Source organism: Macrotis lagotis, chromosome 2 (assembly GCF_037893015.1).
Source record: "Macrotis lagotis isolate mMagLag1 chromosome 2, bilby.v1.9.chrom.fasta, whole genome shotgun sequence".
Classification (NCBI taxonomy): domain Eukaryota; kingdom Metazoa; phylum Chordata; class Mammalia; order Peramelemorphia; family Peramelidae; genus Macrotis; species Macrotis lagotis.
The window spans coordinates 254,168,005-254,240,093 of NC_133659.1; the positions used below are offsets into that span (position 1 = coordinate 254,168,005).

At 40.8% G+C, this 72,089-nt stretch overlaps 1 protein-coding gene and 1 long non-coding RNA gene across 5 annotated transcripts; one reads left to right on the forward strand and one right to left on the reverse strand.

The window, feature by feature from the left end:
• Positions 1–33,448: 33,448 nt before the first annotated feature.
• On the reverse strand, positions 33,449–54,643 carry SOAT2 (sterol O-acyltransferase 2). 4 transcript variants are annotated; one of them, XM_074225835.1, is made up of 20 exons: positions 54,133–54,641; positions 51,187–51,326; positions 50,658–50,777; positions 48,953–49,971; positions 48,679–48,858; positions 48,329–48,506; positions 47,865–47,920; positions 47,427–47,563; positions 47,193–47,252; positions 46,865–46,972; positions 46,359–46,635; positions 44,233–44,302; positions 43,451–43,535; positions 43,163–43,208; positions 42,827–42,956; positions 42,425–42,522; positions 41,273–41,371; positions 39,826–39,958; positions 34,447–34,592; positions 33,449–33,911 (listed from the first exon to the last, which is right to left on the reverse strand). In XM_074225835.1, exons 6-20 carry the CDS (start codon positions 48,387–48,389, stop codon positions 33,861–33,863), a joined length of 1,557 nt encoding a protein of 518 aa, XP_074081936.1. In that variant the 5' UTR covers positions 48,390–48,506; positions 48,679–48,858; positions 48,953–49,971; positions 50,658–50,777; positions 51,187–51,326; positions 54,133–54,641; the 3' UTR covers positions 33,449–33,860. The 4 variants fall into 4 exon arrangements, with proteins under 4 accessions (XP_074081936.1, XP_074081937.1, XP_074081938.1 ...); XM_074225836.1 differs by having other exon boundaries at positions 48,329–48,427; positions 54,133–54,640; XM_074225837.1 differs by lacking the exon at positions 48,329–48,506 and having other exon boundaries at positions 54,133–54,640.
• On the forward strand, positions 33,545–43,246 carry LOC141514759 (uncharacterized). The gene is made up of 3 exons (XR_012476113.1): positions 33,545–33,580; positions 42,432–42,541; positions 42,816–43,246. It is a non-coding gene; the product is annotated as an uncharacterized LOC141514759 (long non-coding RNA).
• Positions 54,644–72,089: the final 17,446 nt, after the last annotated feature.

Genomic DNA, 72,089 nt, shown 5'->3' on the forward strand with positions numbered 1-72,089 from the left:
CAAAGGATATGCAAAGGCAATTTACAGATGAGGAGATCAAAGCAATCCATAGGCATACGAAAAAAATGCTCTAAATCATTAATTATTAGAGAAATGCAAATTAAAGCTTCTCTGAGGTACCACCTCACAGACCTCTCAGTTTGCCCAATATGACCAAGAAGGATAATGATCATTGTTGGAAGGGTTGTGGGAAATCTGGGACACTATTACACTGTTGGTGGAGCTGTGAACTCATCCAACCTTTCTGGAGAGCTATTTGGAACTATGCCCAAAGGGCAACAAAAATGTGCATACCCTTTGACCCAGCAATACCACTACTGGGTCTATACCCTGAAGAGATGATGAAAAAGGGTAAAAACATTACTTGTACAAAAATATTTATAGCAACCCTGTTTGTGGTGGCAAAGAATTGGAAATCAAGTAAATGTCCTTCAATTGGGGAATGGCTTAGCAAACTGTGGTATATGTATGTCATGGAACACTATTGTTCTATTAGAAACCAGGAGGGATGGGATTTCAGGGAAACCTGGAGGGATTTGCATGGACTGATGCTGAGTGAGATGAGCAGAACCAGAAAAACACTGTACACCCTAACAGCAACATGGGAGTGATGTTCAACCTTGAAGGACTTGCTCATTCCATCGTGCAACAATTGGGAACAATTTTGGGCTGTCTGCAAAGGAGAATGCCATCTGTATCCAGATAAGGAGCTGTGGAGTTTGAACAAAGTGCAAGGACTATTCCCTTTAATTTAGAAAAAAACAGATATCTTATTGTCTGATCTTGTTACCTCTTAGACTTCTCTTCTCTTTAAGGATATGATTTCTCTCTCATCACACCCAATTTGGATCAAGGTACAACATGGTAACAAAGTAAAGACTGATAGAGTGCTTTCCATGGGGGGGGGAGGGAAGCAAGATTGGGGGGGAAATTGTAAAACTCAAATAATATCTTTAATAAAAATAAATTAAAAAAAAGTAAATTGCTCCAGTTTTTTAGGAAAAAAATCTCTTCCCTCAAAACTCAAAAATATTGCAAAATATAAGCAACAAAAAATTATATTCCTAAGGACAGAGTACCCACATGTAGAATATAGCACCCCACGGGGAGAGAGGGACTAAAGAGAGTGAGGAGCTATAGTAGCTATGGCTATATTTATGATATCTTAAAATATAGCTCTGAAAAAAAAAACAGGCTTTCAGAATTTCCAGGATCTGTCCCTCCCTGATTTATAATTTTATGATAGTAAGTCACATCATCTTTTGCCTCAATTTCTACTTAGCCCTTAATCATAGAATGCATATTGCCTCAAATAAACTGAGGCTTGGGAGAGATCTTGTTGATATTTGTCTTTCATTCTTGAAGACATCATGGAGGTGATGCCATGACAAGCACATGAAGAAATTTGAGTGACTGTGTGCTGTGCTAAGTTACCAACCTCACTTTCTCCTCCAGAACCATCTGGGTCCAGTGGTCAGATATGAATCAGGACAACTGGAGATCACCCTGGATGCAATGCAATCAGGGTTAAGTGACTTGCCCAAGGTCACATAGCTAGTAAGTGTTACGTGTCTGAGGCTGGATTTGAACTTCCATCCTCCCGACTCCAAGGTCAGTGCTCTATCCACTGTGCCACATCAAATGAATTCCAGGCCATCCCATTGCCAGTCTTCTTGTTTTGTCTTGCCACTGGCCTTACATGACTCTGGAACAAAGAATGAGGTTAACAATTTTGCTCAGCTCTACTTCACTTAAATCCAAAGTGCAAGTCAAGGTGTTACCTTCTTGATATCTTTTAGATGAAGCAACAACAACAAAGGGATAAACTTGGTGAGGACAAGACCTAGAAAACTTTACTGAATTAGTGAAAGTTGTATATTTGCAATTTGTATCCTATGTTTTGCCTTTTCAAAGGTGATGGCGATCACCTTTGGTAATCAAAGATGACCATGTTGTCATATACATGATGACAAGGGAAGTGGTGAGCAAAAACATTCTTCTCACTTAACATTTCCAGAACCATTTTACCTCTTAGCCTGATTGAAAGTAAACAGGACTTACTGTGATGCTGGATGATATAGCCCTCTTTGGCCTTATGGATGTGATTTCTCTCCCAAATCAGCAAGGCTTCACAGTGTTCCAGCAACACCCAGCAAAGTGCCAGGAAATGATTTCCTGGAGACAAAATTGGTGACAACTCAGCACTTCCAGACTTGACTCTGGATGGTCTAATCATCAGTGTAGTGGTTGTAGTATGATACAGTTGGTGACAAGCTTTTGAGAGCAGGACTTAACCAGCTCGCCATTCAGAGGTCTATTACTTCAAGAGCTTGAGCTCATGGGATACTGCCAGAACTGAGAGGAGACCCTTGCCCTTCACAAAGAAAAGAAAACCCTCGTGGGACTCCTGCCAACTTTTCCAGGATCTCTTATTAAGGCACTGGACATTTCCTATCTCTGCCACTCCACTACAGACTCCAGGATCTAAACCCAACTCTCTTTTGATTGGACAAAGGCAAGAGGCCATCACCCATTCCTTCACAGACCTCACCTATCTCAATATTCTACTGAGAACTTTGAAGGATGAAGTAGAGAAGGGTTTCAAAGGTAGAGAAGGAGGTGAAGGGAGAGAAAGTAGAAATACAAATGAAATTTAAATAAAAAAACTGAGTTAAAGGTATAAACTACTTTCACAATGCTAGCTGGTAAATGTCTTGTGATTGGTGGAAAATAATCAGTCACACTCCCTAGGGATTGGCTAAAGCATTAAAACAATTCTGAATTTAGCATTCTAATAGACCACACTAGTAGATGGAATAGTTCTTAAGGGAGAGGGAGGAAAAGAGAGTCTCTCCTGTCTAATCACATCAGAAAATGATCACATGAACTTGAGATCAGATGTGAAAATCTCACAGTTGATAGCAGAATTCCAGAAAGGCAGGTTGAAAACTACAAGAGAACTGACCTTCAAAGTTCAACAGAAAGTTATGTATCTAAGGGGAATTTCATGAAGACACCATGAAGGGAAAAAAAGGATTTCCATAGTCCTCCTTTGTGACACATGCTCCCCAATCTTGAGCTCACAGCATTTTTGATGTCCTTTTAGAAGACTAAGTCTCTTCTTGGTGGATCCTTCAAACATCTGTTTTTATTTTTAGTAAATACCCCTAATCAAAAGCTAAGTAACCCAAACTAACTGGTCATTAGTGGGGAACACACTGGTGGGGGCTCATGAGAGGCTTTAGTAACAAATACTCCAAGCACCTTGGGTTAGTCCAGGAACCCTGAGAAGAGAAATAAGGAACCCACATGTCAATGGGGTTGGGAAAGTGACCTCTGGGCAGCACACAGGTAAAGAGAAGCAACAGAGATAATAAATATTTGCATATTGTTGGCATTACCATTTCTCTCCATTTACCAGATACATAATTCTCCTGAATGTTGGGAAGGGAGAAGCATTCAAACTACATAAAAGTACTTGCTGAGATTGGTTGTTCCTTCATCCTCGTTGATATGCAAGAACCCTTGCTGAAGATTAGTCCATATATTAACAGGCTTGGATATACTGTGTGTTGATACTTTAACAAAAGATAATCATATACTGGCACTTTGCCTGGAGCACCAAGGTGCCTTTTGCTGATACAGGAGGGGAAATCATACTCAAAGGCCAAAGACTCTTGCAGTATCCAGACCATTATCAACAGTCCTATTTCCTATTAAATTAGGCCACTGGGTAAAATGGCTCTGGAAAAGTTAAGTGAGAAGGATGTTTGTGCACAACATACTCCTCGCTATAATAAACATAATGTGTAAGTCATGCCACCATTAACTTGGTTGGTATGGTCCTCTTTGAATATAAAGGAGAACTATTACTATTATCCAGAAACACCTTAAATTAAGAATAAGAAATAAAGGAAAGAGTGTTAGATTTGGACTCAGAGAAAAGAGGTAGGTTCTGAAACTTTTTATCAGTAGTATTATGGGCCTTTGAATATTGGTTTCTCTGTCTGTAGAATGGGTATAATTAATATTTTTATTCCTTTAAAGGGGAGTGGAATGGTATAAGTATTAATAACTACCTACCAGTATCAGGCACTAGGCTAAGCAGTTTGGTAAATATTATCTTGATTGTTTTGAATTTTTTAAGGGGAAGCAGTTAAGAAATATCTGAGAATACTATAAGCAAATTAGAAGATCAAGGACTAGTTTACCTGTTCAGATCTATGGAAAGGGAAGCAGTTTATGACTAAGGAAGAGATGGAGAACACCACTAAAAACAAACTAGATGATTTCAATTACATTAAATTAGAAAGCTTTTGCACAGAAAAAGCCACTGTAACCAAGATCAAAAGAAATGTAGTAAGCTGGGAAACAATCTTTACAACTAATGTTTCTGACAAAGGATTCATTTCTAAAATATACAGAGAACTAAGTCATATTTAAAAAAGAAAGCCATTCCCCAATTGACAAATGGTCAAAGGATATGCAAAGGCAATTTACAGCTGAGGAAATCAAAGCAATCCATAGTCATATGAAAAATTGCTCTAAATCATTACTTAATAGAGAAATGCAAATTAAAGTTTCTCTGAGGTACCACCTCACACCTCTCAGGCTGGCCAATATGACCAGAAAGGATAATGATCATTGTTGGAAGGGTTGTAGGAAATCTGGGACACTAATTACATTGTTGGTAGAGCTGTGAATTCATCCAATCTTTCTGGAGAGAAATTTGGAACTAAGTCCAAAGGGCAACAAAAATACACATACCCTTTGATCCAGCAATAGCACTACTGGGTCTATACCCTGAAGAGATAATGAAAAAAGGGTAAAAACATCACTTGTACAAAAATATTCGCAGCAGCCCTGTTTGTGGTGGCAAAGAATTGGAAATCAAGTAAATGTCCTTCAACTGGGGAATGGCTTAGCAAACTGTGGTATATGTATGTCATGGAACACTACTGTTCTATTAGAAACCAGGGAATTCAGGGAAGCCTGGAGGGATTTGATGAACTGATGCTGAATGAGATGAGCAGAACCAGAAAAATACTGTATACCCTAACAGCAACATGGGGGTGATGATCAACCTTGAAGGACTCGCTCATTCCATCAGTGCAACAAAATCGGGGACAATTTTGGGTTGTCTGCAAAGGAGAATGCCATTTGTATCCATATAAAGAAATGGATTTTGAACAAAGTTCAAGGACTATTCCCTTTAATTTAGGAAAAAAAACCAGATATCTTATTGTCTGATCTTGTTATCTTAGACTTTTTGTCTCTTCCTTAAGGATATGATTTCTCTCTCATCACACTCAATTTGGATCAATGTACAACATGGAAACAAAGTAGACTGACAGATTGCTTTCTGTGGGGGGGAGGGAAGTAAGATTGGGGGAAAAATTGTAAAACTCAAATAATATCTTTAATAAAAAAAATAGTGAGGGGTAGCTAGGTGGCGCAGTGGATAAAGCACCGACCCTGGAATCAGGAGTACCTGGGTTCAAATCTGGTCTCAGACATTTAATCATTACCTAGCTGTGTGGCCTTGGGCAAGCCACTTAACCCCGTTTACCTTGCAAAAAAAAAAAATAATAAAAAAAATAGTGAGAAAAAAAAAGAAATATCTGAGACTGGATCTGAATTAAAGCCTTTCTGCTTCCAGATCTGGTGCTAAGTCCTTTCTGTCATCTGATTGCCTTTAGGGTGATTGTACTGTTCAACTATATCATAATGAACAAACTACTTTCTCCAAGTGCTATATAACTCTTAGCTATAATTATCAATGTGATCAGAGATCCACTGATGTCCTTTGCATTTATTATATGACAATTATCTTTTGTTTCTCAATGATTTGGAAAGGCAGGTGGGGAATTCATTAAATGTATAATCAACAATCCTGAATGTAATGGGTGAATCATGGCAATGGTTCAGGCTGAGCCTCATTGGGGGTGCTACACTACGGAAGAGTATGGCCTCTAATTTCTGTTATGCACGTCCAGGGGAGGGATAGTCCAGGAAAGTGGCCCATTCTACCCAAACTCACCAAAGCCCAGGTTTAAAAACAGAAAATTAGTTTATTCATTTGTAATGGGGGAAATAACATTTCCAAGTGGGCATTTATGGCAGCAATCCTGAATATCTTCTTCTTGGTACCACTTCCTAGAAAAAAAAACACACACACATTCAATTGGAATCAGAACAAAGGAAGTTGGAAGATATGTTGTCCAGATAATGCTTCAATCTGGATCAGTGATTCTTAACCATTGTGATTGGTTCTCTTTGGCAATATGGTGAAACCCATGAAGCTCATCTCAGAACTGTGTTTTTATGTCCACTGAATTAAATACATAAGATTATCAAGGCATCCAAATGTGTTAAAATAATGATGTGGGGCTTTTTCCTTTCTTTTCTAGCTCGCTAAATGGTTCTTATGATTCTAAAGGCTAAGAAGCCAGGACAAGAACTCCTGTCCCAGCTAGAAGGAAGGCAAAGAAACTGCTTAAGCATTTATGTTTTCATCATTCCTAGTGATGGCTTGCATATATCTATTTTGCCACATGGGGACCAGTCTGAGGTTAAATCTGAGGTAGTGGAGCTACAGGATGGCTGAGGGGATGAATTTTTTAGCTCTTAAAAAACAGCCATTTATTAAAGTGTGAGGGGTTGTGAGATGGGTTGAACGAAGGAGCACCCACACCTTACATTAGTACATACCCAGAACCTCAAAACATCGAGACAAAAATCTTGGATCTCAGGTAAAGAAGCTCCTGCTCTAAAACCTCCCTTCTTTGACAAGATCTGGTGAATGGTTTGATAGAGGGACAGAGAGGGAAGAATCAAAGACAGCTTCTAGGATATCTAGCCTACAATATGTTACGATAAAAATCTGGGATAAAGAGAAAAAAAAGGAGAGTATATTGATTATTAATAACTAAAAGTTCTAATAGCCATTGTAACAAATTTCTAGAGCTTAGAATGGGATTAACTTTGCATAAGCCTTAGCAGAAAAGTTTGTAAGAAAGTCTATACCCAAATATAAGTAGTCTTGCTTCTCAGAATATGGATGGAAGATGATTCAATCTGATCAGATGTTTTTCTTAGCACTAGGTCTTTCTGATATAGGGGTCAGGGGGAAAAGAGTTATTTCCTAGGAAACTTTCTAGAGGATGTTGCTCAGCTCTGTTTGTTACTTGTTACCATAGATTCTGGGACCCCCACCCATCCCTTTTTCTAACTCAGTATAATTATGGACCAGTCTTCATTTATTTGGCACAAGTAGACCTTATATAAAAAGTTTGCATAACCAAATGATAAAAAGCTGTTCTAATTGCAATGTGTGTCTTTGGTCACTGAGGGGCCACTGATCTCTATTACTGGCAACTGCTAGCCTTGCCATTATGCCTAGAGATTATTCTCAGACAGTGCCTCAGTTTGTTTTATCACAAATTTTTATCACGACAAATCAAAGAGAGCCACTAGCCTAGAAGACTGAGATTATGTGATACCATTAATAGAAATGGTTATGTAGGAAAAGAAAGAGGGAAGATCAGAGTAGATTTGGACACATTGAGTTTTGGGTGATGGTCAATTATTCCTGTTTAAGCTAAATCCTATGATTCTATGATTTCTAGACACATTTTCTATTCCCATTTGGATACAAGGATCCAGAACTCAGAGACTTCATATCTATAAATATAGGCAAATCTTACCCTTAACTAGAGAGAGGATCTGAAGTATATGCTCTTTCCTCTGGGCAGGGGTCAAGTTCCCTTTAGAAGTACAGCAAGGGCCTCAGGGCTAATGGAAATGCTCTCATGGGACAAGAGTTGGTAGAGTCTGGTGATGGTGGCTTTTTCCTTCTCTCGGTTCCGCCAGAGTAGGAACATGCAAAAGACTCGCATGCTCATGGTTGGGTATTCTTCCTCCAGTCTATCCAACTGGTGCTGCTGAAGGCCCAGGCACATTATGCCTAGCTCCCGCCACTCACGCCCCACATGTTGAGCAAGCTGCATCAGTGTTTTTTGGGTCACCACTGGCTCAGCTAAACAAGGCAAGGTAAAGCTGGTCATCTTTGATGCTTCCCCTTCCTAAGCCTTCATTAGATGGAGGAAATTAGGGCAAATGGGCATTGGTTAAATACTTGTTGGGAAATGAACAAATTATAGTGCAAGAATAGAATGCTGTTTCATTAATAACAAAAAAGAGATAGTTTCAGTGAAATTGGGAAGAACTTTATGCACAAAGTGAAGTGAATAGAACCTGGGGTAAGCTTTTACTGTAAAAACAGCTTTGGTAGACTTAAGATTCCAAAGGACTGATGCTGCAGAATGTTATCTACTTCCTGAGAAGTGATTGGCTTAAAATGCAGAATGAGACCTTTTTGGACATGACTGATGGAGGAATCTGTTTTGATTATCTATACATCTTTGCTACTAAGATTTTTGTCTTTTTAATGGGCAGAGGGGAGTCAGTAGGGAAAGAAGATAAATGTCTGTTAATTTTTTTTAATTTTAAGGGAAAAAATACTGACTTAAGTATACTGACATATGCATACTATAACTGAATAAGCAAAGAAGAACAATGCCAACCAGGCACTAGATGAACAGCTCGAGAGCTGGGAGGGATCTCAGAGGTCAACTAATCCAATGCTCAGTGTCACAAAGACAGAAAGTAGCAGAGATAGATTATAAATAACCTGATTTCTGTCTCCAGTTCCAAAGATTCTGTTACATTTAGGATTCATGTCCTTAACCAATTGAGAAAGGGATAGGGCCATGGTTAACACAACAGAATAGTAATTGATAATCTTTAAGGAGGGTAAAGGGGATACTGAAGATGGGCAGAGCCATAGAATGGGCATCAGATCTTACCTAATCCTACAGGTGGCTCCCTTTTAGAGTGGGAGTTGATGCTGGTCTCTGGTCCTCGAGGACCATCTTCAAGGCTCGGCTGTCCGAGTTTTTCCAGGAGGTGTAGAGCAGGTACTTGCTTCAGAGTCTGAGCCACCACACTCAGGGCTCTGGGGCCACAGGAGCTCACCAAGTGGTAGGCAACATCTCCCCGGGAGGCAGATGGAAGGGACCAGGCTGAGGCTCCGGCTGCTTGCTGAGACACAACTTCTTTGAAGATTTGGAAATCTGCATCTTTCAGATCTTGGAGCACCTCAAAAATTTGTACTTCCTGGTTCATGGGACCAACTCACCTGAGCAGGAAGGGGGGAGCTGTATCACAGGCATGTCCACTTCAAGAAATAGGGGGCTAGGTATGAACTGATACATAGAACCCCAACACAGAGAGAGCTGTGTCACAGGCATGACCACTTCAAGAAATAGGGGGCTAGGTATGAACTGATACATAGAACCCCAACACAGAGCTGTGTCACAGGCATGACTTCAAGAAGGGGGCTATGCAGGGACTGAGGCATGGAACCCCAACACAGGGAGCGCCGTGCCACAGGCTCGGCCGCTTAGGGGGGCTGCGGGGCCGGTGCGGGCTGCGGGGCCGGGGCCTGGGGCGGGCAGGAGGGCAGGAGCCCCGGGGCTGGATGCGGGCCGGGCCGGGGCACGCCCCCTCCGCGGAGGTCCTGCAGGGCCGGGCGGCTCCCCTCCCCCCAGCTCCCGGGGCGCCTCATCCTGGGGCTTGGGGAGGGGGCAGGAGGCGGCGGCGAGGGGCGCTCCCCAAAGCCGCCGCGGCTGCGTGCCGCCCCCCGGGCCGAGAGGACGGGGCCGGCGGGGCGGGGCGGGGCTCACCTCAGCTGGGCCACGGACGCGGCCACGGACGCGGCCACGGCTCGGAGCGGCTCTGTGGACAGAGGCGGCTCCGCCCCCGAGCCCGCGAGGCGACGGCCACCAATCAGCCCGGGCGGGCGCTGAGTCTGGCGGGAAAGGGAGCGCAGCGCCAGCCCCGCCCAGCGGGCGGCGCGGCAGCGGAAGTGCGGGTGTGGGCGGCAGGCGCGAGGGGCTCTCCCAGAATTCCCCGCTCCCCGGAGCAGCGGCGACATGGGAGCGAGGCGGAGGACGCGGACGGGCTGCCCTCTGACCCCTGCCTAGCGGGCAGGGCCGGCCCGGCGCGGCCATCTTCCAGCTTTTGGAAGTCTCCGCCCTTTGCCGCCCTTCCCTCGGCCCCGTCCCCTCCAGTTTCCTTTGGAGAATCTTCTCCCATTATTTCTTTTTTTTTTTTAATTTTCAACGCAATGGGGGGTTCAGTGGCTTGCCCAGGGCCACACAGCTGGGTCATTATTGTCTGGAGTCGGATTTGAACTCAGTTACTCCTGAGTCCATCGCACCACGTAGCCGCCCCAATTTTTTTTAACATTTTATTTGTTTTCAATTATATTCAATAGTAGATCTACTCATCATTTTTTGAAAGATTTTGAATTTTATAATTTCCCCCTAGAAGGCTGTCTGATATCCTCTGCCTTGTTTCCATGCCATACATTAATGTGTTATAGAGTAAAAACATAAACCTCAAAAAAATTACACTTCAGTCTGTGTTCCGATTCCAATGGCTCTGCCGCTGGGGCGAGCTGCTTTCCCTATCATAAGTCCACCAGAGAAGTTGCTTCAATATTTTTCCCACAGTTACTATTACTACCTGTCCCTCCACTCTATTTCTCCCCACTCATTTATTCTGTTCTCTCTCTCTCCTTTCATTCTGCCCCATCCAAAAGTGTGTTGTATCTGAGTACTCTCTCCCTCAATCTTTCCTCTCTTTTATCACCGATTCCCCCCTTCCCCCCATTCCTTTCTTCTTATTTTTCTCTAGAGTAAGATAGATTTCCTCACCCTATTATGACCTCAGTTCTCAACCCGTTTCCTTACCTGTAAAACTACAGCATTGGGCTAAATGATCTTTAAGATCTCTTCTAGCTCCAAATGCGTTCTAAGTCTTTCCAGGTCCTCCCCAGTTTTTCAACCTCAATCCCTTCTCTGTTCAAAGCTCCTAGCCTAGGAAGGAACTTAGTCCAAGTGTCTCCCCTTGGGATTTTGCTCCTGAACCTTGGGGGTCGGGGCGTCGTCCTGTCCTGGGGGGCTGGCATTGTTCTGGCCGGTTTAAGATTGCAGAGGCTGGAGACTCCCACTGACTCTGGATATTGAAGCTTTTTTCCTGGGAGGTGAGGTCACTTATTCCAGACATGGGGTGGTGGTAGTGATGGTATAAGGAGACACATCTTTTCCCATTTTTAGTCAATTTGCAGCTATGTACCCTATCATACCTTAGGACTATTCTTCATTTGATCATCCTGGTTTTTAAGGCAGCTCAGCCAAATGCTCATTACTAGGGATAGGGTAAAGAAATCTTTTGAGCCTGTGTCAGTGAGAACTAGACCAGTTTTGAACATACAGTTCCACTTAAATGGTCATTTGAAGCACCTACAAATTTGTATTCTTAGGTTGATTACCACAAGTTCAAAGTATTCATTGGAGAGTCTCCCTGCTCCCTCCTCCCCCAATGTGTTTCTCTACTAGTCAACCAGAAGACACAATTAGCTCAAAGCAAAAGCATTTACTGAAAAGGGATATTTAAAAGAGTAACTACCTATTAATTCTCTCCTTCCCCTGCAGCCATTTTCCTTACAAATACATAGTCAAGGGTAGCTAGATGGAAAAGCCGAGTCAGGAGAAACCTGAGTTCAAATCTTGCTTCAGACACTTTACTGTGTTTATGATCCTGGACAAGTCACTTAACAATTACCTCAAAAGAAAAAAAAACCCAAATACATAGTCAATGGGAAGAGAGGTCACATCACATAGAGGACAATAGCAGAGAGAGAAACCTGTCTGTTTAAGGCAAGCCAAACCTATCAAGTTCCAGGATTCTGAAGTCTTTCTAGTTCTCCTTTAGATAGGCTGAGCAGGTCCTCATTTTTGCTAGGTTGAACTTGCTTTCTCATAGTGCACAAAATTCCTTTTTTTGTAATTATATAAATATTTTATTTTCTAATTATATACAAAAGTTGTTTCTACCTATCATTTTTATAAGGTATTGAATTTTACAATGTTTCCCCTACCCTTTCGTCCCCCCTGCCCCCCACAGAAGGCAATCTGATAATCTTTACATTGTTTCCATGCTATGCATTGATCAAAATTGAATGTTGAGACAAAAATAAACATATCCTTGAGGAAGAAATAAAATATTAGAGATAGCAAAATTATGTAGTACATAAGACAACTTTTTAAAAAAAAAGTTGAAGGTAACAATCTTTGCTTTTTTGTTTAAATTCCACAATTCTTTCTCTGGATATAGATGGTATTCTCCATCACAGATCCCCTAAAATTATCCCTGATTATTGCACTGTTGGAATGAGCAAGTCCATTAAGGTTGATCATCACCCCCATGTTGCTGTTAGGGTGTACAATGTTCTTCTGGTTCTGCTCATCTCACTCAGCATCAGTTCATGTAAATCCTTCCAGGCTTCTAGTTTCTAATCCCTCCTGGTTTCTAATAGAACAATAGTGTTCCATAACATACATATACTATAATTTGTTCAACCATTCCCCAATTGAAGGACATTCATTCAATTTCCAATCCTGCCATGAATATCCTTATATACACGATGTTTTTATTCTTTTTTTCATGCTTGCTTCAGGATATAGACCCAGAAGTGGTATTGCTGGATCAAAGGGTATACACATTTTTGTCACCCTTTGGGCATAATTCTAAATTTCTCTCCAGAAATGTTGGATAAGTTCATAGCTCCACCAACAATGTATTAGTAACCCAGATTTCCCACATCCCTTCCAACATTGATCATTGTCCTTTCTGGTTATATTGGCCAGTCTGAGAGGTGTGAAATGGTACCTCAGAGATGCTTTAATATGCTTTTCTCTAATCAGTAATGATTTAGAGCAATTTTTCTTATGGCTATATTGGGGAATGGCTTGTTTTTTTTTTTATAAATTTGACTCAGTTCTCTATATATTTTAGAAATGCGTCCTTTGTCAGAAACACTAGTTATAAAAATTGTTTCCCCATTTACTATATTTTTTATTTTTTGGTTTCTACAAGGCAATGAGGTTGAGTAACTTGCCAAGGTCACACAGCTAGGTAATTATTAAGTGTCTGAGACAAGATTTGAACTCAGGTCCTCCTGATTCCAGGGCCAGTGCTCTATCTACTGCACCAAGTTGCCCTACTATATTCTTTTGATCTTAGTTACAGTGCTTTTGTTTGGTGCACAACATTTTTATGGGTGGTTCACTCTGCTGGACTTAGATCTGAGGCCACCAAAAGTCAGAAATCAGCATCATCCTAGCAAGATTATAGCTTTATAATTGGCTTTTACTCTCAACATCCCTTTTTGGTACAGGATTGAGTCCTCTTAGTGGGGCACTTGCTTTAATTTTTGGTGATTATTCAGAACATTTTGCAAAATTCCATTTTGTGGGATAGGCCTAAGCAATTCTAGGATTCCTAACTTTTTTAAGCCGTAAGCTTCTGTAAAGTTGGCAAAAGAGGAAAATGACAATTGTTGGTGAAACTGTGAATTGTTGGAGCTATTCTGAAATATGCTGTATAGTATTTTGGAACTATGCCCCAAAAGTATTACTTTATCACTAGTAGACTTATAGCTAAAGAGATCAAAGAAGAAGGACCCATGCTTACAAAAATATCTATAGCAGTTCTTTTTATAGCAGTAAAGAAAAAATATTAAGGGAGAGCTCATCAACTGAAGAATAGGTGAACAAATTATATGTGAATATGATAGAATATTATGCTGTAAAAAATTATGAATTAAATGTTTTCAGAGAAACCTAGGAAGACTTATGAACTGAAGCATAATGAAGTGGACAGAACCAAGAAAATCATTTATAACAATATAATTGTAAAAATGCATAACTTTGAAAGACTTAAGGACTCCGATCAATGAAATGATCAATCATGTTTGTAGAGGGCCAATGATGAAGAACGATTGATGGACTCTGTGTAGATTGAGACATTTGTTTTTAGAAATTATCAGTAGCAGGGCAGCTAGGTGGCACAGTGGATAAAGCACCGACCCTGGAGTCAGGTGTACCTAGGTTCAAATCCGGTCTCAGACACTTAATAATTACCTAGCTGTGTGGCCTTGGGCAAGCCAACTTAACCCCATTGCCTTGAAAAATTCTAAAAAAAAAATTATCAGTAGGAATTCATTTTGCTTGACTACACATATTAATTACAATGGGTTTTTCTCATAGTAGGGGAAGGGAGGTAAGAAGAGAAAAAGATAAATACTTGATAATTGAAAAAATAAAATTTGATAAATTTGTCCAAGTTTTGCAACTTTTACTAGATTAAAAAAATCTCAAATCTGATATCAAGAGAATTAATGAAAAAAATGCAAAGGAAGGCGACCTGGCCAGATTTAAATCTACATTATAAAGTGAAAATCGTCAAAATTTGGTCTTGACGAAGAAATAGTAGAATAGATTATGTATAAAAGAAACAGTAGTAAATGATATAGTAAGCAGTATTTGAAAAACCCAAAGACTCTACCGTTAGCAAATCACTATTTGACAAAAACTGTCAGGAAAACTGGAAAATAGTAAGGCAGAAACTAGGCATAGACCAACATCTCACACCTTATCAAAATCAGGTCAAAAGGGTACAGGATTTAGACATACAGGTTGATGCCATAAGTCAATTAGGAGAACAGGGAATAATCTATCAGATCTTATGACCAAACAAACAAAAGATAGGGAAGATAATAAATTGCAAAATGGATAATTTTGATTACATTGATTAAAAAGGTTTTACACAAATAAAACAAATGCCACCAAGATCAGAAGGAATGAAAAAAGCTGGGAAACAATTTTTGTAGTTGATGTTTCTAGTAAAGGACTCATTTCTAAAATATATAAGAAAGCTGAGTCAAATTTATAAGAATATAAGTCATTTTTCAACTGATAAATGATCAAAGAATATGAACAAGCAGTGTTTAAATGAAGAAATTAAAGCTATCTATAATCATATAAAAGTGCTCTGAATCACTATTAATTGGAGATTAAGACAAATTAAGAAAAATACCACTTACACCTATCAAATTGTATAATATGACAGAAAAGGAAAATAATAAATGTGGGAAGGGATGTGGGCAAACTGGGAAACAAATACACTGTTGGTGGAATTGTGAACTGATCCAACCATTCTGGAGAGCAATTTGGAACTATGCCTAAAGGGCTATAAAACTGTGTATACCTTTTGCTTCAGCAATATCACTACTAGATCTGTATACTAAAGAAATCATAAAAAAGGGAAAAGGACCCACATATACAAAAATATTTACAGAAGCTCTTTTTGTAGTGGCAAAGAATTGGAAATTAAAGGGATCTCCATTAATTAGGGAATATCAAATTGTGGTATTGGATATGATGGAATACTATTGTTCTGTAAGAAATAATGAATGGATGAATGGTGGGGCGGCTAGGTGGTGCAGTGGATAAAGCAGTGGCCCTGGAGTCAGGAGTACCTGGGTTCAAATCCGGCCTCAGACACTTAATAATTACCTAGCTGTGTGGCCTTGGGCAAGCCACTTTAACCCCATTTGCCTTGAAAAAACCTAAAAAAAAAGAAAAAGAAAAAAGAAATAATGAGTGGGGGCAATAAATAGAGCACCATCCTGGAATCAGGAGGACCTGAGTTCAAATTTGACCTCAGACACTTAATAATTACCTAGCTATGTGACCTTGGGAAGTCACTTAACCTCATTGCCTTGAAAAAACCAAAGAGAGAGAGAGAGAGAGAGAGAAGAGAGAGAGAGAGAGAGAGAGAGAGAGATCATGAAAAAGGATAAAAATCCCACATTTACAAAAATATTAGGGCAGCTAGGTGACACCAGCCCTGAAGTCAGGAGGATCTGAGTTCAAGTATGGCCTCAGACACTTAATAGTTGCCTAGCTATATGACCTTGGACAAGGACACAACCCCATTACCTTAAAAAAAAGTAAAGAAATAATGAATGACCTGATTTAAGAAAAATCTTGCATGAACTGATGCTGAGTAAAGTAAGCATAACCAGAACATTGTGCACATAACAGCAAAATTGTGTGATAATCAGCTATGATAGACTTAGTTCTTCTCAGCAATACAGTGATCAAAGACAATTCTAAAAGACTTGTGATGGGAAATGTCACACACATTCAGAGGAGGAAGTGTGAGGCCTGAATACAGACCAAAGCGTACTATTTGTACTTTTTTCATTTTTTTCATTTCTTTTTCTTTCTCATAGGTTTTCCCCTTTTGTTCTGATTCTTCTTTCACAATATGATCAATATAGAAATCTGTTTAACATGATAGCACATTTATTACTTATATCAGATTACTTGCTATCCTGGGGAGGGGTAAGGGAAGGGAGGCAGAAAAATGTGGGACATAAAATCTCTTTTTTAAAAATATACTTAAGGCAATGGGGTTAAGTGACTTGCCTAAGATCACACAGCTAGGCAATTATTAAGTGTCTGAGGCTGGATATGAACTCAGGTCCTCCTGATTCTAGTGCCAGTGCTCTATCCACTGTGCCACCTAGCTGCCCTTTTCATTTTCTTAAAGAAGCAACACAAGGGGTGGCTAGGTGGTGCAATGGATAGAGCATTGACCCTAGATTCAGGAGGACCTGAGTTCAAAACTGGCCTCAGATACTTAATAATTACCTAGCTGTGTGACCTTGAGTGAGTCATTTAACCCCATTTGCCTTGCAAAAAAAAACAAGAAAAAAAGAAGAAGCAACACACAAGTCCATCAGGTGCTTGACTTGGAGCAGCACACAAGTCTACCTGGGGCTTCACAAAAGTAACGAAGAAGGAGCACATATAGACTATGTCTATATCAGATTTGTGACATTGATTTTTTTGAACTCAAGTTAAAGACTTTACATTTGTCCCTATTAAGATTTAGTTCATTTGATATAATCCAGTGTTCTACCCTGTCAAAGACTTTTGGCTTCTGACTTTGTTACCCAATGTTTCCATTTCCATTGTAAAGGTGGTAGAATGATAGAGGAGGGGGTAGAGCATGCTAATAATCACAAACTTTTATAGCTTATATAATGCATATGCATTTAAATATATGTGCATTGATAACCATTTCTCTCCTCTCCTTTGCTGAATGCCTCCTTATTCAAATATAATATGTACTTACAGTATTTCTTCCTGGTTCCAGTTGACCTTCTGGGTGCTTCTAAAAATGTGGGGCTCAGAGGTGAAAGTTCTGGTGTTTTAGAATGAAGCCCTGACAAATCTGGTCACCCCAGTTCTATGATAAGTAGCAGAAAGATAGCAAGTTATATATATTTTTAAAGCTTTGTCCTCATGGCTTTACCTTTCCATGAAGTTTGGCAAATACATTGTTCTTTGCTTTGACTCTCCCTTTAAACTTGTTGGAAAATGGGAAAAGGAATTTCTCCCCCTCTACTGCCCTTCATGGAGTGTGGATTCAACAAGGTGAGTATGTATCTAAATCTCCATGTTCTTTCCTGATTTGTGTCTTCTTTACCGACTAGATGACAGAATATTAAATTTGAGGTGGTTATGTCCAGGTTTTCAAGTAACCTTGTGAGTTCAAAAGGTCTGAAGATTCTAGGAACCAATGAGAAGAACAGTAGATCAAAGTAGTTGTAGATCTGTCAACTGAACATGAAACTTGGAGGAGGTTCAGGTTTGGTTGTATAGAACTTAGGTGAAATGTAATCAAAAATCATAAAAATTACTTTTATCTTCTAATAAAATATTCTCTCCTCAGAATATTTTATTACTTGTTCTAAAGAAAAATGATTAAATCCTGTTTTATTAATGTGTGCTTGTGAATTTTTTATGTTTAGCCTTTCTTGTATATATAGGAATAAGTAAATTTCCTTGTATATTCATATGGTATCAATGTACATTCATACTGTATACTGATTATTATTATTATCATTATTATTATTTGCTCCCTTATTTTGGGGAATCTCTAGATGTGAACTGTAATCTTAAGCATTTTTTCATCAGAGTATTGAGTTAGGGGGCTAACCTGGGACTTCATGTTAAAATTGTATATTCTTCTAGTCTTCTTGAACACTCCTCTCCCCCTTCTCCATTTAGTATAGTGATTATGTTTATAAATACCCAGGGCAAGATAATGATTGTAGGAAGTAAGATTGAAAAAGGAACCTAGAAGTCACTTACAGAGTGTTCCATATGTAAAGAGAACACAACAGTTACCTGTAAATTATCTCAAATTAACCAGAACTCACATCCTGAGATTTTGTGCTCATTCAGCCCTTTGATCTGGCTAACTGCCCATGCTTTGTCCAAATTTCCATGGTTAATTTAGTAGAACACCAGATCTTGCTGATAATTTTTAGATGATGTGGATTTGTTAATAAACTAGCCCTATGGTGTTGCTGATAACTTTGAGATTCTATCGATATGTTCTCCCATCAAAATCCTGAAAAAAATGAGGCCCCTCCAACTCACCTCCAACAGTCTATCTCCAACTGGTCCATGATGCCTAAGTGTTCCCAACTCTGATCCTCCATTACTTAAGTGACTTCCCACTACCTGCCTTCCTGCACCACCCCATCCTTGTCACAATGCTGACCAAGTCTGTTCCCCACCCCCACACCATTTGAGTCTGTACTTCATGAACAATTTGTCTCTGTCTTCTCTGTGCTTAATTAAAGGGTGATTGAAATATTACTCCCTACATCTGCTGTTGTGGTCTTTCCTGCAAGTATCTAAAGAACTAAGCATACCTGTTCTCTTCCCCACACTACTCCCCCCCATCCCTTTCCACACACACACACACACACACACACACACACACACACACACACACACACAAACACAGAGTCCAGAAGGACCCTCTTGTGATCCTGTTGTGTATTTTATAAATTAATTGGCAATTCAGTTGATGCATAAAGCAGACAGTATTGCTCAGCTAAAATGGACTTAAAGATTGTGTTATTACGGGGCAGACACATCTTTTTTTTTTTTAAGTTTTTGCAAGGCAACAGGGTTAGGGTCACACAGTTGTGTTCCATCACAGTCATATACCACAGCTTATTCAACCATCCTCTCAATTTCAATTGTTTTTTGCCACAAAAAAGAGCTGCTACAAATATTTTGGTTTGTATAGGCCCTTATCATTTTTTTGAGGGGAATCTTTCTGGGTTACAGTCCTGAGTTGACCTGTCTTATCCAGTTAGTTCAACATTCTACCCATGCACTTGTCCCCACATCTTGGCTACTTTCTCATGTCTAGGAGAAATTCACCTGTACCTCACAGTGCTAGTCAGAGTGTGTGAAACCCTGAACTATGTCAAAAAAGTGTCTGAGGCTGGATTTGAACTCTTGTACTCCTGACTCCAGGGCTCTATCCACTGCGCCACCTAGCCACCCAGGCACATCATTAAATATGGCAAATGAATTTTTTAGTACCTTTACCCTCTTAGCCTGGAGCTGCTAAATATGATCCCACTGTGGTGGTTGCTTTTATTGAACTTTTGCTGTGTCACCTGTGTTGGAACTCCACATAATCTCATCACTGTCAAGGGAAATTCTTGCATCTTTTTCGCCCTCCTACAACCATCCACCATAAGCTAGGCACATATTTTATTGCACAGGCCATGAAGAAATGGGCAGAAAGCAATGTATCTCATCATTTTTATATCTGCCCCAGGTTTTTAGACAGATTGAAAAGCATAATGGGCTCTTAAAAACCATTTCCTTAAATTTCTAGGAGGAAAGTGAACCTTTAGGTAGACACAGGATTGTATTTTAAGCACTTTGCACATGGAACAGTTGCCCCTTTGGCCCCTTCCAATGAAATACTTATCTTGCCTCCTTCTGCAGAGCAAAGTTGAAGGCCTCAAATGGTACCCTGAAGGCATCCTGGACTCTCCAATCCCCAGTTCTAAGGGAAACCTACACTCCTTCCTCTTCACAGTGGAGGGCAGTCAGGGAGTGGAGGAGAGTAAAGCTGTATGGGTGGCAGACAAGGGAATGATAATACAATGGAATCCCCTAAACAGAGAGGGCAGGAATATTGATACAATACCAGACCACTCTCAGGTCACCATGTTTGCCACATTGACAAGTAGAATAATGAGGGCAACCCTGAATACTGATGGCATGAACACTGTCCATGTAACTGCTAAGTCATGAGTAAGCCATCAAACCAGGAAAGCCCCTAGCTCAACAACACAAGATGAAAGTCTCAACTTCAACCAACATCCCTGGGCCTATGTCAGAGGGGAATACACCACCCTGGAGGAGGTAATAAGTACCACTAGACTGCCATGAAAATAACTCTACAGATGGTACAGAATGCTTGTGGGCTCACAATACTAGTCATGCTACAGCTCATAACATCTGTAGTGTAGGACTTCCTCTCCAACACCACCCTGGAACTCACAACCAAAGGACTCATATTCCAAGATTTAGCAACTCATGGTAATATACCTATTATACCACTGGTCATGGAAGACTAGGCACCCCTTCTGCCCCTCTGTCCTCCAAAGAGGCTCATAAACTTTCATAACCTCTATACTAGATTCCTCTTCAGAACTCCTGGCCATCACCTGTTCAAGAATCTTCTCACCCTCAGAACCTATTGGAGAGGCACTTGGAGTCATATATTCTCACCAGGGTCCAAGTTCCACCAGAACCTGAGGAACCATCCTTCAAGGCTGCTGGCCAAGGTACTGTTTTTCTAAGAATTAGAACTCTGGCAAATTCAGTCCTCATGGCTGCATTCATTCCATTCCATTTGTCACATCAGCCTTATGAACATGGGGACATCAGTGAGACCTATTGGGACTAATTTATCTGAATTAACCTATCTCTTTTATTTTATTTTTCCAAATTACATATAAAAACTAACTTTTTTTTAAACTTTGAGTTCCATATTCTCTCCTTTCCCTCCTCAAACTCCCACCTCCCTTAAGACAGTAAGCAATTTGATATAGGCTAGATATATATAGTCATGCAAAACATATTTGCATATTAGTCATGCTTTGAAAGAAAACATAGATCAAATCCTCCTCTCCTAAAAAGTAATGTAAAAAAAAAGTTTGCTTCAATCTGGTTACAGACTGGAGGTGGGATCCATTTTTCATCAAAAAAAAGTCCTTCAGAATTGTCTTGGATCTTTGTAATGAACAGAATAAGTCATTCACAATTGATTACCATATGATATAGGTTACTATGTACAAATGTCCTCCTGGTTTTACTCATTTCACTTTGTATCACTTCATTTAAGTCTTTTTGAGGTTTTTCTGAAAGCATTCTCTTCATAATTTCTTATAGCACAGTAGTGTTCCATCACAGTCATATACCACAGCTTATTCAACCATCCTCTCAAATTCAATTTTTGCCACAAAAAAGAGCTGCTACAAATATTTTGGTTTGCATAGGCCCTTATCATTTTTTTTGAGGGGAATCTTTCTGGGTTACAGTTCTGAGTTGACCTGTCTTATCCAGTTAGTTCAACATTCTACCCATGCACTTGTCCCCACATCTTGGCTACTTTCTCATGTCTAGGAGAAATTCACCTGCACCTCACAGTGCTAGTCAGAGTGTGTGAAACCCTGAACTATGTCAAATTCTTGAAATTTGCTGAGATTATCCAACAACAATGTACTGAAAAGACTGGACTGCTCCCTATCTGACTGACTCACTCACTTTATCCTAAACAAATGAGAAGGTTTCACATGTTAGTGACCAAAGCTGTTGCCTTCATACAGAACCTCACTGAGAGAGAGTGTTTCACTACCGCAACTGATTCTTGTACATGTAACTTCATTAAAGCTTTGCAACCAGATTGGGAAAAACATCTTTCAGCTTTTATCCAGTTATTGCCAATGGATTACTTCAACACAAGATCACTGAATTCTGTATGCTATTCCTGATAACACCAATGGATGTTAAAATTGCTCAGATATACCCCAACAAGGTCTCTCTAGAGAAGATATGTTCCCCTAATGGTGAAATGTGGATGGAGAGAGCAGATTTCAACACCAAAGAGGTCACTTGAATAAACCAAGCCTAACTGGAAGATCTAGAAAGAATATGGTAGGCAGAATTTTATCAGTTTCCCAGTATCTTATCTATACCCACACTCAAATTCCTTTCCTATTGAACTTGAAATGTACCCTAATCATCATGGAGATGGATCTTACCTTCTACAAGGATTCCCCAATACCCCCAACCAGACCTGAGGCATCTACATTAATACTTTTTCACCTCCTATAGGTCCATGCTTCCAAATCCAGTCTGTGGTTACTTGACTGTCCCCGTCACATTCTCTTTGTTTTTTGTTGTTGTTGTTGTTGTTGTTTTAGATTTTTCAAGGCAATGGGGTTAAGTGGCTTGCCCAAGGCCACACAGCTAGGTAATTATCAAATATCTGAGGTTGGATTTGAACCCAGGTACTCCTGACTCCAAGGCCGGTGCTCTATTCATTGCCCCACCTAGCCACCCCAAAATGAAGTTTTTTTTTCACCCATCACATTCTCTTGCCCATTCTAACTGCCTTCCTCTACCACCACAACTCTACTCCATGCTGATTGCCTCTGTACTCTACAAGCTATTTGTCTCTCTGCTTTCTGTACTGTTTGCCTCTGTGCTTTATTGAAGTGTGACTGAAGCATTTGTTGCCATTATGGTCTTTCCTAGTAGTATCCCAAGAACTGAATGTTGTTGCCCTGATTTAACCCATGGTCCCATTCACTTATTCCATAAATTATTAGCAATTTAGTAATAAATCAATGAGTGTGAGATCAGGGAGTCTAATTCCCCATAATCAGGCTTGTAGAACCTGTCTACTAAATCTTGTCCAAACAATATACCTAGATACAGGATAGTGAATAACGAAATCCTTCAACTCTTGTGGGTCCATTAGCAGTTCCTCAACATTAGATACAGAACTTTATAGATGTATTTAAAAATGTTGATTGATGCTTTTTATTTTTACATTTTCAAATATCTTTTCCTACCCCAGTGCTTTTTATTTTTATTTAGTTTTTTTTTGAAAGGCAATGGAGTGAAGTGACTTGCCCAAGTTAAACAGCTAAGTAATTATTAAGTGTCTGAGACTGTATTTGAACTCAGATCCTCCTGATTCCAGGGTCAGTGCTCTATCTACTGCACCTCCTAGCTGCCCCTCTCTGCCCAAGTCCTTTTTTTGTTTTGTTTTGTTTTTTTAGGTTTTTGCAAGGCAATGGGGTTAAGTGGCTTGCCCAAGGCCACACAGCTAGGTAATTATTAAGTGTCTGAGGCCGGATTTGAACTCAGGTACTCCTGACTCCAGGGCTGGTGCTCTATCCACTGTGCCACCTAGCTGCCCCTCCAAGTCCTTTTTAGAACTATCTCTTGTAACAAAGATTAAAAAAGAGAGAGTAAAATCAGGTCAGTTAACTTAACTGAAATATGAATTGAATCTCTCCAAAATCCCCATTCTCATCCATTGCATTCAATCATTCAAGAAGAATTTATTTTTAAAAATTAATTAATTTTTCCAACTACATGCAAAGATATTTTTCAACAGTTTTTTGTAAAGCTTTGAGTTCCACGTTTTTCTTCCTCCTTCCCTTCCCTCCTCCCTCCCTGCCTTGGAACTGTGACCAGTGTCCCCGATCCCTTTTGTGATAGACCATTTTTTTAAGGTTTTTTTGCAAGGCAAATGGGGTTAAGTGATTTTCCCAAGGCCACACAGCTAGGTAATTAAGTATCTGAGGTCGGATTTGAACTCAGGTACTCCTGACTCCAGGGCTGGTGCTATATCCACTGCGCCACCCAGCTGTCCCACTGGACCATTCTTTTAAACTTGTTTTTTAATTTATTTTTTCCAACTACATGCAGCATTTCATTTTTTTGGTAAGATTTTGAGTTCCACATTTTCTGTCTCCCTCCCTCCCTTCCTTTCCTCTCCTTGACAGTAAGCAATCTAATATATATATATATATATATATATATATATATATATATATATATATATATATGTGTGTGTGTGTGTGTGTGTGTGTGTGTGTGTGTGTGTGTATAAAACTGTGTTAAACATATTTTTATATTAATCACTTTTCAATAAGCATTTATTGAGCCTTTACGAAGTGCTGGACATTGAACTCATGGCTGGGGATAGGAGGACAAAATGGAAATGGCACTTACCCTCAAGGAGTTTACTTTCTACAGAGACAACATGTACAAATAAATACATATGGAATATATACAAAATGAATATGAGATAACTTGGAGAGAGGGTGCCTTAGCAGCCAAGGAAACTAGGAAAAGCTTCATGAAGCAGGTAGCAGTTGAGCTGAGTTTTTAAGGAAACCAGAAATTTCAAGGTATGCGTGTTGGAGGAGGAGAGGAAATTCAGGGGCATGGAGGGGAGGCCAGTATGGATGGAGCACAGGAGGGAAATAAAGTATGAGAGAACTAGGAGGGTCCAGGTCATCAAGAACTTTAAATACTATGCAGAAGAATTCGTATTTTATCCTTGAGGCAAAAAGGAAATTTGTTAAGCAAGGGAGAGGGATGGTTTGACCTGTGCTTTAGATAAATCATTTTTGCAGTTAGGTGGAAATTAATTGGAATGAGGTTATAGGTAGAAAGACTAAATAGAAAGTTTTTTAAAAAATAATTCAGAAAAGAAGTGATAAATACCTGAACTAGGGTGGTGGCTATACTATTAGAAAGGAGTGGAAATACACAGAAAATGTAGAGCTGGACAAGACAAGATTTGGTTACAGATTGACTGTTTGGGCTTAGTGAGCATTCAAGAATGTCAGTGAAGTTGTTAATTTGGGTGTTTGGAGGATGATGGTGTCCTAGATAATAATAAGGAAGGTTGCAAAAGTTCAGGGTTTCGGAAAAGATAATGAGTTTAGTATTAGACATGTTGATTTTGAGATTCCTTTGGGGCATCCATTTAAAATGTCTAAAAACCATTAGGAAGATAGAACTAGAGTTCAGGAGAGAGAAGAGACTGGATATATAGATCTTAGACTCATTTGCTTAGAGATGATAACAACTCATGGGATTAACTCAATAAATTACATTAATTAAATATGCTAATCAATTACATTGATGTGCAATGCCTTTTCCAAGAAATAGAAAGTTTTGTAACCTAATTTTTTGCCTTTTCCTTCATCATTTGTCACTTTTGCATCATGTCATCTTCCCTTTGAACCCCAAACCCCTTTGTTTCTCCTTTTCTGAGACTTGCCCCACTCTATCTCAACTATTTCTCCCACACTAGTGAAAGTCTTGAAGAATCCTGTCTTCTCAGTCCCAAACAATTTTCAGTTTCTATTGAAGGTGAGTTTTGTTTCATCTTGTCCTTCTTTTTAAAGGTCATTTTGAGGATTCTTCTAGAGTGTCCCTTTTAAGATGGCAAGATCCATTGCATAAACTGATGGCAGAACCAGAAAAACACTGTACACCCTAACAGCAACGTGGGGGCAATGATCAATCTTGATGGACTTGCTCATTCCATCAGTGCAACAATCAGGGACAGTTTGGGGCTCTCTGTAATGGAGAATACCATCTGTATCCAGAGAAACAACTGTAGAGTTTGAACAAAGACCAAGGACTATTACCTTAAATTTAGAAGAAAAAAACCTGATATCTTATTGTCTGATCTTGCTATCTCTTATATTTTATGTTTCTTCCTTAAGGATCTCTCATCACACTCAACTTGGATCAATGTATACCGTGGAAACAATGTAAAGACTGACAAATTGCCTTCTGTGGGGGGTGGGTGGGGGTGGGGGGGAAGTAAGATTAGGGGAAAAATTGTAAAACTCCAAATAAATAAAATCTTTAATAAAAATTGAAAAAAATATGGCAAGGTCCAAATCCCACTTCTTTTTCTATGATTCTGGCAGCATTGATGTTGAGTCTACCACATTTTGATTCTCTTATGTGAAGAATCACAGATGTAGGCCTGGGAGGGACCTCAGAGGTAATCTAGTCCAACTTCCTTATTTTACAGATGAGAAACCTGAGACCCTTGGAGGTTAAGTGACAGAAGTCTGATCTGAAACCAGTTTCTTTGACTCTACAGCCAGTATTCTTTCCACTGTATCATGATGCCCCCAACATCCTTACCTTACTCTCCTATCCCCCAGAGCGAGAGGAATTGAAATCTTTTGGCCCATCTTTTCTCTCAAGTCCTGACCAGTCTTCACCTATCCATAAAAACTGACTAATTTATCAGTGCTTTAAATAGATTTTTGTCCAGTGGCCAATGATTTGATTTTTGGAAGAAATGAAAGGCATATCAATATTTATATTGTTCTCCCTCTTTGGGTCATTTATATAGCTCCTTCCTGATTCTTCATGGGCTAACTTTTATAATTAGGTCACCAGGAAACTATATCAAAATGTCTCTGAAGTAATTAAATGCTAAGGATACTTATAATACTTCCTAAAGACAAAATAGAAAGAAATAGAAAATGGTGGAATATAGACAGCAGTCCAGATGAACTTTCCCAACATTCCCCTCCAAGCAACTTTAACTCTTCAAATCAAATTTTGGAGGGACAGAGCCAACAAAATGTCAGTGAGGCTTTTTTTTTTTCACATCCTGCCGGAAGATGCCTATGACATGAAGGTTGGATCTGATTCAGTGTAAGAGAGCAGCACCAACCATGTACCTTGGAGGTATTAGCAATAGTGTTAATGGTAGTGGTAGTGGCAGCAGCAGTAGCAGCAGCAGCTATGGGAACTCTCAGCCCAGAGATGGTAAGTGGGTCAGACAAATGATCAGAAAGAGGTTAAAGCAACCCTTTGTTAGCATTGGATGGAACTGTTGCTAACTGACAACCTTATTCCCCTTATACAATTCTGGATACAAGTTCCAAGGTTGAGAGGAGTATTTGTGATCTGTTACAAGAAGCAAGGACCCTGGTCACAGTCCCACAGTGCTAACTCTTGTGGTTTCAGGAGAGCAGGGAATCTTTCCTTTGTAAAACAACAACAACAGCAACAACAACAACAACAAAAGAAAGCACAGTTCACAAAAGCAGTGACCACAACTTTCTTTTTTGTCATGGTTACCTTGGAAACAAAAAAACCTTTCAGACTAGTTTTGAACCAGTTCTGAAAAATGGCAAGCATAAAAAAGTCTGAAGCTTGGGACAACTCAAATTTAATATAAAAGTCAAAGTCAAGGAAAAAGGCTGGAAAAATGAACAAACAGTAACAAAAAAAACTTTATCATAAAAATCTATTGCTGTATCAGGGAAGACCAAGACATAAATTCAGAAGAGAATATCCCACAAGAGCAAATGAAAAGGAACAATGTGTAGAAAAATATTTATGTAGCTCTTTTTGTGATGGCAAAGAATTAGAAATCAAGGGATTGCCTACTACTAGAGGAATGAATGAATAAGATGTGGCACATGACTGTGTTGCAGTACTATTGTGTCATAGAAATGACAAGTTGGGGTAGTTTCAGGGAAAAAAAAGCACATGGCAAGACTTATATGAACTGCTGCAAAGTAAAATAAGAGGACCTGGGAGATCATTATATATTACAGCAAAGTTGTAGTGAGGATGACAGTATCTATCTGCATAAAAAGGCATTTTTTTTAGTTTTTTTTTTGCAAGGCAATGGGGTTAAGTGGCTTGCCCAAGGCCACACAGCTAGTTAATTATTAAGTGTCTGAGGTCAGCTTTGAACTCAGGTACTCCCGACTCCAGGGTTGGTGCTCTATCCACTGTGCTACCTAGCTGCCCCAAAAAGGCATTTTCAAAGATGAAATACACAAAAATCTGATCCATAATGGATCAGCATTAACTGATGAATATTTGCAATCGATTTTGATGAGAGGTAAGACTTTTAACTCCAATTAAGGAAAATACTATTCTTTTCCCCCCTCAAAAAAAAAAAAGAAATCCATTGCAAAAAAAATTGTACCTTATAATTATTATAAAGCAGCTAAGGAGTCATGATGGGTAGAATTCTGGGTCTGAAGTTAGGAAGAATCACCTTCCTGACTTCAAAGCTGGCCCCAGACACTAACTAGTTGTGTGACACTTGGCAAGTCCCTTAACCCTATTTGCCTCAAGTTTCTTTATCTGTAAAATTAACTGGAGAAGAAAATGGCAAGCTATTTCAGTATTTTTTGCCAAGAAAACTGCAAACGGGGTCACCAAGACTTAGGCATGACTGAACCAAAAAAAGAAAATAATCGAGGCCTTGTGTTAAGTGTACAGCATACAAAAAGAGGCAAAAGATAGATGCAAGGAACACATAATCTAATGGGGAGACAGAATTTTCTTCAAGGACAAAGGAATCCCTGAGGACTTTAGGAAATCTAGCCTATCAAGTCTCTATGATCTTTGGTCCTTGAAAGTTTCTGATTCCTAACAATTACTAGACTAGGTCTTAGTCAACCTGTGATACATATAATTGATATAATAAGAAATTAATAATGCCTCTCAAAGTTTTAAAAAATCTAGACAAATGATATTCCCAAAACTCTTTTGATCTTCAAGATATGCAATCCTTTAAAAAAGAAAATGTAGGGGCAGCTAGGTGGCATAGTGGATAGAACACCAGCCCTGGAGTCAAGAGTACCTGAGTTCAAATCTGGCCTCAGACACATAATAATTACCTAGCTGTGTGGCCTTGGGCAAGCCACTTAACCCCATTGCCTTGCAAAAACTAAAAAAAAAATTATAGGATTTTGTCAGGAATTAAAGAGAGCTTATTTGCCTATAGCTTGCACATTCCATTCTTCATGCCCCCTCTTTTTTTCATTGAGACATTTGTTCTCTAGTTTACAGTTCCTTTTCCATTTTCCACAATCCTTTTAAATTTATTTTTTATTCTTATTTTTTTATTTTTTTTTACCAAGCTGAAGGTCTTCAAAGTCATTGTGCTGAACTGATTGCTATATGCTTGTGAAAATTGGACAGTCTACCAGTACCATGTCAGGAAACTGAATCACATCCATTTAAATTGTCTTAGGAAGATTCTGAAGATCACATGGAGGGAGAAGATACCAGACCCTGAGGTATTTTCTTGAGCCAAACTGCTAGCATTCCAACATTATTACAGAGTGTGTAACTTTGATGGGCTGGACATATTGTTAGAATACCAGATATACACTTGCCAAAAAAACTATTTTATAGAGAACTCACGCAGGGTAAGCACCCCTAAGAGGGTCAGAAGAAGTGATACCAAGACACCCTGAAGGTCTCATTGAAGAACTTTAGAACTGACTGCACAGCATGGGAGACACTGACACAGGACCATCCAGCATGATGTGCCCTCATCAATGAAGACCCTAGGCTCTATGAGGAAAGCAGAATTGAAGCAGCTCAAAGGAAACATGACATCTGTAAGTTTAGAGTTCCCACCCCAGGTGTTCACATGGACTATATGTGCCCAACCTGTGGTAGAGCATTCCGAGCTTCTATTAGTCTGCTCAGTAACAGTAGGACACACTGTAAGTTGTCTCAGACATAGTGAGGTCATTTTGGTCTTCTTTGATAACGAAAGATAAGAACCAACCAACCAACCATGTGGAGAGAAGATCATCTATATTATAGTCTGCTGAGTACTATGAATCTGAGCAATTCTTCCAAGAATCAAGATGGTGATCAGAGGAGAGCAATGGCTCTCTGGGATTGCATTGCTTTTGTGACAAGGAAGCAAAAACTCCTTTTCCATCCCAAATCCCATTCTTTATGAGCCTGGGATGTACATATTAAGTGACTTTCTTCAATTAAAACAGATCTGAAAAGTTAAAGGCTAGAGAGATGGGAACAAATCCTAGATCTAAGGGAGGAAGGTCAATTTATAAATTTTCCTTTTCCTTTTTCGTATAATGAATGTCTGATTCAATGTAAATATTTTTATTGTTGTTCAGTCATTTCAGTTATATATGATTCTTAATTATCCCATTTTGGGGTTTTCTTGGCAAAGAAACTGGAGTGATTTTCCATATTCTTTCCCAGCTCATTATACAGATGAAGGAACTGAGGCAAACAGGGTTAAGTGACTTGCTCAGGGTCACACAGCTAGTAGGTGTCAGAGGCTCGATTTGAACTCATAAAAATGAGGTTCCTGATTTCAAAAACAGTGCTTTATCCCAAGCCCTGTGTGTAAGTACAGATGATAAAAACTTTAGGGGCCTAAGACGAATAGTAACAGCCTTTTTCATAGTTCTGATATGATATTTCATCTTCTATACTAAGATTCTGCTATGGTAACTTGTCCAAGAGGAGAGATTGCTTTTGAACCAAATTGGAAAATGAAATGAGCATTACATTAACAATGTTATCAAACTTTTGTAGGCTTTGAGTTCCCTCTAGACAGGGAATAGTTGAACTGATTGAAAGGTTGACTTTACATTCTTATCTGTAACCAGAACTGGAGAGAAGAGCCGCCTAGCGGTCCATTCAGATATTACACTCAGAGTTGTCCCAAATCTCTTGCCTGGATTATTACTAACGACTTCAGACAAAAACCCATCATCCCCTCCAAGGAGTATGGGTATAGTGGAGGGGAAAAAAAAAGCAAAATCCTCTATCTTTACTTTGAGACCCTGAATTTCCCTAACAAAACTAAAATAATAATTATTTTTTATCCTTTGCTTTTCACAAAGTGAACAATTATGGGAGCTTCAACCAAAACTAGTTATATAAGCTGTCAATGCTTATTCAATCATGCCTCTTCCACACCATATCTTCCATTTTCCAACCTCCTACCACCCCCCCAAATTCCATAGGGGCACTTGGTGGGGGGTCTCTGTATGAACAGGCCATCATCTTTCCAAGGGCAATTGCCAGAAAGAGGCAAGGACAATAGATAGTTAACCAAAATTGGTAACTGGTACCAATGTAATATAAAAAGTACTATTGAAATGTACCTCCAGGACATTGTGTGAATGCTTTTGGGGAGGTTGGTTGATGGTGATTGGTTCTTGTCCTTCATTCTCAAAGAGGATCAAAATGATGTTGGAGTCAAGTTACAATGTATCTGATTATTGCAGATCAGACACATTAACATTTGGAGATGTTTATAGATTTGCTTTAGAGCTACTACAGCTCTGCTTTGCTCACAGAGCACAGCACTTTCTTTGATTAGCCATACTGGGTCATACTTTGCCAGTGCCTCCCATCTCATACAATCAATTCCAAAGTTCTTCAGAGAGATCTTGAAAGGGTCCTTGTATTACTTCTTCTGACCTCCATGTAAGCACTTACCTTATATGAGTTCTCTGCAAAGTAATCTTTTAGGTAAATGAATGTTTGGTATTAAAACAATGTAGCCAGCCCATTGAAGTCACCTTCTCTGCAGTAAAATTTGAATGTCTGGCTGTTCAGATTGTGAAAGGACCTCAATGTCGTTATCTTTCCAGGTGATCTTCAGAATTTTCCTAAGACAATTTAAAAAGAAGCATTCAGTTTCCTAGCAGGGTGCTAGTAGCCTCTCCAGGTTTCATAGATATACAACAACAGTTAACACAACGTGTTAGACCTTCACTTTGGTAGGCAGTCTAACACCTCTTCTCTACTACACTTTCCTTTGGAGCCTCCCAAACATTGGCAATGTGTGGTCAACTTCATCCTCTACAAAATATGCTGCCAAGATAAATGATCTTTTCCACAGTATTCAAAATTTCTCCATTTGCTGTAACTGATGGTTCTCATAGATGGATGGTGTGATGCAGTACTAGTAGAGGATCTGTGTTCTCTTGGTGGTAATTGTTAAACCAAAATTAGCATAAGCAACCGAAAACTAATTCATATTCTATTACATTTCTTCTTCAAAGGCTGCATTGAGTGCATGGGCAAAGGTACATAGGATGAGGACATATGCATGATCTATGATCTGCATTGATGGAAGGCTCTCACTAATACGATCACAGGAAGTAAGAAGACTTGGACAAAGTGAAATAGTAGATAGAGAACCCTTGGTATGGACTCAGGAAGACTTGAGTGCAACTCCTGTATAAAGACTCTTATGAGTGATATGACCCTGGGCAAGTCCTGTAACCTTTTTCTGCCTCAGTTTCTCTATAAGATGGGGATAATAGGGGCAGCTAGGTGGCACAGTGAATAGAACACTGGTCCTGGAGTCATGAGGATTTGAGTTCAAATCCTGCCTCAGACACTTCATGATTACCTATCTGTGTGACCTTGGGCACGTCATTTAACCCTATTGCCTTGCAATAAAAAAGATGGGGATAATAATATCGTTGGTGATATTATTACACACTCCTACTAATATCACCAAATTCCAATGGTATTATAAGAATAAGATATGTAGAGCTGTTTGCAAACCTTAGTACATCAATGTATTAAAATGATACAACATTATTAAAGTAGCACTTCAGTATATATTCAGTATATATTATATATATTATATATTATTACTAAATAGCATCATGATCATCCTCTTGATATCTACATTTTTTTCTTGACCAGACTCAGGAATCTTGGCCTCCCACAGTTTTAGATGCTCACCATAATTCACTGAGCCTGCTTTCCACCCAGTATTTGGACAAAAAGCATCCCTACTCCACTTATGGCATGAATTCAATTCCCCAGGTTATTATAATAATAATAACAACAGAAAAATAACACTATCAGCAACAACAATAATAATGGCATTGAGGGGTGGTAAACAAGAGCTTGGCCTCAGAGTCAGGAAGACCTGGGTTCTAGTCCTGCCTCTGACACATGACCTGGGGCAAGTCACTTAACCTCTCATTGCTCCAGGCAACTCTCTAAGAAGATAAGATGCAGCACGTTGATCTTTAGATGTAGCAAGACCAGGATCGTGGGGTAATCAACCCCTAGAAGGTCATCTGTGCCAGAGAAGGGAAAGTGTGAGGGACTGTTAGGGACGAGGGGTGGGCTGAGTAGGTATGACCCAAGAAAACGTTTAAATTCAGGCTGGCAATGGGGAGACAGAAACCCGCTCTTCAAAATGAAATCCAGTCCTAAGGGTGTGAGTTTGGGGGAAAGTAGTTTCATTGGTCAGAGAGCCAGTGTATGTGGTAAGGTGGGGTTTGGGGGGGGGGAGTTCCCTATACCATGATTCACAGATTTCCTATTCCCATTATTAATGATAATATCTACAATAACAACTCAAATTTCTATGGTGCTCTATAACACTGAGGTAGGTAGGTAGTTGACTTGTTCACAGTCACACATTTGGAAAGCATAGGAGCTAGTCCTTGCTCATTCTCCTACATCAATCAACCAATAACTATATATTGGGTCCTTCCTATATATTCAAGTCAGGAAATAGTACCAGGCATTAGGAAGTAGACTGCGGTAGCAGAGCAGCAGGAATAGGTATGAAAGAATCTGAAAATATAAATATATGGGACAAAGGCCAGAGGGAAAGTTGAGGATCCCAGAAGCTGCCTATTTTTTAAGGCAACCCCATTTTCATCCCCCCTGCCCCCCAGCCACACAGAGTTAATCTGCATCTACAGTAACCATTTTGCAATAAATGGACCCAGAAAGGGAAGTTTATTGTTAAGAGGAAAAGGAACAGGAGATAACACATTCACATCCCCATACCCCAATCACCCCCCCAGTTTATTCAAGTTCCTTTATGCTCTCAAGTTCTTCAAGGTTCCCCCAACTCTAAAGAGGTAGGAGAATGGGCAGAGCCCTGCATCTGAAACATGGGGTAGAGGAAGACAGAGGATCTCATATCTGTCCAGCCATCTCTCTGTTGCCTATTTTCTTCTGGCACCCACTAGTAGGTTTTATGTAGTTCAGTTGTTTTGTTTTGTTGTTTGCCACAGGGATGATACTCAGGATTGTACTGCCTTGGTTCCAGAGGATACTGCCAGTGGTGGGGCTGAGATTCTAGGAAGTAAGATCCCAGGACTAGACTTTGGCCAGAGAAACTTAGCAGCATGTTGATCTCTAGATGTAGCAGGACCAGGATCGTGGGGTAATCAACCCCCAGAAGGTCATCTGTGTTAGAGAAGGGAAAGTGTGAGGGACTGTTAGGAATAAGGGGTGGGCTGAGTAGGTATGACCCAAGAAAACGTTTAAATTCAGGCTGGCAATGGGGAGACAGAAACCCTCTCTTCAAAATGAAATCCAGTCCTAAGTATGTGAGTTTGGGGGAAAGGAGTTTCATTGGTCAGAGAGCCAGTGTATGTGGTAAGGTGGGGTTTGGGGAGGAATGAGGAGAACAAGGCATCAAATAGTAGGGGTAGGAAAAATAAAGTAGCTGGTGTGAAAGATGCCTTGTCGTTCACAGGCTACATGTGGGGAAAATATGGTCTAGGAAGGGAAGTTTGGGGGGCCATTAGGTGTACAGTGGATAGAACACTGTCCCTGTAGGAAGGAGGACCTGAGTTCAAATCCAACCTCAGATACTTAATAATTACCTAGCTGTGTGACTTTGGACAAGTCACTTAACCCCATTGCCTTGAAAAAAAAAAGAAAGAAAAAAATAGGAAGGGAAGTAGGAACGAAAAAACTAGGGAAATTGGTCTCTTACCTGAGACAGGGGGCATTGCTTCCGGGCATACCATTCCTGACAGTACAGGCTGACCATTATTCCCTGGCCCAGGAAAAGCATGGTCCATAAGAGGACGTTCCACACAGGTCCAGTGTGCTTGTCATGCATCATGAAGTTCATCAATGCTAGAGAGAAGAGAGTAGATGGGTCTGAGTCTCCATTCTGCAGCCTACTCTTTCTCCCCTTGCCTTCATTGTCTCTCCCAGGTTTCCCACTCCAGTCTAGGGAATCACCCTAATCATGTTTCTAATTCCTCAAGAATTGTTCTTCCAGACATCCTTTTCTGGTCCCCAGGCACCATCAAAACTCATCCCCAGCCCAAAGGTATTGCAGTGATATCCCTCAACAATTCCCAGACATGATCTCCCCAGGCTATTCAGAGGCAAATCGTTGGGCTTCCTAGCCTATGCCTTATGCCCCACCTAGCTTTTTCTTGTCTTCAGTCTTTGTCCAGCTCATAGCCGTCAAAGAGAGGTACCAGAGAGAGAGAATTCATCACATGCACCTTATCTTTTCTCAGTGCTGGGAAGAATTTAGCTTAAGAATTCTTAGCCAAGATGTGTCTAATTTTGGATGAGGAAGCTTGCTGGCACAGTGGAGAGAACACTAGGGTTAGAAAGATTCATGATCTTGAGTTTAAACCTGGTTTCAGAAATTTACTAGTTGTGTTACTCTGAGCAAATCACTTAACCCTGTTTGCTTCAATTTCCTCATTTGTAAAAGGAGCTGGAAAAGGAAATGGAAACCACTCAGTATTTTTGCCCAAAAAACCCTCAAAGGCATTACAAAGAACTGGACATGACTGAAAACAACATTTCATTTAGTGTGAAGGATCCATCCCACCTCAGTTCTAGATCCTCATAAATGACACCTTCCATTTACCTCCTACCACTAGTTTAGCAATCTGTACTGAAATCAAATGCTTTATGTCAAATATAAAGGTTTTAGACTGAGTGTCAAGGTACCCTCTGCTCATTCATCCTATGAAGAAGTAGCCCGACCTTATTTCATGCCCTTGTCAATGGGATCTCTCCAGTTCAGACTTCTATACCCATTTGAGTAAATCTATGTGAACATCTAGGGCAGTTAAGTGACACAGTGGATGGAGTTCTGGGTCTGGAATTAGAAAGACTCATTTTTATGAATTCAAATCTGTTTTCAGACACTTGCTAGCTGTGCAACCCTGGGCAAGTCTTTTTTTTTAGGGTTTTTTTTTAGTTTTTTTTCAAGGCAAATGGGGTTAAGTGGCTTGCCCAAGGCCACAAAGCTAGGTAATTATTAAGTGTCTGAGGCTGGATTTGAACTCAGGTACTCCTGACTCCAAGGCCGGTGCTCTATCCACTGCACCACCTAGCTGCCCCCCCTTTTTAAATCATTTTATTTGTTTTCTAATTATATACAATAGTAATATGTACCCATCATTTTTTGCAAGACTCTGAATTCTACAATTTTTTTCCCTCCTTCTCCCTTCCCTCCCCCCAGAAGGTTATCTGACAGTCTCTATATTGTTTCTATGCCATACATTGATGTAAATTGAATGTCATAAAATTAACATAAGAATAAACATAACCCCCCCCCCAGAAGATGGGAAACCTCAAGAATAGAGAGAGAAAAAAAATGTACTTTAGTCTGTGTTCAGATTTCAATGGCTCTGTCTCTGGGGTGAGTTTCTTTCTTTATCATAAGTCCACCAGAGAAGTTGCTTCAATATTTTTCCCACAGCTGCTATTACTAGCTGTACCTCCACTCTATTTCTTCCCACTCTCATTTATTCTACTCTCTCTCTCCCCTTTCATCCTGGCCCTGTACAAAAGTGGGTTGCATCCGAGTACCCTCTCCCTTGATCTTCCCTCTCTTCTATCATCTATTCCCCACTTCACTCCCTCCATTCTCCCTCATCCCATCTCTTTCCTCTCATCCTTCTCCAGGGCAAGACAGATTTCCTCATCCTATTAAGTGTGCATGTCATTTCCTCCCTGAGCCATTTCTGATGAGAATGAAGGCTCACTCATTTCCCCTTGCCTTCCCCCCTCACCTCCATTGAAAAAAGCTTTTTTTTTTGACTCTTATGTGAAATCTCTCAGCTTCTTCTTCATCTCCTTTTCCTTCCTCCCAGTACTTTCCCCCATTGCCCACTGACTCCATCCCTTTACCACAGCATACCATTATATTCTGCTCTTTCCTATGTCCTATCTATATATGCTCCCTCTAACAGCTCTTATAATTGAGAAAGTTCATATGACTTATCAATATCTTCTTCCTGTGCAGGAATACAAACAGTTCAACATCATGAAGTTCCTCATAGTCAGTTCCTCTCTTCCACTCCCTCTATGGTTTGCCAGCATCCTGTACTTGGAGATCAAACTTTCTGTTCAGCTCTGGTCGTCTCATTAGGAAAGCCTGAAAGTCCTGTGTTTCATTGAAAATCCATCTTTTTCCTGAAAAAGGATGTTCAGTTTTGCTGGGTAGTTGATTCTCGGTTGTAAACCAAGATCTTTTGCCTTCCGGAATATCATATTCCAATCCCTATGAGCCCTTAATATAGATGCTGCCAGATCTTGTGTAATCTTGACTATGGAGCCTCAGTAGTTGAATTGTCTGTTTCTAGCAGCTTTTAGAATTTTCTCTTTGATTTGGGGGTTTTGGAATTTGGCTATAATATTCCTGGAAGTTTTTCTTTTGGGATCCCTTTCAGGGGGTGACCGGTGAATTCTCTTGATTTCTATTTTACCCTCAGCTTCTAGGATCTCAGGGCACTTTTGCTGTATTATTTCTTGAAAAATGAAGTCTAGGCTCTTCTCCTGGTCATGAATTTCAGATAGTCCAATAATTTTCAGATTATTTCTTCTGGATCTTTTTTCAAGGTCATTTGTTTTTCCAATGAGATATTTCACATTTTCTCCTAATTTTTCGCTTTTTTGGAAGTGATCTCTGGGCTGGGCTGGGCTGAGCTGGGCTCCACCGTGGCTTTTTTTCCAACCCCTGGTCCTGGTGAAGCACACCTTTCCCCAAGGAACTTCTAAGTTATCTTGGACTGTGAAAATATATCACTCAGTCCTTCTGTGGGTTCTGCCCCTCTAAATTTTGGCTAGAGCCATCCTTTGTTTTTTGGGGGTTTAGGGGGTCGGAGTTCTCGGGGAATGCTGCCTTCACGACACCATCTTAGCTCCGCCCCTGGGCAAGTCTTTTAAACCTACTTGCTTTGATTTCTTCATCTTGTAAAATGAGCTGGAGAAGGAAATAGCAAACCACTCCAGTATTTTTGCCAAGAAAACCCCAAATGGGGTCATGAAGAGTTGGACATAACTGAAAAATAATTGAACAACCAAATGCTGAACATCTGATGCTCTCTCACTCAGAACCCATCTTTCCTCCAGCACTGTCTTTGTCTTCCAAATACTGCACCACAATGTCCTCCTCTAAGAAGCATAATCTGATTCATCCTCAGGCCAACTATCCATCCCTTCTACAACGTGCTTCCAGGATGTGTCTGGTTATTCCTTATGCCATCCTTAGATTCCTTTGTCTATACTTGCATCTGTGCTGGGCTATCTTCAACTTTGTCTTGCTACTGAACTCTGATGACTCTAGAGGCTCATGGTTTTGCACAGATCTGCCTCACTTAAATCCAATTCACTTGCAAGTCATCATCCATGATGCAATTGATCTTTTTTGAGAATGAAGGAGAAGCAACAACTTATGTCTGTGTTTATGACTGTGTCACATATGTGTCTCTATGTGCATGCATGTTGCATTGGACTAGTATTTGGAATTTGGTTGATGGGAAGAATAAGGGCAACTCCAACAGTTTTACTCAGTCCCTTTCTGAGCTTTGATGTAAGGTGATCTGCATGAACCAGTAACATTATGGGAAATTGCATCACAGCTCCATCCAGTTATGGTTTGGGATGTTTTTTTTGGGGGGGGGTGTCTTGCTAAATTGAACTTCCAAAGTGATTTGTGAGTATTCATTTTGGCAATCTGAAGCATGATAGAATCTAAAATTTTCTGACTATAATTCAAAGAGGAATTTAGAAGATCCCCAGGATCCTGAGAGCCCCATTTCTCCTGCCCCATCCCCTACCTACTCCCTGCCCAATAAATTAAAAAAAGAGAAAAAAGTTTTAACCCGTAAAAGAGACTGAATAACTGACAATAAGTCATGAGAAAAGCCAGCAAGTGACAACAGAGAGCATTTGAGAATGCTAAGTGAGCACATAGAAACAAATTAAAAGTCATAGCAAAATGAGTGACATGTTCTCTCTCTGCATTAATCAGTAATTAATGAATTTTTTGGGCATTTATGTGCATTCCTTATATATATGTTACTTCCACCTGGAATCTTGTCTATTCAGTTTGGTGTATGATAATTTGGGGGAAAGGTGTCCCCTTATGAGTATAAGTGGGGACTTGTTACTTCTCTTGATATGGCTTATCTTTGCTTCCAGGTAGCTGGAGGATGGAACATTGGGCTCCAATTCAGTTTCAATTCAGCTCCAAACACTTCCCAGTTGTGTGACCCTGGGCAAGTCAGTTAAACTTAGTTTACTTTAATTTCCTCATCTATAGAATGGGGATAACACCTTCCTCTTAGGATTGTTGTGAGGACCAAATGAGATGATATTTATAAAAATACTTAGTAGGGGGTCTATATAAATGCTTATTCCCTTTCTCTTCCTCTTCCATTCCCCTTCCCACCTTTGGAGTAATGTGTCCTCTGATTGCCTGGTAAAAGAAAAATGGCCTAGTGAGTTATGATTTTTAAATGTATCATAGGATCATAGCTCTGGAGACCATCTAGTCTAATACCACCCCCCCATTTTTATAGATAAGGAAACTGAGACCCAGAGAAATGAAATAACATGCCTGAGGTTCCGCAGATAGTAAATGGCAGAAGGCTAGGATTCGAACCCAAGTCCTTTGACATTCAGTCTTGCCATCTTGTTATTGTACTTTTCTGTCTCAAGCTATGGTTTGTTTTAAAAAAAATTTGTTTGTGTGTGTATGTGTGTGGGTTGGGCAATTGGAATTAAGTGACTTGCCCAGGGTCACATAGATAGTAAATATCTGCAGCTGAATTTGAACACAGGTCCTCCTGATTCCAGGGGTGATGTTCCATCCACTGTACCACCTAGCTGCCTTTTGTAGTTCATTTTTAAGGGGTCTATGTGTACAAAAATACAAGAGAGCCATCAGATGTGAAGCTGAGAACTACTTGAAGACTCTTCTTCCCTCTGGATCTCTGGTGTCCCTTCTCTCTGAATGCCTTCCATAATGATTTACCAAGGTCAAGGATGCCACATAGAAGATTAGGGTGACTAAGAGGCCCCAGCTGCAGACGACTGGGGCTGTGCTTACCTCCAAAAAGGAAGAGAATCAACATCACAGGATAGAAGAATCCCAGAACAAAGCTGAAGATGTATTCATGGACAACAGCAGAGACTATGAAAACACTGAGCATGGCAGGCCCTCGTGCCCCGATGCCCAGAATCTAGTAGAGAGAGGGTAGAGGAATGAGTCCCTTAAATATTATTCCAGCTTTTTCCTTTCCCTTGAGCCCTCTCCCCATGAGGAGCCAAGAGGAAAAAGTGATAAAGTCTGAAGGACTAGAGAAGAGAGAGGCATTTGGATTTGGTTTTCTGATATTGATTGACAAAGTCATTTTTCTCCCATGACTCAGTTTCCTCACCTCAAAAATCAAAAGGTTGGACAAGCACTAGAGAGTTCATGAACTTTCAAAAAATTTTTTGCTGATTTTTTAAATATAAAGGATTTATTTTGTAATCCTATATATTTTATAGATTTTAAAAACATTATTTGACATATTTAAAATGGGTTTTGTTTCTCTAGCCTTCTCATTAGATGGGAGATGGGGTGGGGTGAGGGAGAGAATTTGGAATTAAAAAAAAAGAATAAAAAAACCTCTGTGCTTAAAAACTTTAGGGGCAGCTAGGTGCACAGTGGTTAGAGCACTGGCCCTGAAGTCAAGAGGATCTGAGTTCAAATGCGGCCTCAGATACTTAATAATTACCTAGCTGTGTGACCCTGGGCAAGTCACTTAACCCCACTACCTTACAAAACAAAACAAACAAAAAAAATTTTGAAAAAAATATTATATAACAAGAGGACTATAAACTTCCCCAGCCTGCCAAAGGCACAAAAAAAGTTAAGAACTTCTGCACTAGGGAATGATACCAATTTTCTATAGTCTCAAATCCTTTCCAATTCCAGAGATTTGTAAGAGAAGAAATAAAACAAGTAAAGGAAAGGAGGCAGAAAATCATGAGGTGTATGGGGAGGGGGAGGGGGAGGAGTAGGTGGCCAGTGGACCAGGAATACAGCCAATCCTTGTATAGAGAACTGGGGATGGGGAGCACCAGGTTCAATTCTGCCTCAGTTTCCTTTTCTGTAAAATGAAGTTTCTTAAAAAAAGAAATGGTTGGACTAAAAGGTTCCTTCTAACTCTGACCTTTTATTTGTATGAGTCTGTTCTAAAACTGAGTGAGGGATGATAGATCAGAGAGAGGTGAGCTGAAGAATATGATGGATAAATAACAGCAAAGGGAAAAAGAACTTAGATAGTTCCAAGGACTTTCCAAGGATTGAGTTTAGGAGAGAAGTTGGAAAAATGGTAGGAGGAAGAAGAGACTTCAGGAGCTATGCAACCCCTTCATTTTACAGATAAAGTCCTTGGGCTCTAGGAATGTTAAATGACTGAAGTTCAGAAGGTTAATCTCATTTCCTGATAAACCTTTTTGGCTAGGAACATGTTCTGGGAACACTTGGTCTTGGGGCTCTCCCTTACCCGAAGTCCATCCTGGTAGACATAACTGTAAAGCCAATCATGAACGACCACATTCCAGGTACGATAGTAGTTAGAGAAGGATGTTGAATTCCACCAGTCCTGAGGATGGGAAGACAAGCATGATGGGCTGGGTTGCTCAGTCCTGATCAGAGAGTTTCTATCACCTTAGCCACTCAAACTCAGCTTTGGAGCTCCTCAGTCTTAACATGGACTATATGGACTTTCTGGGTCCCAGAAACTCTCTTACCGTCCCTTCTACCCTCTCCATCCCTGTGCTTCATAGAAGTTGTGAAATGGGCAAAATCTTACCTTTTTTTCTGGGAGTCACTAAGTATCCTCCTGCATTCCTAGCTCCCTATCCAAATTTACTCTTAGAGAAGGATCCAATATCAAAGCATATTATTTTTTACTTCCTGTATTTTGTCATGTTTTTTTCTTCTTTTTTTAGGTTTATGTCTTCTTTCACATCATGACTACTTTTCTCTTGATTGAATATTCTTAACATTGCTTATTGTCTCAGGGAAGGGAGAGATGAGAAAATTTGAACCTTAAGGTTTTTTTAAATGAATGCTAAAAATTGCCTTTTACATGTTAACTATGTAAAAATAAAATATTGTTTTTAAAAAGGGTCTGATAAAGTAATTTATAATAAAATATTGATGGTTGATAAAGTTTGATAACAGTTTACTTCTCTCTGTGTTATTTGTACTTTTTTGGTGGAAGGGATTTTGTATTTTTAATTAGATCATGAAGTGTTGGACATAATTGAACAACCAACAGTTAGGGAAATAGAGAATATACATCACATTGATGTATATATGTCAGAAATTCACTGAGAAGCTATTTATAATTAGATCTTAGGGATAGGAGGTACTAGGGTTTCCTGGAAAGTTAAGAGGTTAAGAGTTAACTGGTATGTGTAAGAAACAAGCCTTGAACTTTGGGCTTTCTGACTTGTGAAATTTGTCCAAACAGCTCAACAATACTCTCAGTAGGAGCAAAAAGCGTTAGCAAGAGGGAGGCATTTTTGGGGAATGAGGAACATTCCCGGTTCCTGAAATCATACTCCTGAGAAACCACCTACTTCATTTGCTGATGAAGTTTTTTCTTTTCCCTTCACTTCTATTTCTCTCTCCTTTGCTTCCTACCTACCCTGTAGAACATTCGATCTGCAAACCGTAGCATCTCTGCAAAGGCATTGAGCCAGCAATGAAGAAAGGCAAAGAAGATGAGCAGCAGCATGAAGATACCTGGGGATGATGGCATGAGGTTAGCTAAGATTCTGCCTCCCCTCTCCCTGGGCCATTCCATCTTCTGAAGTCAGATCTTGTTTCAACCAGAGCCTCCCTCTGCTTTTAACCTTCTCAACCTTCCCTTTCTATGGAAGCTCTCTCCTTTACTATCTCAAGTCCCATGTTTCTTCACAGTTTTAAGAACTGCTGTTGGCTGCTCACATTCTCCCCCTCCACTTCAACCAGTCTCCCCATAAGAGCAAGAGAAGCATCCTGTATCCCGCATCTCATGTTCCTTTCATGGTCTCTAGGATGGACCCACCAGGCAGTGTGGCATGCAGGATGGAGAGCACCAGGGCTCGAATACTGAAGGGTTCACGGCTCATGTTGTTAAACACAGGCACACAGAGACGGCCGAGGATGAAACAGGCATAAAACAGACAACCCAAGGCCTGGGAAGAGGATGGAGGCAAAGGAGACCAACTACCTCTAGCATCTACCCATCCTGAACATCCCTATTTCACTTGGACCCCCAGTTTCTGAATCCTTCTCCCTGAACTCCCACCTTTTCTCTGCCCACAGTTTCCACCAATACCTCCCCTTCCCCCCAAAAAAGGTGACTTCCCTCCCACCACCTCCATCACTCCCATCTTCTGACCTGGGCAAAGTTCTTGGCCACATAATTCCACCTGATATGGGCTGTCCTGGAGCAGTAATTGGGGGAAGTGTCACAGACTCACCAAGAGGTCTTATTTTTTCACCCTTTCATCTCCCCTCTCCCTCAGTTTCTCAATTATGGGGGGGGGGGGTACAGAGGGATTGGGATCTGGGACATTTAGTGCCTTAGACAGAAATAAGGACTCAGAGTTTCAGGGCAGGGTCAAGGAATCCAGGGAGACAGGGCTTTAGATTAGATTGGGCATTTAAGGTAGGTCAGAAAACTCACCTGGGGTAACTCTCTCTATATATGAGTGTGGGGCAGAAGAGAAAATAGAGGTAGCTGGAGAAACTGGGAGCTTCAACTCTCTCACCTGTAATGGGGATGGAGATGGGGAAAAGTGAAGAAGGAGGATGGTCTAAGCTGGGGAACTGACATTACTGGGGACTAATAGAATAATAAAGGGAGTGGTGGAGGAGGACCAGACTCTGAGGATGCAGTAGGAATTGAATAAAGGGATTCAGACTGGTGGAGGCTGAGGAGGCCCTAGAAGCACAAGCAGATGATTGTATGTGAAGAATGTAAGAATAATGTCCAAGCCAACTAGTAACAGGCAATCTTATTTTTCATGTCCTCTTAGTAAATATCTCCCTTCCTGTCACCTAGAGGTACTTTATCTTCTGACGTCAGATCTTACCCCACCCAGGGCACCCTTTGGTCTTCAGGCTTCCTATCCTTCTTCCTTTTACAGGAAAGCTGTGTCATTTGTCATCCCATGCCCTAAGTCATCTTCCTAATAATTATGGCTGTTGTTATTTTTTCACAAGGACCATAAAGGTCCATCCCAAGGAGGATGGTTATCATCCTAAATCAAGGTGGAGGATTGACTAGTGCCTAATGAGGGAATGGAATTTAAGCTAATGTGGCAAAGACCATTGTCTGTGTTAAGGTCTGCCTTCTTTCCCTATGCAAAACTGATTGTAATGAGGAATGAGAAGGATGGGGAAGGAGTTTCAGGGAAATAGGGGGTGTGGGGGATGGAGAGTAGATACACTTATTAGAGGATTCACCTCCTTTAGCATAGAGGATTCCAGGTGTGACTTCCCTCAGCAAGGAGTAACTTTTCATCAGGAACCGGACCTGGGTAGGAGTTGGGAGATAGTCATATTATATTAAAACTGGAAAAGAATGTTAGAGCTTGAAGTCAACAAATATTTACTAAACACCTAATCTGTCCAAAGCCCCATGCTAGACATAGGGTATACAAGGATAAGGACTATCCACACATAGCAGCTGATTTTCTTTTCTTTTTTCCTTTTGGAAGTAGTTGTGACTACTTAAGTGACTTGTCCAGGGTCACACAGTTAATGATATCATCTGATTTTCACAAGCATGCTGTGAATTAGGTAGTAGGAATATTGTCATCATTTTGCAGATGAGGAAATTGAGTCTGAGAAAAGGAAAAGGTGTTATCCAAAGTCACATAGTGATTCAACCAAAAGTAGAACTCAGGATTTGTGAAACCCCAGCCTAGTGCTTCCTGTAAGATGGGGAAGATTGAATGGGAAGTGGGGGGGGGGATTGAATTATTAAATGTCAGTGTTAAAATCTATTTGTATGCAAATTTTAGAGTTGGTGTGTAACCCTTAATTTTTTTTAGGTTTTTTTTTTGCAAGACAAATGGGGTTAAGTGGCTTGCCCAAGGCCACACAGCTATTATTATTAATTAATTATATTTTATATACAAATAAATATATTATATATATAATGAATATAATTTATATATTAATTATAATTATTAAGTGTCTGAAACCAGATTTGAACCCAGGTAATCCTGACTCCAGGGCCGGTGCTTTATCCACTGTGCCACCTAGCTGCCGTAACCCTTAATTTTCATGACTGGAAAGTACATTGGAGGTCATCTAGTCCAATCCATTCTAGGAGAAGTGACTTGCCCTGTGCTAAGTCGTAGAGGTTAGTAAGTGTTGGAGGTCAGATTCAAATCTTGTCCTTTCAGTCTCCTCAATGTATCTCACACTGGGTTCCCCTCTCTTTAGAGGCAACTTTAGGTACAGGGATCCAGAGTCAGGAAGTCCTGAATTCAAATTCAGTTCCATATATTTTATAACCTTGGGCAAGTCATTTAACTTGTTTGACTCAGTTTCCTCAACTGTAAAGAGAGGATATTCATAGCACTTGTGTCATAGGAATTTTATGAGGATCAAATGAGATAAAATTTGAAAAAAAGTGCTTAGCCCAGTATCTGGCACATAATGGGTTCTCTCTATACATTCTTATTCTCTTTCCCTTCCCTACTCACAAAGCATCATTTTAGTGTACCTATCTCAGGACCTCTGGCCATAGTCTTCTAATAAGTCTTCCCACCTCAAATTGCTCTTCTTTTTAGTCCTTGGCACTTTCCTAGCCAATATTTCAATAATTTTGGTTTGCTTCCAGGATCTAATATAAACTTTTCTTTCTGACTTTTTTTTTCTGGCCCTAATCTTCTTTTCCAATTTATTTCAGCATTACTCCTCTTCCTGCATCTGGAGTCTGGCCAGATTGTGATTCCTCATATAAGACACTCTTATCACCCATTTCTAGTTCTTTGTACTAACTGCCCCTCTTTACTGAAAAGCATGTTCAGGGTACCTCAGTCTCTCAGAGACTCCTTGTTTCCTTCTATGCTAAGCCTTTCCTGGTCCTCACAGTTACCATTACCTCTTCCCACCCAATGTAAATTCTGTAAGGATAGGTTGTTAGGTCCTAGCACCTAGGACAGCATCTAGATCACAGCAGTCACGTAATAAATAATGACTAATTAATCTATTGATTCAAACCTAGGTCCCCTGGACACTAAGGTCCACTTCACCATACTGTTTTAGGTTTATTTTTCTACCTCATAGTACCTAAAACATTCAATGATCCTGGGCGGGGGGAGGACAGGGGCTGAAGACAGTAGAGCAGAATTCTCCCCATTCCTACCTAATCCTTCAGTTAGCAGCCTCCAGTGTATTTTGACTAGATGGGCCACCTCTGAGTTGACTTCTTTGGAACAGACTTCAGTCTGACCCCCACCTTTATTATTCTTCAAGGTTGTCCCCAACCCCTGCAGACTTAGATATCCCTGTGGAACCTTACCCACCCATCCAAGTTTCCCCACTCCACCTCCTTCTGCCCCAAATTCAACCCTCACCTGTTCAAAGACTAAGACACAGCGTGATGCAGGAGACAGTTGGTACTCCAGGGCCACATGGACTGGAAGGACACCCAACACCATTCCTTGGATGACTAGAAGCCCTGCTCCAAGCCCCACACCTGCATACCAGGTCCCCTGGTTTCTGGGTCTGGCCAATAGTCGAAGAGCCTGGTATGGGGCTAGGAGTGTACAAAGGAACATGAGCAGCCAGGTCACCAGGGCTAGGGGCAGCTGTCCAAAGCTGAAGATCAGGAGATCAAACTCTGGCATTAGCCTTGAGGTAGAAAGAGGAGATATAGAATGGGTACACTCTAGTTAACTGTCATCTTTTTATTTTCTCCTTTCCATGACAAACCAGACCCCAGGTAAACTTTTATGATGGGACAAGTTGAAGGGTATACACATCTGGGGGGGGACTGCTTAAGGAAGGATGAAAATGATTGGTGCAGGAGATGGGGTGGGTAGTTACCATGTATGAGTTGTGGTATCCAGAGTACCCATACCTTCCTTCATCAATGAAGTCTATGGCCAGTGTGCTGATGATGAAGATACATAGTCCCGCAATGAACATGTGGTAAATGGTTCGAAAATGCTGAACTTCCATCAGCTCACTAGAAGGGCCAGAGTTGTGGAGTTCAGTCTTTGGTCTGTCCAAACCCCTTTCTGACTCAATCATTATCTCTTCTTGCCATCCCTTCCTGGCCTGGGGGATATGGGAAAATGAAGACTTAGAGCATCTTCCTTGATCCACCCAAGTCTGAAGGTCTGGAATACTGGTTACTGCACTCATCCCATTCCCCTACCCCTTCCTACTGCCTCACCCAGACTCACTCCAGTAGTGACTTGCGATGGATGAAAACTTTCTGACTCTTCAGATTTGGTTCCCGGGCTCTGAATGGAGATGGGAACAGAGAAATTCCAGATAACAAGGGCAGTGTCAGGAGATGGAGGCAAGAAGACTTGGGAAGTATTCATTGACAAGATAGGGGTAAAGGATTGGTGGGGAAGATATTTTGGGTCCCAGAATGGGAGGACTCCTCCTGCTGCCCATCCTCTGGTCCTTACCTTTTTGGAGATTCCTGGGAGGCTGATGCTAGTCCCCAACCCTGAGGTGAGTAGGACTGTACAGTTTCCCACATGGCCCGATCAAACAGCTCAGTTAGCTGCTGGTGGGCTTGTTCCAGCAGCTCTGCCTTCACAGCCTGAGGGACTTAGAGTTAAAGTAAAGCAGACCAGACCAGACCCCTTTGTTTTCTTGTCTTGGACTTTCTCTGACTCCATAGAATCTGATTCTGGACCTCCATCCTTACCAATCCCCCTACCGCCCAACTCCCTTTCTTGACTGTAGGATCTGATCTGCAGGTTTACTTGAACCACCTTACTGATCTTTCACCTCTACCCCAGTCTCTATCATTTCCCTTTCATTTCAGGACCTGTCCACTAGACCCCTGATTCTGGGACCTGATCTCTGACCTCTAATCCCACCCACTCCAGCCCACTCACCTCCATGTGCCTTGTCAATTGGACCAGGTCAGGAGTTCCACGCTCTTTGGTATTTTCTAAGAGATAGAGAGAGAGAGAGAGAGAGAGAGAGAGAGAGAGAGAGAGAGAGAGAGAGAGAGAGGCCATTGGCCACATTCAAGAGGAGAGAAGTATCTTTGACCCTAGGGAGGCCTCAGCCACGGATCCTTATGCCCCTTCCCCTCTCTCTCAACCCCCCCCCCCCCACCAACTTCCTTTCCATAGGCGTTCAAGATCAGTGACAAAGATAGGCAAAGATTTCAATATTGAATATGTCTCTTCTCTTAGACAAAGTCTGAAACAATAGAATACATCTAGAATTTCCTGATCTTGCAGTGTAGAAGAAAGGACAAAGTGGCCTTTCAACAATATATTGTCCCCTCCTTTCCTGTCTTGTCCCTATCCCCCATCCCTAATGGGTCTTCCTGCAGTCTCTTGGGACTCACCATTGAGGGGGCTTTTGTTCTTTTGTTTCTCTCCCAGCCTTCTCCTTCCATGTGGCTCCATGATGTATTCAAGCAGATAACTGGCTCCCCTCACAGTACCTGTCCCAGGCAATGCTCATGCACTGTGTGACTAGTGTGGACTAAAGTCCTCTCTGGAGGAGGGGGACCGGCTAGGCCCCTGATAAGGTTATCTTATGAGGATGAGGGTTCCTAAGAATGAACTTTGCACCTGTCAGAGGGATCTAGGAGTCCACCACCAGTTCAATTTCCTTTCTCTTCTAATTCCTCCCGCCCTTCTCTATATGTCACCCATGGACAATGGTAGCTATGTTGGTTGCACAGGGCTTTACCTATCTAGAGTTTTTATCAGTCTGATGTCCTCTCAGCTGCCTCCCACACAGAAGATTGAAGGTCAAGAAATGATGGGAAGATCAAGAAAAGATGTGGCATCAGTAGAAGGTCAATGCCTGCCTCCTTGCTGACTCATGGCAGCCCAGAGATTCCAACTCTTCCTCCTTAGTTCTGTGGTACTAGAAATACTGAAGATATGAATATTTGGATAATCTCTAGGAAAGTGATTTTTCCCCCCACTGCCACCCCATCAAACAAGTTAAAAGAAACTACCTAATTTCTTTGAAAGCACCTGCTGGGTTCAAGACCCATTTTCTCTAAGATACACCTGGAGGAAAAACCTTCAATCTTCCGTGAGGATGGGAGTAGGAGTTGGGGGAGGTGATTCTGGAGATTAACTATTAACCTTTCTCTTTCCCCACAGTGTGCAGAGATCAGTGTCAGGGACAAAGTCCTCAAAGTAGGATAGAGAACATAACCAAAGGTAGGCATCCCTTGATTCCCATCCCTCTCTGCACTGTTAGTAGGATATGATTAGGGGTGGCTAGGTGGTACAGTGGATAGAGCACCAGCCCTGGAGTCAGGAGGACATTAGTTCAAATCCAACCTCAGACATTCAATAATTGCCTAACTGTGTGGCCATGGGCAAGTCACTTAACCCCTTTGCCTTGCAAAAACTAAAAAAAAAAGGATATGGTTAGTCTGAAACATCATCAATCAAAGGACTTCCAAATGTATTAGGAAGGATGGAAATTAGCTAACAGGAAGGGTCTAATGACTGGTTTGGGGTTGGGGTAGTAAGACATTTGAGAGAGCGCTTCATTAGAATGAAACTAGAATAAGCCAGGGGGCTAAAGGTATGTGTGTGAAGGGGAAGGGAGCAGGAGAAGGAGGTAATCACACATTGACATCAAGAACCCAATTCAGTTTTATTAACAACCCAACCCAATACCAACAATCTCCCCAGTTATCATATGTAGTTGAGTCACTGACAATAATAGCCCAGCTTAAGGAAAGACCAAGGGGAGATGGAGATGCTGGGGAAAGGGGGAGGGAGAACCCAGGGTTCTTCTTCCTTGAGTTCTTCATCACTCATTAAATAGCCCATGATGGTATCCGCCCCAGACCAGCTCCATCAGAGGCCCCAGTTGCTCTTCCCTGTCTCTGCCTTAACCACTGGAATCAGAAAGACAGAGGGAGTTTGCATCCGATTCAGTAGGGCCAGTCAGAGGTTGTCCCATTCGGGTTACACACCAACAGGGTCCCCTGCGCAGCCCTTGGGATGACCGACACTGGGGAGAGACACAGAGATGGAAGTGAATGGCTCTGGCAAGAGATGACTGTCAGTGAGCCAATGTTGGGGGTGGATTTGGGGAAGGGGATACTAGTTCTGGCTCCTATTTCAAACAGTCCACAGGGTAGCTCTGTGAATGGGTATTTAACTGCCCCATAGTCTTGACCTACCCATGACCTCTGGTCTTCCTACTCTTGCCTCATTTTCTCCCTCTCACTAACCAAATTCTGCCTGACCTTCATTGTCTAGCTCAAGTCCCCTGACCATTCTGCTCCCCCGCCAACGATAGTTCCTTCCTTTCAAGTATGTAAAACCTTAACTAGTCACTTGGTAATTAATACTACCTTGAAATTCTCTTTTCAACAAAGTAAAGACTATCTGTGGGGTGGGGGTGGGGGAGGGAAGCAAGATTGGGGGAAAACTGTAAAACTCAAATAATCTCTTTAATAAAAATTAAAAAAATAAAATAAAAAAAGAAATTTCTCTTTTCATGACCATATATCCTATACACATATCTAGATGCATAATCTCCTAACTCCTCAATTAATTGATAAGCTCCTTGGGACCAGTCACTGTGTCTTGGGATTTTGTCTCATGGTCCCATAACTTACATGAATAGGAACCCAATAAAAGTCTATGGGCTAACTGAAGGATGTGGGGAAAGAGATAAAAGTGTGTCCTCACCTGCCGCTTTCTGTAGAAGCCTTTGTGGTCACAGTTGGGCACATAAAGAGTCCGAGCTCCACGGTAGACCTCAGCCTGGAGTTGCTGTAACACTGTGTCTAGGTGTCGGCGGCATGGACCCTGGGGGAAGATGACCAGTGTGATGTTGGGGAGACAAGAAGATTCTTAGAACATCCTTTCCTCCCTGGTACTCTTGGGCTGGGGGTGGCTGCAGCCTTGGCTTCCCTCCATCTCTTCTGATATGTACCTCTCTGGTATGGATAGGAGCTCATTTCTTACCACTGAAGAGATAACTAAGCAATCTTCCAAAAAATGGGCTTACTTTTTGAAGTTTATCCCATTATTGGTTAAGGGACTAGACCCTTCAGAGCTGACAGATAACCCATAGAGCCCTCCCTTAAGATGCAGATTTGGAAGTGCTTCTTCCCAAGGTCTTTCTCTTTTTTGCATTATTACTCCTTTTTTCTTCTTTCCCTACACCCTATAGGGTCATCAACCCACCCTACCCCTTGCCATCCCCCTTGCCCACCATCTCACTGTCTTGTCCACTCCCAGGACTGGATCGGGAAGGAGTGGTAGGGGTGCCCAAGTTCTTCTCTCGATTTCCACGGTTCACGTCCTGCTGTTGGGGGCCCCCTGGGCTGGGCTTGGTTCCCTTAGGACTCTCCCCTGTAGACAGACATGATGGAGGGTGAGGAGGGAAGATCTATAATCAGGATGGGAGAGTGAGAGGAGGCCTCCTTAGCTCCCTTCTAAGTGGGAAGAAGACAAAGTCTTGAGTTTGGATTGAGTTGGGGAGAGCCTAAATTTTGGAGCACGGGCTTTAATTTCTTCATTTGTCATATGGAGCTTAAGACTATTTGCCTTAATTAACTTATCAAGCTTAAGTGAGGAGGAAAATAGATGATGACAGATTTTGAAAAATGTAAATGCTATAAAATGAAAGAGATTGTTATTTTCATTTGTAAATATGACATAACTCGAGAACTCCATGCCAATTGATTTCTTAACGGGCATTTCACAAATGGCCAGAAGGGGGAGTTCCAAGCCCAAGAAGTGATGAGATGCAGCAGGGGAGAGAAGAGAGGGTCAGCAGGGACAGAAGAGGAATGTGTGTCCCCTTCCTGACCCTGCTTGTGACTCACCCCTACCCCTCCTGGTGCCAGAAATCCAGCAGGGGATGGGGGAGGGGTCCTTCTGGGATCTCTTTCTGGTCCCTTAGCTGGATCCTGGAGGTGTGAGAGGGGTACGGTAACTCTAGGGTGGTAGATTAGGAAAGGGTGAATGGAGTGCCTCTTGATCTGTAGACTTGTTTCTTACCATTTGGGAAGGGTCCAAGGGAGCTGGTGGAAAGGGATTTGGGATATGGGGAACGGGATACTCAAGATGGTGGGGGGCAGCACTGGAGCATTGGGCAACAGAGGACAAAGAGAGAGTACTGAGTACTTGGAATTTATCCCAGGTAAAAGAATAATAATCAGTTCTATCTCCTCACTAACTCTGAAAAGGTCTATATATCCCTCATGCTCCAAACACAAAATCTATTTCTCTAACCTTTCCGCCATCTCCCCGTAGCCAATGAGAATGTCTCCTGTAAAAATCATCTTTTTTCTGCCTCCACTAGCTTTAATCTACAAACCTTTGCTTGTAAATTCCAGAGTTCTTGAACTGTGTAATGTTGGTGTTTGCAAACGGTAGCCTACTTCCTACCTTCTTGATATCCAAATATACCAAAAAACCAATCTCAATGCAAGTCATGCAGTCAATTCTGGGTTGAGCCTGGACATCCTAGATCCACCCAGTTTGGATCACGAAGTCATTGCAAGCTTTTCCCTAGCTTCCATTATAAGCTCATATAAAATTGAGGTGAGGGTTTCTTCTCTTCTTCCCCATCATTTGATCCTCCAATTTGCTCAGGTTGACTCAGTCCTGTCCCATCCCTATTCAATCTGATGATACCCCTGTTCAAATCCTTCTTTCCTCAGTTTTTGTCTATCCCTTTCCCTTTGATGTCCCTCTAGTCCCTGCCCTTAATGTCTCTTCAGGTTCTGACTCCATTCTGTCTCCATTGTAACCTACTGCTCCCTACCTTTCCCGTCTTCTTAAACTTCACTCACACTTATTCTCCTTTGACCCTGACACTGGTCTCCTTTGGTGTTCCTTAAATAAGATACTCCACATTCTGACAATGAGCTGGTTCCACTGACTCCCGCAGACCTGGAATTTTACCCCTTCTGGTGTCTTGAGTTTCCTAGATTTCTTTAAAAAGGGGAAAGGGATAAAAATCTCTTTTTCTATAAGAAGCCTTTCCTGATACCTCTTTATGCTAGTGCCTTCCCTCTCTTGATTATCTTTAATTTATCTTGCTTACATCTTAGTTGTTTTCACATTGTCTTCCCATTAGACTGTGAGCTTCAGGAGCTTTGTCTTTTTTTTTTTTTTTTGTATCTCCAATACTTAGCACAGTGCCTTCAAGCACTTGAAAGTTGCTAGTAGGCTGTGTCCAATGCTATTAGGTAGGGTTTAGCAGAATCAAGGAGAGCTGCAGGCTGGGTTTATACTCCAGGCCATTTCCATGTAGTTCTACCTGGGGGCTGTAAATCTAGTGACTGCTATCCTGATTCCTCTTTTCTTCCAAACCAAGGGTGACTATGGACTGGGGAAGAACATTTATGAAAATACTGGGGATTTTTTTGTGTTCCTAGCTCTCTCTCTCTCTCTCTCTCTCTCGAAAAGTTGGACATTGGGCTGGGATATGGTACTTGCGGTCCCAGCTCTGCCAGTCATCCCAATTTCCTAGTGAAACATGGAGAAAGGAGCAAGACCTCATTGTGAAATGGTGAATTTAGATAGTGTTGGAGCTCAACAATGGAAGACCTGGATTCAGATTCCTTCTCTTGTACTTACTGGCTATCTGACTACAAATCACAACTTTTTTTTGGGGGGGGGAGTCTCTGGCAAGTTTCTAGGACTTGGGAATTATAACTCCAGGAGTTCCCTCATGATAAAGAAATCAAAATCTTGTATGTATTCCAAAATCCTTTCTGGGCCCCCAGAGCTCAGACATTCAGATTCTTCCACCATCCCCTCATTTTGAGGGATTTTGAGGGAAAGGACAAAGGAAAAGGATAGAGCTGAAGCTGGGAAGAGAAAGAATGAGACAATTGTGGAAATCATAAAAAGAGGGAATAGTAGAATATTGTAAATAATGGTAGTGAGGTGTGGGATTCTGGCTCTTCTAGTTGTAATCTACATCTCCGTCCCTCACCTTAGCCATACCGCCCTAGAGGATTCCCTTTGTACTTTATTCTCCAGCTCTCAACCTGGGAGAAGGGAGGTCTGGTTGGTAAGGAGAGGTTCCAGGGCCAGGAGATGGGTGCATTAGGGCTAAGAATGAGGGGAAGGGGCAGACAGCTGATCTCTAGCCCTCCTTCGGGGCACCTGGAAGGTGGTGGGGCTGGGCTTTGGGACTCACCTGATGGTCCCCTGGACCTGCGGCAGCGCCCCCGGCCAAGTAGCAATGCTCAGAGCGGTGTCTCATCTTCTTCTGGGGGGTGACATTGCAGCCCTGGGCCACAGTTAGGGGTGTAGACCCCGCATAGTTCCCCCTCCCGCCTGACGCACCCTCCGGCCTCTGCACACCCTTCTGGCTGAGGTTGTCCTAGCCCTTCCTCCTCCAAGCAGCCCCCGGGGCAGCCCGCCGGCGCCCCCTGCCCACAGTCTGGACACCTTGCCGAGGCACCCAGGCGGGCACCAAGCAGCAGAGACAGCAGCAGCAACAAGAGCCCGCGGGGGGTCATGGCCTGCTTTTCCACCCCTTTCCCACCTTCCTGGAGCAGTCGGAGCGCATCTGCAGGCGCCCGCAGCCCCTCTGCCTTAAGTAGCCGGCCAGCCTGGGGCCGGCCCCTTTAAGAGCCAGGTGAAGGGGGGGGGCAGGGGCATTCCCCAAACTGGGTGGGACTCGAGAGGCCCCCCCCACCTGGGTACTCCCTCCTCCCCCTTCCCATTCTCTGTTTACTTCCCAAATTGTCTTTTTTTTTCTTCTTCTTTTTTTTTTTGCTTTGTTCCTGGGAATCTCGCCCGGAATTTGGGAACAGGGCAGCTGGTTGGGGGAGTGGGAGGAGGGTGTAGGGGGAAGGGGAGGCGGGGAATTGGGATGAAAGGGAGAGAAACTGAGGGAGTGTGTGTATGAAGGGAGACTGAGGGCAGCCAAAGGTTGATGGGGATTTTGAGAGAGAGGAAGAAGGGAAAGGATAGAGCTGAAGTTGGGAAGAGAAAGAATGAGATGATTGTGGGAATCAAAGAAGAGGACACAGAGTAGAGATAGGGAACAGGACTAGCTAGATAGGACAATAGAGTTGAAGGCAGGAATAGGAAAAACCTGATGGGCTGGAGAATTAAGAGAAAGAAGGAATGAGAAAAGTTTGGGAGGGTAAAGGTTAGGGAAGGAAGCGATAGCAGAGCTGAAGAGGGATTGAACAGGAGGAGTGTCCATGGGAAGGAGGTATATTATCTCGAAAGGGCAGAGAAGAGCTTGCAGGGATAAAGGGTACAATGGGGACAATTGTGGGCTGGCTAGGAAGAGTCATCTTGTGGGGGGGGGGGTGAGCCAGAGTATGTATGTGTATGTGTGTATGGGGGCGGGGTTTGAGGACAATCTGGAAGTCTGAGAAGAGCTTGGAGGGAGAATACCAAAAGAGAGAGAGAGTGTGTGTGTGTGTGTGGGGGGGGTGCTTAAGAACTGGATAGAGAAGTTGTAGCCCATAGCATCCAGTAGAATTGATCTTGCCTTGCATCTGCTCAATACCCATTCCCTAATATCACTTATTCTATTTTCCACTTCATTGATAGATCCCAGAGAACATCTGGAACCAACTCCATTAGAAATGAAAATTTGTTTTGAGGGAGAGGGTTGAGACTAGGGCTGATCAGGGCAGGAACTAGTCAAAAACCTACTCTGCCTCAGCTCAGAAATTCATATTCCCTTTCTGACCCCCTTCCCCACCCTCTGTGGCTTTACTCCTCCCCTCAGATCTTACACATACACACCCTCAGCACTCACTGCCCAGGCCACAGGAAGGCAGGATCGTTTCCTTCAGCCCACACCCTCCCAGCTCCTGGTTATGCAACAGCCACCTCATTCTTTCCTAAAACAAGGCTCAAGGCTGTGACTAAGTTTAAATTCTGGGCCCAAAAGCAAGAATTTCAGCCAGGGCCTTCAAACTATTCCTTAATCACAAAAGAAGCATGAGTCCTGCAGGGAAGTCACTTCTCCCACCCTTCCTGTGATACTCAGAATTTTCAGTTGCAAAGTTTGGGGAAGAGAATAGGATCTGAGGAATAGGAGGTCAGAAGATGTGGTACATAAGATTAAGGAGTTGGAAAGGACCTTCGAAACCAACTAAGGTCCAGTCCAGGGCCCCTCATTTGACAAAGGAGGAAACTGAGATTTAAATTACTTGTCCAAGGTCATACAGGAACAGAACCAGGGTGGAATGTCAGTATGTATTCCAGCTGCAGAAGCAAGCTTTTCTCTTTCCATCCTATCTTATGGCCTCAGCAATTCTGTATTGACCTATATGTGAACCTGGGTCAGCCGATCAGAAGGCAGTTGTCACTCACTACCAACCTACCAAAGAGAAACAGGCAATGTCATCAACTTGGAATTCAATTCGTCAAATGGCATTAATTGAAACATCAGCTCCTCTCCTTTATCCCTTCTGCTCTCCCAATAATTCTTTTAATCCAGGTGTCAGTATTAGAGGAGGGAGGAGCTGCATTTGAGAGTCCCCAAACTCTCAACATTATTTATTTCTGTTTTCCTATGTTCTTGACTCAGGCCTTTCTCCTGGGGGTTCCAGCTCCACCCTCTGACACTGAGAAAGGGAGAGGGAAAGGAAATTAGAGGTGGAGTTTGGGGAAAAAATGGACATGTCCATGTCCCCTTTCAAATCCCAGCTGCTGACTAAAAAAATAAGGGTTTTTTTGTTTGTTTTAGACATAGACTTTGCTCAGAACCACAGACTTGGTTCAGTTCTGGGGTATTCTCACAGAAATGCCTCTTTGGATTTTGCCCCTACCCTAGAAACATTAGAACTTGGTTCATGTCAAGGTTTCTGTTATAGGAGGAAAAGCGTCCTCAGGTTTCATGTAGTCTAACAAAACAGACTATAGGACAAACTTTATTTCATCATCTGGAAACCCAAATGATCATAGGATAAGGAAGAAAGAGGAGCTATAAAAGTGACCTAATCTAATCTTCTCATTGTACAGATGAAGAAATGGAAACGGAGGGAAATTAAATGATTTATTTGTCCAAGGTAAAAAGTGACAGGTGAGATTTGAACATCAGTTTTCTAGACTCCAAATCCATTGTTTACATCATACCACTGAGTCTTTCCAAGGGCTCACATTCAAGTCCACAAATGATCAAAATAGCTGCCCTTTCTTCTCATGTATACTAGCACCTCTCCTATGGACCTATATGATACTTCAGATTTCTACAGCTAGCACTTAGAGTTTCTAGAGAGTCAAACACTCCTTCCTTTGATTGTATCCTATTTTCCCAGGAACCTAGACAGTCCTCCAGAGTTTCAAAAGAGCTCTGGATGAAACAAAAAATGACTAATAATTACAAATAATAACATATGGGGGGCAAAAAAATAACCAAAACAAAACAACCTTAAAAAAACATGGGAATCAAATGAGTATTCTTTGTATATGATGTGTTAATTTAGAGGAAGGGTAATCATTTTATAATTATTATATGTTTTATAAATTTTCATATGTATTATAATCAATTAAAATGTTAAGTACATTTAAAAAAGCAGCTCTGGATGGAACCTTCTGAAAATGCATAAGAACCCAAAGTTGATAAAGAATTGACTCTACCAATTTATACAGTTCAAACAACACACAGGACCAGTGAAGTCAAAGTCTGGGCTTTCTCCTTTACATTAAGGCTCCACTTCTTAAGGTTTCTGGGTTTTGTCTCAGAATTGGTTTAAGAATACAAAACAAGGGGCAGCTAGGTGGCGCTATGGATAGAGCACAGCCCTGGAGTCAGGAAGACCTGAGTTCAAATGTGACCTGAGACACTTAATAATTACCTAGCTGTGTGGCCTTGGGCAAGTCACTTAACCCCATTGCCTTGCCAAAAAAAAAAATACAAGAACATCCCAGTGATCCAGCAACTTAGTTACAGCCATAGCACAGGCTGGAAGCAGAAATAAAAGAAATACCTAGGCAAAATTTCTAAGAACTGGAGAAACAGGGGGTGAGGGGAAGGCCAGAGAGAGAAGTCCAGAGATATATAAAAGGAACAAGACTTGGGACAGAGATGATTGGAGAATGAGGACATTCTGCAGTAACCACTTGTAGTGACCACTGCTGTTTCACTATTGCCACCTTAGGAGCTGAGAACACAAACCTCCTAACCCAACCCAATTCTCATAGAATATATTGCAGTGAATTTTCCATGTGAGCATGTTTATGTTTGTGTGTGTGTGTGTGTGAATGAAGGTGGTTGAGTCTCCCATTCACCAAGTCCACTAAACAAATCTATGAAATATATCAGAAAACTCTGATGGAGAAATTCAGAAAAAGACACAGTGATTCTTTTATCAAGCCCAGTTTGGCAGAGGGAGACAGATAGATACTGGATAGGAGTTGTGCTAGGAGCACTTTGAATTGGAACACTTCAGAATTAAGAGAGAGATTGTGCCTAAGGCAAGACAAGTCTCAGTACTCATAGTTGTGAGTGCCAACTGGTACTTTGTCACTCTCTAACCAGTCCCAGATCACAGTTCCAAGACAGAGTAAGGAGACCTGCCCATTGAAGTGGTGTTGAAGAATAGGGAGGAAATACACGGCAGCCCTAACATCAAAGCTGGAGGTAAACTGAAAGAATGGGTAAACAAGTAAACAAAGAAAAGAATCCTTCTATAATGAGTTATTATGGTGACAGGCATACTTAAGACATAAAATCAGGGGCAGCTAGGTGGCGGGTGTAGTGGATAAAGCACTGGCCTTGGAGTCAGGAGTACCTGGGTTCAAATCTGGTCTCAGACACTTAATAATTACCTAGCTGTGTGGCCTTGGGCAAGCCACTTAACCCCGTTTGCCTTGCAAAAAAAACCCCTAAAAATAAAAATAAATAATAATAAAAAAGACATAAAATCCGAACAGAATGACTTCACATTTACAAACAATAACTCAGAGAAAAACATCACTTGGATATAAGTTTAACCAGAATTCTAGAAAGAGTTACTTTTTTATATAAATGGAATGAGAGTCCTTGAGGAAAAATTTGGAAAAGAAACAAGTCATAGAAGATAGAATTGCAAAAAGAAATTAACAGCTTGACCCAAGTAGTACAAAATTTTGCCCAAGCAACAACTACTTCAAAATGATAATAGAACAAATAGAAATCAATGACTCCACAAAGCAAATAAGAAATATTAAAACAAAAAGAGGTTGAAAAAATAGAAGAAAATGTATATTATGACATTACAAAAACAACTGATTTGGAAAACAAATGGAGGAGAAATTAATTTAAAAATATATAAATGTGCTGACCAAAAAAAAAGAGCCCAGACAACATATTTCAAAATATCTTTTTTTTTTTTTTTTTTAGTTTTCAATTTATTTATTTAAGGCAATGGAGTTAAGAGTGATTTGTCCAAAGTCACACAGCTAGGCAATTATTAAGTGTCTGAGGTAGAACTCAGCTACTCCTGACTCCAGGGCTGGTGCTCTGTCCTCTGCACCACCTAGCTGCCCCCTTCAAGATACCTTTTTTTTAAGTTTTTTAAGGTTTTTTTTTTTGCAAGGCAAACGGAGTTAAGTGGCTTGCCCAAGGCCACACAGCTAGGTAATTATTAAGTGTCTGAGACCAGATTTGAACCCAGGTACTCCTGACTCCAGGGCCAGTGCTTTATCCACTATGCCACCTAGCTACCCCTCAAGATATCTTTAAAGAAAAATCCCCCATATCTTTTAGAATAAGAGGCCAAAGGAAATAGAAAGAATTCTAAAATTCCACTTGAAAACTTTCAGGAAAATCATAGCCAAAATCCAGAGCCTCCAGTTCAAAGGGAAAATATTGCAAATAGCTAGAAAGAAAGAATTCAAGTACCATAGTTAGGATCATCCCTATAGCAAGAGCAGAGAACTTGTATTATAATATTCCAAGAGGCAAAGGATATGGACTTATAGTCAAGAACAACCTAACCGACAGCACTGAATATACTACTACAGAGAGGGAAATGGATTTTTAATGAAATAGAGGACTTTCAAGCATTTCTGTTGAAAAAACCAGAACTATTGGAGGAAACTCTAAAGAAATTAAGAGCAATGCAAAAAAAGGAAACATGAATAAACCATGATAAAGGACTAAATAAGGACAACTGCTTACATTCAAATATGGGGAGATGATATATGTGTTCCCTCTGAATACCATCTGGATCCATAAAGAAAGCACAAATAGACAAGATCTGGGAGTGGTTCTGTGTTAACTTGATGATCCAAAGAAAAGAGTGGAAAGAGGGGGAAAGAAATACACTGGGAGGGGGTGAGTGAAGAGAGAAAGGAAGGTTAAGAAAAATTATTTCTTATAATCAGGGTATATAAATACATGCATTTGTGCATGTCTGTAAGATAACATCCGTACATACATACATACACACAAGGTAGGAGTATTGGGGGGGGGGTGACTGATGTTTAAACTTCATTATCATCTGAACCAGTCAAAAGACAGAAATTGGAATTAAAGAAGTGATTAGTACCAAGCAAAACAAACTCTAAAGATGTACCAAAATATTTATAGCTCTTTTTGAGGTAGCAAAGAATGGGAATCTGAAGGGTTGCCCACAAATTGAGGAATGAGTGAATAAGTGATGGTTGATAAATTATGTTGAACTATCAGTGTAATGATTAATCAAGATTCCAGAGGACTAATGATGATACTAGTATTTGAGAGGTAATGGACTCAGAATGCAGAATGAGATGAATAGTTTTTGTATGTGGCCTACATGAAAATTTAATTTGATGGAACATGCATATTTGTGATAACTTTCATTTTTCTCATATTCTCAGGTGGGAATGAGGGTGATATGGAGTGGGAGGATGAAAGGACAGATCTTGGTTCAGTAAAACAAATAAATTGTTTTTAAAAAATCTTCTTGGTTATGGCCCCTCTCCACAGTCATGCTTCTGTTTCCTCTGGTTCCCTGTTTAAAGGCCAAGGAATTGCGGGGTGGGGGGGGAGGTACCTGTGTTAACACCCATGAACTTCATCATTAAGTAATTCTCTGAACAAAAAGAGCTCACATCTGGTCAAAGAGTTTAAACCTGGTCAAGGAACTTCACACTTTGTTAAGGAGATCTCAACAGTGTTAAAACAGTCCTCAGCAGTGGGTAACAAGGACTTTGTTCCTCTCCCACCCTGGGCTCACCTTTAAATTAGAATACTTTTGCATTTGTCTGGTGTAGTGGTAAAAGTACTGAGAAGATCTGGGCTTCTACCCCTTATTGTGTGACCCTGGTTAAAGTCACTTTCAACCCTGTTTGTTCAACAGTGTCCTCAGCTATAGCATGGGGTACACCATAGGTGTCAATGGTATTCCTGAGAATGACCCAAACCAGATTGAAATGTAATTGGGAAATAACTTAACAATAAATAAAAATACAATAAAACATAAGTAATATATGGTTTTCTGTTATGTGACTCACAGGGATTTTTTTTATATGTTTAGTGACCTTCATTTCTATTTGGTTTGGATGTCACTGTTATATACTACCCCCATCTTGAATTGTATAAGGATATAGCCTTTGACCTTAGGGAACTGTAGGTAGCTTCCTAAAGCAGTAGTTTCTTAGTCTTTGAGTTGATTTTTGACACTGGGGCTTTTTCATCTACTTTTTAAAAATTTCTTTTTTTTAAATAAACAATTCAAACCATTCTTAATGTCTTTACATCAGAACCATTTCCCAACCACTCTCCAGACTGAGCTTTCCTTGTGGCAAGGAAAAATAATTCAGTAAGAATATCTGATACAAAGATCTTGTCTTACAAATATGTACTATTTTGTCCCAGTAGCCTTTTGTCTTTCTGCTACGCAGGATGTATGTTTCTTTCAATGTTTTCTAAACTTCCCTAATGAATGAACTCTAACACAAAGCCCAAAGTGCCATGGATTATCTTAATCTTTGGTTATATTTTCTAAAGTTTGTTTCCAAGTGTAACTAAGGACTCACTAATGTTTGTCTGGAGAACTGTGGGATTGAGACCTTGAGACTGAAAACTCAGCCTCTCCTCTCCGCAAGAGAGAGAAGAAGAACATGAGTAGATGACATCAGAGAAAGAGAAAGGCAAGTAAACTGGAAGCCTAGTAAAGACTTCCTGAAAGATATCACTGTCCCCATTGTGGGGGGTGGTGGTAAGAGGAGGTTACTCCTTCCCATGCCCAACATGCCTCAGTTGCTTCAACTATGAGATGATCATAGACTAAAGAACAAGGGAGAGGAGTAGATCTCTAGGGAACCACCAATGTTGCTACCATAAGGCAGAGTTGGATGTGGATAGCTATACCATTCCTAAGTCACCCAGGTTGATGGAGCAATTGTAGATATATATGTTTGCTGAGAATGACAAAGGTGACATTGCATGTCCTTCCTCTTTCATACCCTTTTCTCTTATTTCTGCTTGTGTTTTTCACTGAGGCATTGTTTGTTGATGTTTTGTAGTAATTTTTTTTTTTGCGTTTGTGTCTTGAGCATCCCTCCTTATGGTGAGTTTTGTTTGGTTTGTCCTTTCTTTCAGCCTACTTCTTGACTACGAACTTGATTTTAGGACTATCACACTTCTGGAAGGAAGCTACAGACTGGTTTTGTTACTTCTTTCTTGGGTGTTCAGAATGGTCTGAAACAGGGTAAAGTCTAATTGCTATACCCCTTGATTAGAGCTTTGCAAGTTTTTGATCTGGGCTTGGGTTTGAATATGAATAGATTGCTTCTGGATTCAGTTTTGATCAGCCATCTGGAAAGCTCTGCTGGTTCATCGTGGCAGAATTGTAGGTCTCCTTTTGGTCTTGGTTTCCTGCCTTAGTTATTCCTCTGTTGTCTGGGCTAGATGGTGAAAGTAAAATAGCTTTGGGTGTAGGGTCTGAGCCCCATCACTGTTGCTGTTGCTACAGGTTTCTCAATTTCTTCCTCCATATACCTCTTTAGTCTATCCTTCCCACTCTTCCCTGGAGCTATGATCTGGGACTGGGGAGTAAGATGATAAAGCTGTCCCTTTCAAAGTGCCCCATTTTGGTCCTGGGACCTTCTTTTGTGCTGATATGCTTTCCCTAGATATTGGAGAACTCTGTTACCAGATACTCCTGTTCCAGCCCTCCCCAGTGTTTGTAGAACTGTTTGTCTCCCTATGCTAAACTAGGTAAGACAAAACAATTACTATGACTTTTTCTGGATTTCTCTAAGATATAGTTTGATATATGTTATAAATCTGGGAGCTCAGCTATATTGCTTCTTTCTCTTTCACCATCTTGGCTTTGTACCCTTCCCCTTTTCTTTAAAACAAAACAAAACAAAACCCAACAACTTATTTTTTTTTAATTACTATTCACTTAGTCTCTAAGAGTCACACTAATGTCAATTTGTGGTTAATACAAAAGCATTTGGTCTCTATGTATTTCATGAGGTCATAGTCAGCTGCACACACAAAAAGAGAAGTAATGTAAAATAACTTCTTTTCAATTTGCCAGAATCTTCAGCTGGAGGCTTAAACAAAGAGATTAATTTTTTTATAGCATGTTATTTAACTTCCCAGGAGAAATTAAAAAATGAAACTGGATTATTCATGGATTCCCCTGGACAATAGGGGAGAGGCTTGGTAAAAATAGGGAGTCAGAGTCATTTCCCTTAGAATTGCTTTAGTGCCTCTAATATTTATATTTCCTCATTATTTCATTATGTGAGGCAGGTTTAAGGAACCCTTCCTCTGGTTAGGTGGAGATCAGGGAAGGAACAGGAGAAAGTCCTAAAGGAAGGGACTGCTCCATCCCAGGAGAGTAGCCCCCCCCCCCCCAAAAAAAAATAAGTAGGCTAAGCCAAATCCAACCCCAAGGTATTTTACATAAGGAATAAGAAAATATACAAATTCAGAAATAATGCAACAGAGTAAGTTATTAGAAGTGAATCTGAAAGAAATCTATGTAATCCAAGAGTGAATGGCTCCTAAAATTTATCTTGTCACCTTATGTATTTAACTTATTTATAGAGTATAGCATAAGAAATGCCAGGTTGAATGAATCAAAAGCTGGAATTAAGGTCCATGGGAGAAATAGCAAAAATCTCAGATATGCAGATACCACTCTGGTGGCAGAAAGTAAAGAGAAATTAAGAAGGCTCTTGATGAGGGTAAAAGAGGAAAGAGTAAAAGCTGTCTTGAAGTTTAACATTAAAAAAAAAGATTTTGGCAATTGATCCCATCACTTCCTGGCAATTAAAGGGAGAAGAAATGGAAACATCGCCAGATTTTGTCTTCTTGGTCTTAAAGTACACTGGAGACAACCATGAAATTAAAAGACATTTGCTTCTTGGAAGCAAAACCATGGCAAATCTGGACAGTAGATTATATGGCTGTGAGAGTTGGACTACAAGGACAACCAAACACCACAGAATTGACACTTCAAATTGTGGTGCTAGGGAAGACTTTTGAAAGTTCCTTGGATAGCAAGATCATCAAATCAAGTCAATACTTAAATAAATTAATTCAGGTTATTCAAATACTGAAACTGAAACTTTAACTACATATTGAAAAGATAAGACTCATTGGAAAAGACCTTGATGTTGGAAAAGATTGAAGGTAAAAAGAAAAGGATGGTTGAGATGAGATTGAACAGGCTTTGAGAGACAGTGGAGGATAGAAAAATCTATTGTGCAATTGTCCATGGGGTCATGAAGAATCAGACACGATTGAAAGACTGAACAAATATTAAGTCCACGTTGTTCCTACAAATTTATATTGGAACTCTGCTATGAAAATTCTTCTCTTCTGGGGTCATGCAGATGACACAGTCAATTCAGGGCCAAGTAAGGCAGATTATCTCAATATCCTCTTTCACCTTAGGCCCAGCTTTTTCCTTTCTGTATCTCTTGGAGATAGTTCCTTCTTTCCTAGAGTACCTGCTTGCAAGCAGAGATATTCTTCCATATTTGTGATCTGATCCCTTATCATTTTGTGTCTCCATCTGGCTCCAGTTCCTTGATGTGTATACATGGTTCCTTGGAGGGACTATCAAGATGTATAGGCCTTTCTCCAAAGGACCAGTTACCTCCCCTGTCTCATCTCTGACCTTTCTCTGCACAACTTTTTTCTTTCTTTTTTTATTTTAATAAGCTTTATACACAATTTGTTTCTGTTGTTCAGTCATTTCAGTTGTGTCTGACTCTTTTATAACCTTATTTGGGGTTTTCTAGGCAAAGATACCAGACTGGTCTGCCATTTCCTTCTACTGAGGAGGAAACTGAGGCAAATAGGGTTAAGTGACTTGCCCAGGGCCACATAGCTAGTCAATGTCTGAGGTTGGATTTGAACTCAAGAAGACTTATCTGACTCCATGTTCAGCACTATCCATTGCAATTGAGAGCTTGAAAAACCCAAGGATCCAAGCTTTTTGGATAAGAATTCATAATGTGATCAAAATTGCTGGGAAAACTTGGGAAAGCAGTTTGGCAGAAACTAGATGAGGACCAACATCTCTCACAGAATACCAAGGTAAGGTAAAATGGGTACATGATTTAGACATAAAAGGGGACTATCATAAGCAAATTAGGGGAGCATAGAAAATTTTACCTGGTTAAGGAAAGGATTTAATATTAAAAAAAGAAAGGATCATAGGATGTAAAATGAATAATTTTTATTACATTAAATTAAAAAGGTTTTGTACAAACAAAACCAATGCAGTCAGGATTAGAAGGCAAACAATAGCTGGGGGAAATTTTGTAGCAAGTTTTTTTTTTTCCCCTAATAAAGGCCTTATTTCTTAAGTATATAAAGAAATTAGTCAAATTTATAAGAATGTGGGTCATTCCCAAATTGGTAAATGGTCAAAAGATACAAATGGGTAGTTTTCAAATGAAAAAAAAATCAAAGCTATCTGTAATCATTTGAAAAATTCTCTAAATAACTAGTGACAGAGAAATGCAAATTAAAACAACTTTAAGTACCATTTCACACCTATCAGATTGGCTAATATGGCAGAAAAGAAAATGACAAACGTTGGATAGGATGTGGAAAAATTGCAGTACTAATGCATTGTTGGTGGAATTGTGAACTGATCTAACCATTATTTTATTTTTAAAATTTTTTTAAATTTTCCCCAGTTACATGCAAAAGCAAGTTTCAAGATTTACTTCCAAAACCTTTCTCTTCCTCCCATCCCATGTCCCCCATTGAGAAAGCAAGTTACTTGGTGTAGGTTAAAAATGAAAGCCATTACTAGGATAGTCATGTTGTAAAAGTAAACATATCCCTCCCAACAAAGAAAGAGAAATCTCAAGAAAAATGAAGTGAGAAAAAACATTATGCTTCAGTCAGTATTCAGATATCATCAGTTCTGTCTTTGGAATGGATAGTATTCCTTATCATAAATACATCAGAGAAATTGCTTCAATATTTTGCCCCTCAATTGCTATTACTAGTTGTATTTCCCTCCAAATTATTCCTCCTGACACCCATTTATTCTATTCTCTCTTTCCTTTCACTCTGTCCCTCTTCAAAAGTGTGTTGTATCTCACCACCCTTTCTTCTCCATAGCTATCTCTCTCTCTTCCTCCATTTCTCTTACCTCTCTCACCTTCTCCTCCCCTCCTCTTCCTACTTGTACTTAACCCTACAAGTGAAGAAGAGTCAAAGGCTGCTTTTGGTAGGTGGGTCTAGAGGTTTGGGGAGTTTGGAAGACAGTAGTCACTTTTCCTAGCTCATACTAGGGAAAACTCTCAGTATTGGAGTTCATACTCTACATGGGGATTACACTAACTGACTACCATCTCCTTTTTGATACATGACAAAGGGGGATAAGATATGCCAGATGTTGGGTGTCCCTTTGGTAATCTGAAAGTTCCCTAGGGAAAGGCAGGTTTATAGGGAGGAACTTTCTCCTTGAATCATCCATTCATCCATCCATCCATCCATTCAATAATATTGAGAATTTGCCATTGTGCTAGATTCTAGGAGGCATGCAACTACAAATGAAGACAAAGACAGTTTTTTGCCCTCAAGCCTGGGCCTAGATCTGAATTAAAATCTGATATCAGACATTTACTACTTATGTGACCCTGGGCAAGTCACTGAACTTCTGGGGACCAAATGAGATAATAGGAGCAAAGTGATTCAAACCCAGTGAGTTAATAAAACAAATCCATAAGTAGCATAAAAGATTCCAACAAGATTTTATCCAAGTTCATATCTTTCTTGGGGAATCAGGGTAGACTGCATGACCAAGGTGGCATTGAAGCTAAATTCTGAAGGATGGATAGGATTTCAGGAGGTCAATATAACATTGGAATGGGGCATTCTGGGCAGAGGGATGTTCTCTGGAGATTACCTGATATCTAATTACAATACCCTAGATTTCACTATGAAATTTCACTATGAAATCTCTTACTGGGTAAAGGTATCCAGAGGCCTGATATTAAATATTCTAGAATGTGACCTCAAAAATTGGGGTAGATAGGAAGGTAGGGGAATGCAGGGATGGCTGTCCTGGGAAAGACCTTGGCTATTTATGGCTGGGCTTGGAGCTTCAGAGCTGGAACAGATTCTGAGTGTGAAGACTTCATTGAGTGAGACTCTGGCTTCATCTTCCTTTCTTCCTCATTGTCTTCCTTCCCTTTTGCTTTACTTAACACACAGCTGTCAGTGAAGACATTTTGTGAGGTGATCCAGTATCACTTAAAACACTGGGAGGGACAGTATCCCATCAAGACTGGAGAGCATTTTAGGAATAACCTGTTGCTGTTGTATCATCATTTTGTCACTATGTGACTCCAGAGTGAGAACATTAAGGTGACTAACAGCTGCTATGGGAGCCTGTCCAAGACTAGAATTGATCAGGGCTTCCTCTTCCTCCTTCTCTCTTTTTGTCTTTCATAGAAACTAAAGAGAGAGAAAATTCAAGCATTTACTAAAAGCCTTGTATGTGCAGATCATTGCTGGGTAGGGAGAAGCAAAAAAGAAGCAATGCCTACCCTCAGGTAGCTTATACTCCACTGAAGGGGTTGGGGGGGGAGTACAAAAGTAAGTAAATACAAAATAGATTTGGTTCTCTAGCTCTGTTCCAAGAGGTAGAGATGAGAAGTAGGGGTGGGGGGGGGAGAGGCATTTGAGTCATGGAAAATGAACAGTTTGGCAGGAATAAGGGTGTGAGTCTGGAAATGATTCAAGAAGATCTTCAATGACAACAAAAGAATTAGGGAAGGCATCTGAAAGAGGTAGTCTTTAAGCTAAGCCTTGATAACAGGTAACTAAATAAGGACAAGGTATGATGGAACTTCAAAGCTTTCTTTCAGTCTTAAGATTTGGCAACCCTCTTTCTTCAAATGAAACTTGAATGTTATTTTATCTAACCTGGCCATGCTGAGAACCCCAGACCTACACATCTGTTCTAACATAGGACCCAGTCAACTTTTCAGCCTTCAAAGTCAATGTGTCTTTTTCAGGAATTATGGCTGTTGGGGTGTATGAAACCTAATTGTCATTGGCATCAGGATTCTAAAAAACTGTGCCCACCCCTGAAGTTCAAGGAAAATAACTTCTCTGAGTGGGACCAAGGCAGGGAGAAGAGGGGCAGATGGCATCTATGTGCTCTGTAGATAAGAGAGAATGGTAGTGGAGGACCTAGGCTTCTTTGAGTTCGGATATCCTTCTCTCTAGGGAAGGAGAATACAGCAAGTTTTACAGTTGTTTCAAGTTTTTACAGTTGTTTAAGGAAACAACAAAAACCCAGTCAATTATTCCAAGACCTGAAAAATACATAAAAGAAACTTCAGTGATGTCACCCCTAATAAACCTAAGGCAATGTCTGAGTTGTAAGTCTAGAGAAAGGAGGTGGGAATACAGACCAACCAGTCATACTCAGTCATTGATTGAATCCTGAAAGATACTAAAAAGGTCTAGTCCTACTTATTATCTTCCATTTTACAAAAGGAAAAACATTCCCATGTCTAGATGAAGTTAAACTGGAAGCAATTCAATTGAGCTCGTCAAACAGTACTTAAGTATCAGGCAAAAGCAATCAGTCTCTGATTGCAAGAAGCTTACATTTTTGCCCTTTGGGGGAACCCTATCACCTGGGGTAGGGGAAATTCAGGAAAGGTCTCATAGAGGTTGTACCTGAGCCTGAAGGAAGGTACAGGTCCTAAGAGAAGTCAAGAGAGAATGTACACAGACCCACCTGTGCAAAGACATGGTGATGGGAATTGGAATAGTATTTGAAGCAACTATAATACTTTAGTTCAACTTGACTTTTAATAGAATGAGACCGATCTATTTCATATCAGTACTATCATGCACAAATGAATGTTCTATGCTCCAGTCTACAAGAAGATTTAACTCCTTAGAGTCAATGTTGGGGACTGGCAGCCATAGTCTGTGACAAAGAGAAGTCCATTCCCCATCATCCAGGGAGATATGAAGTAGGAAGCATGTTGGTTTTGGAATCAAGAATCCTTAGATCAGCTGTGTGGTGCAGCATTATCCAAGGACTTGGGTTCAAATTCTGACTCTGATTCTTGTTATTTTTTCTTATCATAGGCAAGGCTGTCACCCTTTTTTAGAATCCAACTCAAAGTATTATTTGGAATTTGCACTCATCCCCAGGTGATGCTTTCCCCTATTTCATTGAATGTCCATCTTTTCTCCTGAAAGAGTATGTTCAGTTTGCTATTTGCTAGTTGATTCTTGGTTGTAATTCAAACTCTTTTGCTTTCTGGAATAACATTTTTAAAGTCCTACAAGTCCTTAATCTGGCCAATTCTGCTTTTTAAAATATTTTTTTTTCCTCATTGACCTTTTGAACTGTTTTTTCCATTTGTTCCAGGTTGGTTTTTTTGAGATGTTATTTTCTTCGGTATTTTTTGTATCTCCTTCATCAGCTACTAACTTAGTTTTCATGATTTTTCCACATTACTCTCATTTCCCTTCCCAATTTTTCCTCTACCGCTCTTACTTGTTTTAAAAAAAAAAATTTGAGCTCTTCCATAGCCTGAGACCAATTCATATTTTTCTTAGAGGCTTTGTGTATAGAAGCTTTGGCTTTGTTATGTTCTGAGTTTGTATTTTGGTTCTCCAGAGGGCCAAAGTAATTGTCTATGGTGTGATTTTTTTTCCTTCTGTTGTTTGCTCATTTTCCCAGCCTGTGACTCTTTGTTAAGGTGGGGCTCTGCTTCCAGGGTGGAGGACACACTGTCCCAAGGTTTTGAGTGTTTTTGCAGCTGTTTTCAGAGACAATCCCCCACCCCCACCCCCACCCCACCCCAGGGACTTGTAAGTTCTCAATTCCTCCGAGGTCTTATGAGAGGCTATGACTGCTCTCCTGGCCCGTGTTCTGGTCGGTGGATGACCACAAGCACTCCTTTTTGTCCTGGTACTGTGAGGAGGATCCCTGCTCTGCTTTGGCAGTGAAGTTCCTTTTCCTGAGACTGGGGCCCCAGACTATGACCTGGATCTGAGCATGGGCAAAGCCACAGAGTCCTGCCTCAGGAATAGCAGAGACCTCTACAATCTGCCCAGTCACATTACCATCCAAGGGCTGAGCACTCTGGATGCAGTAGCTGGGTGGCTCCCCAGGCCTGCTCCTGGTCTCCTGAGGCTGGGTCTGTGCGGAGACCTGCCCTGGACTGGGCTCTGCTCTCACTCTGGCTGTGGCAGAGTTTTCCTGATGATTTTCCTTGTCCTTGACAATCTCTGGGCCGTTTGCTGTGCTGTGGGCCCTTTCCAACCCCAGGGCAACAGATTCTTCCTGCCAATCTTCTAGTTGTTGTGGGCTGGGAAATTGTTTCACTCTGCCACTTTCTTTTGTGGGTTCTGCCACTTTAGAATTTGGTTAGAATCATTATTTAAAGGCATTTGGAATGGTTTGGGGGAGAACTCTCAGGGATCTCTGTCTTTACTTCATCATCTTGTCTCCTCTACCCCAATCCAGTCAGTCTAAAGAGCAATTTGAAGTTACATCAATAGCAATAGCACTATTAGGTCTATATTTAAAAAGAAAAGAATCTACAGTACAAAACATATTAGTTCTTTCTGTGATTGTAAAGAACTGGAAATTAAGGGAATGGTTAAATTAAGGAATGGTTAAGTTAGCTGTGTTAAAAGATAGTGATTTAGGGGCAGCTAGGTGGTGCAGTGGATAAACACTGGCCCTGGAGTCAGGAGTACCTGAGTTCAAATCCAGCCTCAGACATTTAATGACCTAGCTGTGTGGCCTTGGGCAAACCAATTAACCCCATTGCCTTACAAAAAAAAAACAACTAAAAAAAAGATAGTGATTTGATGCATTTTCTATAAGAAATGATGAGCAAGATGACCAGAAAAATCTGGGAAGATTTATTTGAATTGGCTTAAGTGAAGTGAGCAGGACCAGGAGAATATTGTACTAATATTAGCAATATTATATGATGCATGATTAATTGTGAATGACTTAGCTTCATTGACTTAGATCAATATAATAAACCAAAATAATTCTGAAGGACTCATGATGAAAAAAAACTATTTGTCTCTAGAGAAAGAACTAACTGAGTGTGAAATGAAGCATATTTTTTTTACTTTTCTTGCTTTTGGAGGGTAACATAGCTAATATGGAAATATTTTGCATGATTTCACATGTAAAATTAATATCATATTTCTTGCCTTCACAATGGGTGAGAAGGGGTAAGGGAGAGAATTTGGAACTCAAAAAAAATTTTTTTAATGAATATTAAAGGGGGCAGCTGGGTAGTACAGTGGATAAAGCACTGACCCTGGAGTCAGGAACACCTGATTTCGAATCCAGCTTTAGACAATTAGTTGTGTGACCTTGGATAAGTTGCCTTGCCTTGCCAAAATAAAAAAAAAAAAAGAATGTTAAAAATAATGAATTTTTTAAAATAAGCTTTATTGATACAGTTTTATGTCAGTCATTTTTGGATAGCTCTTCTCTCCCCTCACCCCCCTTCTACAAAAACTGTTTTCAATTTTCCCTTGTAGAAACAAGAAGAGTAAATAAGATCAACAATACAGTGACCAAATCTAATCATATATGCCACAATCTGCATCTATGACCTTCCAGGGAAACAGATATTTTCTCCTTTTTTTCCCCTCTTTGGACCATAATTGATCATTACAATTGCTATGAGTTAGACTTTGTTTAGTGTTGTTTCAATTTA

Excerpts from the sequence above, each read along its gene's own strand:
- SOAT2 (XM_074225834.1), bottom strand. The coding sequence starts at position 48,389 with ATGGAGCCACATGGAAGGAGAAGGCTGGGAGAGAAACAAAAGAACAAA. Across the intron at positions 44,303-46,358 it reads GTGTCTTAGTCTTTGAACAG|GTCCGGTTCCTGATGAAAAG; the intron begins GTGAGGGTTGAA and ends ACTCCTACCCAG. Across the intron at positions 43,536-44,232 it reads AATCCTCTATGCTAAAGGAG|GTGAGAGAGTTGAAGCTCCC; the intron begins GTGAATCCTCTA and ends TCCCCATTACAG.